The 71,400-nt window shown below is 50.0% G+C and overlaps 1 long non-coding RNA gene across 1 annotated transcript; it reads left to right on the forward strand.

The window, feature by feature from the left end:
- Nucleotides 1-8,928: 8,928 nt before the first annotated feature.
- LOC116857198 lies at nt 8,929-30,220 on the forward strand. Its single transcript, XR_004380711.1, has 3 exons — nt 8,929-9,363; nt 9,520-9,611; nt 30,127-30,220. It is a non-coding gene; the product is annotated as an uncharacterized LOC116857198 (long non-coding RNA).
- Nucleotides 30,221-71,400: the final 41,180 nt, after the last annotated feature.

A 71,400-nucleotide genomic window follows, 5' to 3' on the forward strand; every position in this document is an offset into this window, starting at 1 on the left:
GGGCTCCATGTGCCTCTCCTCAGACTGAAGCCACTTCCAGGCCTTGGGAGCCACCACCAGGGGCAGCCCTGGGTGAGGGGGGCTGCTATGGCAGAGATACGCTTCAGATAAAAATGGGGCAAGAGAATTGTGGAGGAGGAAAAACGTTCTTCCAGGGGAGCAAAACAGAGTTGCGTCCCTCTTCGGTGATGGCCGTGGGCACACCTGGGCCTGGCGTCTTCTGATCTTTGTTCTGTTATCTTGACAGCCGCGTCCCCTTTGGCAGCCACAAAATAGGGGATAATATCTGTGTTAGATGATCTCTAAAGGGAGTGAGCCACCTTGAAATGACTCAATGGTGAGGTCGTGCAGCTAGATGGCACGTCTGTGGAGGGTCCTCATGGCCCAGAGGTAGGGGGACCATCAACTTTCTCATGCAAGGTGGGACATTTTTTGAGAATGGAAGGAGAGGCTATTAGTAATTACTGTGGGTAATGGGAGTAAACTGGGATGGTCTGGGTAGAGGAGACATATGGTCCCTTCCTTGGAGGCCATGAGAGCCTGGTGGAGGAAATTAGCCCATGGAGTTTCCCAGGAAAGGGTGGCCAGGCCACTTCACGAGGGTGTAGGGTAAGGGGAGAAAAAGTCCCACTCTTTCCGCCGGAAGAGTGTTGGCCAATGGCAGCTGTGAGGAGATAGGGACTAAGGGTGGTTCCTCTGCTGCTGGAGGGACCCTCTCTGGACATCTGGGGACCAAACTGGAGTCATCCTCATGCTCCTTCTTCCTGGGTATTATACTTTCCAGAATGTCAAGCCCCAATGTCAGGACCCCAAGCGACCTTCCAAGGAGGGATGGGGCAAATTACCACTTGAGAGGTGAGGGACTGAGGAGCAGATGGGCCCAAAGCCCTCTGCCTGCGGAGAGGAATTCGTTTCCCAGCATCTGCTGAGGGAATGTTCCATCCACCACACTACCTACCAGGAAAATGGCTAAGGTCCGAGTTTCCGACAGTGCCTTTCTACCCAACCGGTGACCTTCAGGGTGGTGTGGGAATGAGGGAAGGAGGAGCCTGCCATGCTCTGGGACAGAGAAGACCCTCTGGGTGGAGAAGGGGAGCTTGGGAGCCTGTCTGGATGTGTGGCCAAGCCTCCATCCGGGTCTCTGTGTCTTTGTGGCTTCACAGGACCAGCTGTGCCCAGGGCATTGGGACAGGCAGGGTGACAGAGGCAGCGAACCGCCAAGTCCTCCAAGGACAGTGACTCACTGCTCCTGGAGTTTGGTGGAATGGCAGAAAGTTGGAGCTGAAAGTGGCCTTGGTGTTCATGTCCTCCAACTCCCTTATCTGAAAGATGGAGAACCAGATGTCCGCAGTGGGAGGAGGAGGCAACGTGGGCTACCTCACGCCGGGCATCTCGCTCGCATGCCTCTCAGTTAATCTGCAAAACCCTCCGGGAGAGAACATACAATCTGAGGTTAGCTCTGTCGTCCAAATGACTAGGTGGGGAGGCAGGATTTGAACCCAGTTCTCAGGCTGACTCTGAAAGCCACATTCTTTGTAACCAGATGGCGTCCCCTCTCCCCAGGGCTTTGTTGGGAAGAGGTCAAGCCCAGCTGAAAGTATGCTGATCCCCATCTCAGCCTTTTTTAGGCCAGCTCGCATTGTAAATATTTTCTCTTTGATTTTGCAACCCATGGCAGTTAGTGACTGGGGCTGCAAAGGGAAGATAAGCTTGCAAGAGAGGAACCTCCCATCTGGCCCTCGTGAACCGAGGGCAATTTCCGAGTGACTCTCAGGCTGTCAAATGCAATGACCCCATGAGGAGAACACTGAGCCACTCCATAGATATGACTCGGGTTCACTTTCCCTTGATCTCAACAGAACAGGATAAGCCAGAAACATCAGGCTCAGCGATGAGGAGGACTTTGTGGCAGGTCCCAAAAGCCCACCCTGCCCCAGCAGAGGGATCCAGATTGGGAGGGTGGGTGGGAAGAGTTGGGCTGGGGTGGTTGGGAGAGGGGAGAGGCAGGTGGATGCACCACTGGGCAGGTGTAGGGGAGGGGAGAGTCAGTTGGGCTCTGTGTGGTCACCTCTGGTCTGCTCTCTCCAGAGATGCTGGTCAATCCACAGAAGGAGGGACGATGGGAACTGTATTCCCAAGAAGACAGTGAGTCTTATGTGGGGCTGGTGGTCTCTGTAGAGGGAGCTCTGATCCAGCAGGAAGGGCAATTACGCAAGCAGTGACGGGTGCGGGGACTGTCCTAGAGGCAAGGGTCAGCCCAGTGAGAACAAACAAGTTGTTTTGGAAAATTTTCTGGCGCCCTCCCCCTCAGCCTCCATTCAGGGGCCAGAATTTCCCGCCTCTTTTGCCTTATTTCTTGATCAGCACTTACCACATCCTTGAGAAACAGGTCAACACACAGGTGTCCCTTTTAACTCGAGGGGCCGATGTTTGGGACTCTGATCCACACAGGGGCACCCTAGCCTCTGCCGGCCCTTCCTGCCCCAGTGACTCTGCTGGGCTGGTCCCTGCCCCTCCCCAACGACGGTCCTGTTTCCACCTGTGAGATACTGCTCGCCTTTCAAGACTCTGCTGAAAGTGTCTTTTCTGCTGCCTGCCGCCTCCCTCCCCCCCATTTTTAAAAAAGATTTTATTTATTTATTTGACAGACCGAGATCACAAGCAGGCAGAGAGGCAGGCAGAGAGAGAGGGAAGCAGGCTCCCCGCTGAGCAGAGAGCCCGATGCGGGGCTCGATCCCAGGACCCTGAGATCATGACCGGAGCTGAAGGCAGAGGCTTAATCCACTGAGCCACCTAGGCGCCCCTACCCACCCCCCCATTTTTAATCTTCCTGCAGGAGGAGCCTTTCAAACAAGCCCCAAACTGGGAGCAGAGTATGGTGGGCACCACCTATGTGTCATCCGGAATCAAGAATCAGCCACACTCACTTCATCTCTCTCTCTCTCCGTGAATTTTTTTATAGCATAGTGTCATTTCACTTTGGCACGCTAGACTTTGCATCTCTAAAAAAGACGGACATTTTCAGACATAACGATGTCATGGTTATGGACCTAAAAATTACCGCCAATTCCTTGCTATCATCCAATACCTGACCCATACTGAGATTCCAATTGTCCCCCCCCCTTTTCTTTTTAACAGTCGATGTCTTTGAATCAAGTCTACCATTTGATTCGGTCGAGTTTTTGAAGGAATGGGGCCAATTGTTCTGCACGACTCCCACACGTGGCTTCTGCCTCTGTCTTCCCATTTATGCTTGTCTTACAGCCCTTATTACAGGCGCCCTCAATTATGCCACCACTGCCCCGGCCCTCGGTCCCTCCGCAGCGTGAGCTTTTTGAGAGCAGGCGTGATGGATACTCTTCATCTCTGTGTCCCGCATGTCCGACGCGGTGCTTTGTGCACAGTAAGCGTCCCATCGATGCTCCAACACGTCACCGCCTCCGAGTGAATTTTCTCTTTGCCACTTGAAACTTCAAAGTCTTCGGATTTTGAAACCCCCACGGCTGGGAGTGATCTTTGGCTCCAGAGGGGTTTGTACCCAGAGAGAGGGCAGACCAAATGACCTTGTAGACTCAGCATGACTCTGCAGTTTTGGGGATCCATCCAGAGCCTGGCTGATACCAGACGTCGACTTCGTCCTCCAACCTTGCTCTGGGGTTTATCAACGTCCGTGTGTTTAAATTCCGTAAGCTGGCGTGATCTGAGGAGGGAAATTAGGGCATGATTTCTTGCCGTCACTTTTTACAGTTTGGCAAGGGACAGAAAGGTTATCCCTTGACCTCTCCGTGTTGCTCTGTCATTGAGTGAGGTTGCCTGGAGCGAGGGCCTGGTGTGTTTGGGTGGTGGCTCGTCCTGCCCCTCTCCTTGCTTTCTGACCCAATTCCCTGATCTCACAACCTTTGACTTGTTTATTTCTAGAGGTGTAATCCATATGCTGTATTGAGAGCGAATGAGAAAATATGGCTTGGATCATGGAATTCAGCTCTATGATTCATTGGTTCGACAAGCTGGGTTTTTTTGTTTGTTTTGTTTTTTTTCTTTGGCAAGTCTACCACCTGCCAGGCCTTGCCTGCCTGGGTTCTGGGAGTCCACAGGGGGCCAAGGCCCGTTTTTACCAGCTAGGAGTTCACTGTTTAATGAAATACACCCTTAGTGCCATAGAAGAAGGAAGGTTGGATATTGTGGATGACAGAAGGATAGCCATGTCGGACTGCTGGAGTACCGGAGGGCTTCCTGGAGGAGGCAGCTTCTCAACTGAGCCTTGAAGGATGCATAGGAATTTGCGGGGAGAAGGTGAAGAGGGAAGAACATTGCAGACATAGCCCAAGGATACAGAATAACATATGGAAAGGGAAATTATATTTACTCGGTATTTTTTTTTTTTACCCTGTATTTTCAGAGACATTTGTAATGTCATTTAAACTTCTCACATGATTTAAAAAAAAATGGGCCTTGGGGAGGTTAAAAGATTTGTCCAAGGGGAGAAAGAGAATTAGAATTATGTCCGCAGATTCTCTGAGAAACAGGTCAGCGTCCCGACTTTACTCTATGCCCATGTGACACCCATTCCTCCATGAAGTAACTCTAAAAGTCTCATTTGTGCCAGTCAGAGAAGATCCCAGCCCGGTATAGGGAGCACAGAGTTGCTGCATTCCAGAAGGAGCCATCAGGCCTGGTCTACATGTGAGCGGAATCACCTACGGCCTGTTCACAACACCACCGTGGTCCTCAGGACTGGACACCAAGGGCAGCAAGCCTTATCTCAGAGAAAGTTTCTCTTCCTGAAGCAGACACAGACTGTTTTATGTTGGCTTCCTGACAAGCTAGAAACACCAGACCACTGACCAAACAGGGTTATTTGGTAGTTTATATATTATATGAGAACCATCGTGTTTTATTATGTATATGTGAAATGATAGGAAATGCAGTTAATCTAGACCCAATCTTAGGGAAAACCAAGATTTTTCTTCTCTTTTTCTTGTCAGACGATTTAAAAAAAAAAAAAATCGCTGGAAACTTAGAAGTGTTCTAGAACAGTTCAATGAGCTGTTAAAAAACCCCTTGACCCTGAGGTACTTGGCCCTGAGGTGATCACCATGGCAGCAAGCACTTTGAAGACTTTCTGAGAGGAAGTAAGGGAACTAACAGTGACCCACACCCACCACACATCAGACACTATTCTAAACACTTCCAAAAGCTGTTCTGTTTAATTTTCGTTAACGAACCCTACCTGATACAGTCACACAGTAGTTATTAGCCCAGTTTTCATCTGTGAGGGAACCAAAATTCTGACAGGTTATATAACTTGCCAGTGTCACAGAATAAGGAGCAAAATTAGCATTCTGACCACGAAGTCTCCTCTTCCCTCAGCACCATGATTACATTTCACGCATGAGAGCTGATGCCCAAGACCGATCTCTCAGGTCAGACGGGCTGGGTTTGAACCCGGCCTCCAGCAAATTACTCACTCTGGGCAAATTACTTAGCTCCTTTCCCTCAGCTTTCCTCGTCGTGAATGGGGAAATAATGGTACCTCCCTCACAGGAAAGGTTCAAGGGGTTAACCCAGCTAAAAATCCTCAAAACAGTGCTTGGTACCAATAGCCACCTCATGAAGGTTAACTCCTCACGTAGGGACCTTTGCTTGAAATCGAGGTTGCCTCTTGCCTTGGCTTGTCTTATCTGGGAAGAGGACAGGGTGTTGGCCTATCTTTGAGAGCAGCAGAGGGGCCCCCAGCTGAACATTTAGGGAACCTGTGGGTCAACCAGGACGGGACTTCTGCCTGGTGGGACCGGGAAGCCCTCGCTGGTACAAGGGGGGGTCCCAGAGCCCCCGAGGAGATGGGCTGCCCCTGCTGCACCAGATCCCTCTGCTAGGCCGGACACAGAAAAGCACACGGTTCGGGAGAAGAAGGCTCCAGATATTAACTAAAAGCTGAAAACCGTCTGTGAATTCAGTGATGCCGCAGGTTCCTGAGGGTGCTTCCAGGGGAATCAAAGCAGGGGCAAGCCTCCACCTGCAGAGGCAGGTCAAAACCTAGCCCAGAGTGTGCAAAACAAGGCCCATATCCAAAGCTGACTTGCCTGGGCATAGTGGTGAGAGTATCATCTCGTCTGCTGGGGGTGTGCAGGTGCCCACGCAGCCCAGGGACGTCAGACCCAGAGCCTGAGTGTGGCTCAGCTGAAAGTGCCAGGCACGACCCATTGGGCAGGCGGATGAGGCGCTGGGGGCCAGCCAGGCCGTGCTGAGGGAGTGGGTCCATGCAGGGAAGTGGATGGCGCTGGGCATGTTGGGAGATTTGTGGAGCCACATGCTGAGGGGACAAAGAGAACCCGGCGGAGAGGGGGAGGCCTCCGAAGACCAGCAAAGCCAAGGGGGAGCCCACGAGGGCAGGGCTGGACCCCAGGACGGGACTTCGTGTCCACAGCCGAGGGGGCTGGTGCTGGGGTAGTGGGTTGTTCCAGCTGTGGTAGGTGCAGGGGGGTCCGGGGGGGAGAGGGACTGGCTGCTGTGGCAATGTGGCACGCGAAGGGCACTGCGCACTCAGGGGAAGAGGCCAGGCCCTCGGTTTCCCTTCTCGCAATGGGCATCATGCTGTCTGCTTTATGGGGCTGAGTATAGACATCACAGAAACGCCGCCTGCGCAGGGACCCGAAGACCCGCAGGGTGCGCCGAGGCCGACGGCCCTCTCCAGCCCTCTCCCCGCACCCCAATTACTTCTACCCCGTCCCTTCACCTCCCCGAATCTTGTTGGTCTCCTCTGCAAAATGGGATAAAAATGACCACCTTCTCTCATTGTGCCTGCGAATTCCCGGAGCCTAATTTCCCCTTGAAGGCGAGAACTCCGCGTGCGGGTCAGGCCCGTGTCTCCCGGCTGTCTGCCTGCCCAGCAGCCTCTGTCGCACGGACTAAGCAGCAGGCTCCTCGCCGCCGGGTGCTGAGAGGGTCCCAGTGTCCCTCAGTGTCTCCTCAGGTCTCCCTGCTTGGACAATGGCTAATGGTTAGACAAGGTAATGGTGATATATGCAGACCCCCCCCGACCATGTGCAAGGCGGGTGGCGTTAATGGCTATCTTGGAGGTGACATTCCATTAGGGGTGATTGGACTTAATTTTAATAGCTAGATGACTTACCGTTTCATCATCCTCTCCTGCTCCGGAAGGTCAGTGGGAAAACTTTCTTTCCTCCAGGAATTACACTTTAAAATCCACATTAACACCGTGCCGGTCTTGGTTAATGCTAAAATACTGAACTGTAAGGGAACCCCTCTGCGCAGGCAGGTGTGTTTGTCGGTGTGGGTCTCCTGGTTCTGTGGCCCTGGAGCCAGAGATGGCACAGAGTTGAACGCTGACTCCACCACTCGCTGGCTGGGTGGCCTCGGGCAACTTACTTAACCTCTCTGTGCTTCCTAGCGTTGGTGTGAGGATTCCACAACATGGTGTGTGGAAAGTGGTTAGAGCAGTGCCTGAAACATGGACTTGCCATGGAAACGTGGGCTCCTGTTATTAGTTCTTGAGGCAAAGGAATAAAAGAAGCGGTCACTTATAAGTCAGGTTCGAACTCACAACTGACCAGGTAGTCGGGCGAAGGTGGGGAGTTCAAGGAAGGGTAGGTAAGCACGGAAACGCGGGCCGGGGTCGTCGTCCAGGCCTTGAATGCTGGGCTCCCCTGAAGGATACACCAGCGTAGGGAGAGCGTCGGGATGACAGAAAGGTGGCAGGAAAGGAGTATTTCTGGAGGCTCCTCGTGAAGGTGGAAAGTAAGAAAGAAGTAATTATGAGAGCCATTAGGAAAGGCGCCCCTGCAGGAGCTCATAGTGATTGGATGTGGGGTGGGGGGTGGGGCAGAGGGGTGTAAGATGACTTTGAGGTGCTGGGGGAGGTGATGCACAGGAAAGTGTCCTCGCCGGTGTGGGACGAGCTGGTTTGGAGGTTTGGAGGGGAGAGTGTGCTGGTGTTCGGACCCCAGGAGATGGGGCTGCTGGGGAGCCATGTCAGGCCTGGTCCCCTGATCGGGGAGTTGTCTGCAGAGACGGGGCGGGAGCATCTCAGCTTTTGGAGGGCACAGAGGATGGAGGACCGGAATAGGGAACATTTCATGGGTCCGAAGCTGACAGAGGAGGAGCGGAGTGGGCAGAGGACAGCGGCCAGAGGGGGATCTAGTGGGGCCTGCCCTGGGGGCGCTGGGGGTGAGGCCTGCTGTCTGACGCAGCAGGGAGGCCGAGAGTGGGGAGAAGGGCCAGATCAGCCCGCGGGCAGCTGGTGCAGGTGCAGCACTGGTGAGCCGGGCAGGCAGACAGGCGCCAGCAGGAAGGAAGGCCCCAGGGTGTCGGGTGAGCCAGCCGTGAGATTTAGGCTTAAGAATTAATACAAAGTGCCAGAAATGAGAAGCTATTGTCTTCCTCCAGGGGAAGTACCCACACACCTGGCAGTGCCGGCACCCTGTTCTTTGGCTCACTGGGCTGCCTTCCGGAATCCGGAGAGCAGGACACGGTGGTAAAGAGAGGCTCGGCTGTTGGTCACGCAGGTTGGAGCAGTCTGGCCCTGGATTCCACATCCGCGATGGAGGCAGGGCGGCGTGGGGGGCCATTTGCACTGATGGTGCCTGGGGTCCCTTTCCGCCCCCTCAACGCATGAGCCGTTACTGTGCTCGGCCGGGCTCCCAGGGCTGAGGGCCCCCCACAGGGGCTCAAGATGGCGCTGCCCGGGCCTGCATCGTGTGTGGGCCAGGAACCCCCGCCCTCCTCAGAGCCCAGGGTGACAAGAATAACTAAGATGACATAAAAAATATAGATTGCAGCAACTTATGCAAATGCGGACATGTGAGCTGGCTGACACCATCCTGTCTGTGCTGTCAAGAAATTCGAGGCTCAGAGACTTGACTGAGGTCACAGAGCCAGTCAGCAGTCGAAGTGGGACTGAACCAGACGTTCGCACTCTTGGCTCAAAACTCTTCCCATCACAGCACACTAGTTTCAAATTTAGGGGGAGTAAAGTAAACATTTTTGGTGTGAGTGGTGTGGACCATTTTGTGTGGTTCCTTGAGATGTGTAACAGTGCCGGTGTGGCCGAATTCGCCCTGGGATAGCCTGCTGGTCCCAGGGGCACTGGCCTCTCGGGCTTGAAAACGCTGTTTTTCACCTTTTTTCTTCTCTGCAGAGAGAGAAACCGAGGCAGCTCTAGATCAGCGTTCTGTGGCTGTTTCTGGATCTGATACCAGTTTGGACAGTGGCCATGGCAAGCTGTGTCTCCCCGGCCGTGGAGGGGTCTGTGTTCTGTGACTGGCAGTGTCCCCCACTAAGAGCAGGCTCTGGCTTGAGGCCCACTGAAACTTCTAGAACCCAGGCCCCCCCTTTCTCTGGAGGGTAAATGTCCCAGGAGGACTTTCCTTGGCGGCAGAGAATTTGCACGACAGCTGCCCCTTGGAGGCCTCTGCTCTGCCGTCTGGGCCTCTGCTGTGCTGGGGAAGGACCTTGAGATTCGCCGTGTCCACACCGAGGTCTCTCTCGCTGTCTTCCTAGTGTTGACGTCATCTGCTCCACGGCCGCGTGCCCCCCGATGGGAAGAGGGGGCAGCCCGCTCCCCTGAGAGTACCAGCTTACACTGAACACAGGTAATTCTTGCTTTCTTCTCAGAACCACGCCCCGAGTTTCACTTGTGCCATTTCTTCCAATGTCCCCCGTGCTGCAAGAATTTAAGACCAAGTCCAGGGGCTGTGTGGAGAGACAACACATGTGAGAGCACTCAGCAGCATTGCACCCCAAATTGCCCCTCTCCCCAGACAGTTGGCTACTGCTGTATGACGCTCACGTGCTTCCACAGGCCCTTGGTGGAGGGCAGGGTGAGGGCGGGCGGGATGCGGCCTCTGCCCTGTCTTTGCGGCAGAGGTGGCTCTGTGGCAGGGCTGAGCACATGCCCCCTTATTCTGGGGGGAGCTGGAATCCATCCACCCCCTGCGGAGCAGGCTTGGGTGTCCCTTGACACGTACTTGATCCCCTATGTGCTCTCACAGAAACAAACCCAAAGGGATGTGGGAGTAGAGATGTGCAGAGGCCTTCGGTGACGCAAATGCTGGCTGTCAGTCAGACCATTCTGGCCAGTCAGGCTCGCTGGCTGCGACCCTCCAGAGTCCCGCCTCCTGCTGGTGGTCGTGCCTTCCCACACTGAACGGAGCTGACCCGTGTGGCCCACAGAAGATTATGGGAATGCCCAAGTGTGACCTCTGAAGGTAGGTCCTACAAGATACTGAGGCTTCCTCTGCCTGGTTCTCTTAGCTAAGTCCCTCTGGGAAGCCAGCTGTCCCAAGAGGATGCTTGCGGACAGATCCACAGACGGGTCCCTGTAGTAAGGACCAAGGTCTCCTGCCAGCAGTGACTTGCCAGCGTGTGACAGTGGGGCCATCTTAGAGGCAGATGCTCCCGTCCCGGTCAAGCATTCAGGGGGCTGTCACCTCTGCTGACATTTTAGTGACAATCTCAGGAGAGAGATCCTTAATAGAAGCATCCATCTGAGTTGCTCCTGGGTTCCTGACCCCACAGAAACTGTAGCTAAGAAATGGCTTCACTGTTTTAAGATGCTAAGTTTGGGCTCCTTTGTTACACGGCGATGGAGAACTCATCTGTCTGTGGCAGGCACGCAGGGCCTTCGAGTCAGTCTGGACTCAGGTACATGTTCCATCTTTCAGTGTTTCCTTCCAACATCCTGGCCTGTCTGCTGTCTCAGGCTGCTGGGGGACGTTTGGTCCCTTGTGTTCCTGCTGTTTGGGTCACTGTAGGAGTCCAGGCTCCAGAGCTCATTGCACACTGGTGCAGTGTGGGAGCCGGACGACTCCGTCCCAAGGGCCCTGGGGACAGATATGGAACGTGTGGTGAAGTCAGCCGGCAGCTTGGCAGGAGGACTCACGTTAGCCGGTGGGCTTCCAGAACCCTCCACGCCTCCTCCTCCTCACAAAGCTTCACTTCCCCCCATGATTCCAGAGGCTGCAGGAGGCCACCGGAGACACACAAAGACCTGGTCTGACAGGCACTATGAGGGACCAAGAACTCTGAGTTTTAAGCCAGAGAAGCTGGGGCTGACGTGTTCTGTCCGGGGGTCGGCAGAGACCTCTGACGCTAGAAACCTGGCTCAAAGAGGTTGGAGAGCCCAGGACTTGGCACATATCCAGCCAACGGGGGACTGAGGGGCCACACTCTCACAGCCTCTGCCCTGCTCAGAGAACCCTGGGGAGGGGATGGCACCATGGGGCTCCCACTTTCAGAGGGGCATGGGAAAACGGAAGCAGCTGTGGGGTGAATGGCGGGCTGGTGACAAGTGAGGGGGGTGCCGGGAGAGCGCTGAGGATGCTGTCTCTGACGGGGAGGCCCCCAGGCGTGTCATAGTCTGGAAATCATCCATGGGCCTTCTTGTGCCCTCTCAGGAGCTAAGGTTTGTGACAGGTGGGAGGACCTCTGTGACACCTGTGTCATGAAGAAGGGCGTCATAGATGCTGAGACACACCACGGCCCTTGGGGAGGAGATGAACCGCCGGTCCCAGGAGTTACCCAGTCCCAGCCAGATGGCTCAGATGGGGATCAGAGGGTGAGGCCCTCCCCGGCCGGTGGGCCACACTCTGACAAGTCCTTTGGAGCACCCAGTCCTGTGCTTCCTTGCGTGGAACGTCCCTGGGCTGGCGGGAGGAAGGTCCTACCCTCGGCTGACCTGTCCAGGGCCTCTTGGTGTGTGGCCTGGCTACGCCGGACAGCAGTGGCCCGTTTGCTTTGACTGACAGTCCCCGGTTCCTTAGCACTTTGGCGGAGAGCAGGGAAAACACAGCGCCGTGCCCCATCCTCTCCGAAGGGTGGATGAGTCACAGGCCCCAGGGAACCCGGCGTCCCCTTTCTGTCACTGAGCTTGTGAACCAGGCCCCCTTCCTGCAGAGGAAGTCCTCCTTTCTCTGCAGTTTTTAATTAGGGAGTCGAAGTGGCCTCGCAGAAGCCGGCGGGCACTGTGGACATGGAGGGGTGCCGCGGGTGGTGGAGGGCCGTGGAGGGGCCAGAGGGCTGTGGCTCTCCTTGATGCCAGGCAGATGGCAGCCCAGCCTCAAGCCCTCTATCCCCAGGACTCCTCCTGGGTGGCCAGTGGCCATGTCTCCTGCCCCCTTTGGGCCAAGACCTTCACTCGGCCCTCACGGCACCAGGCAGGGGATACATCTGTCTTCTTCCTTAGCGACAGAACAAATGCGTTCTCTCCAGCCCGCTGCCAAAGCTCGGGGACGGGGGCCTCCCTGAGCCAAACCAGCTTGTTCACGCGGACCGCGTTCAGACTGGTGGGAACTGGAGAAACTGGTATCTCCCCCTCTCTCGGCACCGCACACCCCTCAGCCCTTGCCCTTGAAGTCCCAACGGGGGGAACGAGCACATTCTTTCCTGGGGCAGCTGCTCTGCTGACTTCCAGCGTGCTGTCCTCTGAGCTCACAGAATCAGAGGAAGCCAAGGGGGAGCTGCCAGTGCCCAGGCCCGCGGGGACCAGCCGCTTTGGAGATGCCGGTTTGCTTTTTTCCCTCTGCATGCGTCAGATGTGCAAGCTTGTCCTGCACAGACTCGGCCAGGTCTTGCCCTTCCGCAGAGGAAGGTAAAACAAAGCTGTGGTCCTGGGTCCCTTAGGCTGGGAAATATTTAGAGCTGGGGGGGTGTGGGGGTGTCAGGCTGCCATCCGGGGTGCTCTAAGAGAAATGCAGTTTACTGAGCCAAACCTGAGAGCAGTTGCACATCTGTAATCCGGGTAAAGCTCTAAACCCCGCAGGGAAGTCGGGTCAGTGGGAGTCCAGCTGCGGCACGGGAGGCTGGAGCAGAAACATTCTGGGGTCGGGAGCCTTCTCTTGCCCGGGCTGGCGGCCGGAATGTGCCGTCCGTGGTCACAGTTGCTCTGCCTAGATGCCCTGACTCGGTGGCCCGTTTCTTCCCAAAGCAGGCACATGTTCCTCTTGTGGCAAAAATAGCCCTGCCGCTGACTTCATCTTTTACAAACGGGCAGGAGTCCATTCACATGGGGCGATCCTGATGGGTCTTGTGGGGCACCCCCAGCTGCCCGTTCACCCTTGACCTTGCCCCGTCCTCCAAAGTCAAATGTAGAGGTGGGAAAAGTACTTGATGGATGGAAACACGAGAGGCTTAGCGGGAGCCTGAAGAATTGGTAGGGAAAGACTTCATTTAGTTTGTGTTTACATTTGAATGGATAATTCATTTTCTTGGTTCAAGAATCAAAACTGTGAAAAGCTTGTCTTCTACCCCTGCTCCCATCAACCCAACCCAAGTGAACACTGAGGGTAGTTTCTTGGGCATTTTTATGGTGCTTCTGTGTATGTGTGTGTGTGTGTGTGTGTGTAGTTTTTTCTTTTTCTTCCCCCCTTTACAGAAAAGGAATTGTAAATGGCTCATGAAAGATTGGAAGGATCCTCAGTCTCGCTTAAGGAAGGAGAAATGCACATTGGATGTGGATGGTGGGATGCCCTCACAGCAAGCCTGACAAAAGTCAGCGTTCTACGAAAATGGGTTTGGACTTTGTTCTCTTCGCTTTATTGTATATCTTGGAGATCTTTCAAATCAGTGCCTAAATAGTGTCTTCATTCATATTTACAGCTTTATAGTGTCCTATTTATGGATACACTATAAATTTATTTAACTAGTTTCCTATTGATGGACACTTGGGTTGCTTCCAATCTTTTGCTACTACAAACAACACCCCCCTCTCCACACCCCCAAGGACATTTCCTGCATGTGCAGGTATGTCTGTAGGATAAATTCCCGTAAGTAGGATGGTTGGGTCAAAAGTAAGTGTGTTTGTGATATTTACAAGGCTTTCCAGATACTCTGAAAGGGGTTGTACCATATACACAGCTCCTGGTCATCGAGGAGGGATGCTCGTTCCCCACAGCCTCACCGCATGGACATTTCACAGCAGTTTTCTTTTTTAAAGGTTCATTTATTTATGCATTTATATGAAAGAGTGCTCATGAGTGAGGGGAGGGGCAGAGGGAAAGAATCTTTCAAGCAGACCCTGTACTGAGGGCTCCATCGCAGGACCCTGAGATCACGACCTCAGCCGAAACCAAGAATCGGTCGCCTAACTGACTGAGCCAGCCTGGCGCCCCTGATGGCGGTTTTCATCTGTGTTCTTCTTATTAAAGTGAGACTGAACATCATTCCATTCGTCTAAGGAGCCACTTCGCCTTTCCTTTTCTCTGAGCTCCCTCTGTGTCTCCTCTCGCATCTAAATAAAGATCGTCTTGTTGGCTCTTTTTCCTTAATCATTTCCGGGAGCTCTTTTCCTATCGAGGAAGGGTTAGCTCTCTGTAATAGGACTTGCAAATATTTACGCCCACCTTGTTGTCTTTTGATTTTTCTTACCTTGTGTGGGTATGTATAAGATTTACAAAAATTAGGTGGTAGGATACTGTAAACTTTTTTTTTTTAAATGGATTCCGGATACAAAAGAAAGGCCCTCCATGCTCCAGGGTTCTACAGGAACTTGCCATGTTTCCTTCTAGTACTATTATGGTTTCATTTTAAAAAAAATCTTTATATCTTTGATTTATTTGGAGTAGATGCTGAGACATAATAGGGAGTATGGTATGGTGTGCTTGACTCTTTTTCAGTTGTTTTGATAGCATTTATTGGCCCATTCCCCAATGATTAGACATACCACCTTTGTAATTTACTGACCAGAACTGGGTCTCTTTCTAGTTTATTCCACTGACTGGTCTGTCTGTCCGTGAGCTGGTACAGTGCTGTTACCCTTGTTGAGACTTTATGACTTGCTTTGATATGTGGGATGGTTGTTCCTTCTTCTCTTTTCCCCCTTTGCTCTGTTTTCTTTTTCCTTTTCCTGACCATTCTTGTTTGCTTCATTTGCTATGTGAACTTTAAAATCTGCTTACTTAGTTTAAAAAAAAAAGTGGAAATTTTATTGAAGTCACATTGTTTATAAATTAACATAATGGACACAATCATGTTAATTATCATAGAGATACTGACATGATAATGAATTTTCTTCAGAACGTGGTATGTGTTTCCATCGGTTCTACTCTGCTGTTGCATTTTTTTTTTTTTTAAACATGGGTTCCACACCTGGCACAGAGCCCAACATGGAGCTAAAACTCACAACTGTGAGTTCAAGACCTGAGCCAGGATGAAGAGTTGGGCACTCAGCACTGAGCTGCCCAGGCACCCCTCTTCTTTAGCATTTCTTAACAGTTTTTCTCTGAGACATCTTGCGTGAACCTTAAGTTTTTTGCAGATTTTTTTTTTGTGTGTGTTGTCATTGTAAAAGAAAAAAAAAAAACTCTTGAAGGATATACCCTTTTTCCTCACTGGATCCTCCAACTGATTGCTATTTGTGTATCTAAGTGTTGTTCTTATCCAGTGTGTTGGTAGTGTACCAAGCTACGTTAATGAGCTCATTGTTTGAACTTGTTTTTTCTTCAGAAAGCCTTTAATTTAAAAAATAACAATGTTATTTGGGAAATTATCCAAAATGGATGGTTCAGCCATCACAAGAAGGCAGCTACAAGTGGGTTTGGGGAAAGCCATAATTGGGGTGGAAATGCTAAAGAGTGTGTCTCCTGAGATGTACTGAATTCCCTTCAGTGAGGTGGACTTGGGGGGATGGAATCTGATTTCAGAAGCTCCATTTGGGGCCAAGATTTAAAGGTGTAAAAGAAGAAGCAATTACTTGGAAATGCATTTGTGGTGAACGCATATGTGGTCGTATTCCTTCAAGACCCAAAGCACAGAAGGAAAATGCATAAGGCTGATTGCAGTGAGAAGCAAGTTTCTTGCCCACTACAAAGCCTGTGGCTACAGAAGGCAATGCAGGGGCATTGGCCACCAAGGTCTGCATTCTTAGCTTTCAGAACCACTCATCGGGGCCCATCAGGGGAGGGATCTTAGAGCACGGGGAAAGAATGGAGATTCATCATGCATCTGTTCTCTTGGAGATGGAGGACAATGGAATTAACAGGTGGCCTATGTAATGACCCCGGGAGGGACAGTTACCATGTTCTGTTCTGTCTTGGTTACGGTGTAAGGCAGACCCAGCCCCAATAGCCCAGCGCTTCTGTAGTCTCTCATATAGTTTATGCAGCCAAGGGCTTGGAGCTTCATCTGGGACTTGGGAAAATTTTAGGGAACAAAGCTTAGCTTCTTCTTCACCTTCACCTACCACAAGTCAGAGGAGGGAAAGGAATGGTTCGCCAGTACCGGTTCATTTATGCTTGGTGCCATCTGTACGTCTGTTTACGTAATCCTCTTAACAAGTCCTCCGAAGCCTCTTTGCTCTACCTGTAAGGCTCAGACGGCCAGTTACCTTGCCTGAGGATAGTCAGCTGGCAAGTGGCAGATGCCGGGTCCAGCAAGGAGAACAGAAGCAGAGCTCTGGACTCCACCCGCCCCTTGCTTTGATGAAAATAGCTCTGCCTTCACCTACTTTGCTCCCATTACGTTTTGGTTTGAAGAATGAATTCTATTGTGGAAGAGTCTGGGTTCTCCATTCCGTTGTTTCTCATCCTTCCACCCCAGGTGGGGGGGTTTGAATTGGCAGCACCTGCTAACCCCTAGCTCTACCCCCACCCCACACCTGCCACCATTGCTCCTAGTGGATTCTAGTGGATCTGAGGGGTCCCATTGAGGGGTGTTATCGGGTGGTGAAAGCTTAGAGTTGCTCAGAGCTGAGAGAGAGCTAAGGCAGTTGGAAAGGTGATTCCACAACCTGCCCAGCCCAGCAGGGTCCTCCAACCCATTGCCACAATCAGCGCCATGTTGGAAGGCCCAGCAGTGGGGTAAAGCTGATGTTTTCCCCAAGTGCTATAATGGGGAGACCCTGTTGTGGCCACCCCCTCCCCATTCTTTTCATGCCACACAACCAAAATCCTCCAGCCAGCCGTGCCAGTCACTCAGTAATGTCTTTGGGAAGAATTAGAAACTCAGGAATCACTCAAATCAAGTTGAGGCACTTTTCAAAGTACTTGGGCTCATTATATACTTTTACAGATTAAATTTCCTTTTACATCTAATGACTAAGGGTCCTCGGTGCTTCTGTTATCATCTTACTCAAAGGTGTTTAAGAATACTAGAAATAAGAGGATTTTTAATATCATCACTGCTGTCATCATCATCACATCCTTTGGCTTCTAGATTGGGTTGAATCTAATGTTGATGGGGGAAGCCAGCACCATTATTCTTACCACCATTGCAAAATAATACCAAATTACATAATCAGCCTTTTTAGGAGAAGCCCCATACACTGGGTCCAACACAACCCACTCACATCTTCAAGATAGGAAAAATGGCCTTCTGGGTAGAGGAGCTCATTTATTCCACATTCCTTGCAAAGATAAAGGCAAATCTTCAGAAGGCCCTGTGTTCTGTTCTTCTTGATGGTTATGAGCAGTTACAGCTTGTGAGGATATTGTGTCCTAGGCAGAATTCCGTGGCTGGATGGCTGCATTTTGTGAGCAGCACTGGGGCTGTGTGTGGGCAGGTGGGTGTGCTCAGCACCAAACATCTGTGTGTTCCACCCTTAGACTCTTGATTGTGGACCAGGGAATGCAAGGACCTTCCATCAGGCTTAACGGGAACAGGCTCAAATTTTGAGGATGGTGGTGCAACGGAATGAGAAATGATTTATCATCTGTGGTCCACAGCTGGGGAAGAGTTGTATTCTATTAACAACCACCTAGATATTGGTGTAAGCATTTTACAAATATTAATTTATTTAATCCTCTTACCAGTTATTGTTTTCACTTTATTGTTCCTATTTTCATTTACGAAAACGAGGGACAGAGAGGTTAAAAAACCAGAACAAGATCGCACAGCCAGTCCATTGCAGAGCTGGAATGGGGGCCCAGGCCATTTAGATCCAGAGTCCATGATACACTTACTATTCATGAAGCATCTCTCATGTGCCCTGGGCTTGGCAGTGGAGATCAGAATCCATTCCAACATGGCCCCTTCCTTCTAGTAACTTATAGTCAATGAGGATCTTATATTTTGAAAGAAGTTTTGCCCTATAAGGTTCCATACCTCATCTCCTATACTTCATTCCTCTGTATAGCCATATCAACCTCACTCAGCTACAAGGATTTCAAACAAATACTACTAGTGGTTAATTTTACATATGACCCAGCATAGGCTATAGTACCCCAATACTAGCTTAGGTGTCACTGTGGATGTATTTTTAGATATAAAGAACATTTAAATCAGTGGATTTTGAAGAAAGCAGATTACCCATCATAATGTGGGTGGGCCTCACCCAATCAGTTGAAGTCCTTAAGAGAAAAAACCTGAGGCTCCTAAAGAAGAAGGACTTCTGCCTCCAGACTTGAGACTGAAACAGTAAGTCTTCCCTGAGTCTTCAGCTTGCCAGTCTGCCCAGCAGATTTCAGACTTGTCAGCAATTGTGTGAGACCATTCTGTTTCTGTATGCACATGCTGTATCAGTCTGTTCCTCTGGAAAGCCCTGACATTAGGGGAAAAATTCTATTTCTGAGCCTGGTGATGAAATTCTTCAGCGGCAAATGACTTCTATAAGTAGGTGGCCAGAACATAAGCGAAGGTGTCTGAGAACAGGAGAATCATCTGCAGGATTTCTGCGATGCAGACACCTCTTATGTGATCCTCACTGCGTGTGAGTCATGAGTTGAATCTGAGAATTCAGAAATTCTCATCCCGGTCCTGGGCTTGGATCTCTGCATACTCAAGGTTGGTAGGTCAGAGAGGAAAACCTCATCTCCAAGCATAAGGTCCGTTCTTCCAGCAGGATGGCTCATCTAGCCCAGCACAAGCCACTGCTTCCAGTGTACAACACGAAACCTCTACCTCAAGCTGGGAGTGGGCTGGAAGTCTGTGCGTGATGATTCCTGCAACAGCTCTGAATGGTAGGCACAGTGCTTCTGATTTGCTATTTACAGAGAAACATTTTCTGAAGGGTCATGATCAGGGGTGGCACGTACCCATTTTCAGTGGCAGACATGGTGCCCCCCTCTGCAGGGATGGTGAGGGCATCCTATCTCAGTCCTCTGCTCAGGTGAGCATGACACAGAAGATGCTCCTGGGGAGGACAGTGTGGGGACTGGTCGCCAAGCAAGGGTGCAAGGGAGTAGCTGAGGGTACTCCTGGGGACAGGAGAGCCTCTGAGGGGCTCTGCTGGTATCTGACAGTGCACTGTGAGAGGAGACTGCAAATGGCCTTGGCCATGATTAACTTACCACCCCAATTAGGAAAATAGCCTTGACTATAAAGCAAATCTAAGGGGGGAAAATAGCTTTTCCAAACTGGGGACAGTTGCCCCTTAGTGCCACATTATAGTGATAAGCTCCTGGACCTTATTCGAGGTGAGAGTCAAATGAAACCCAAAGTTTTCCTCTGAATAATGCTGCTTCACGAAATAGACCTGTCACTCAGTGGGTCTGGCTGTCTCTAGGGGCCCCTTGCTAAGACTTGGGAGCACCTTCACGGAAAGCTTGCAGCTTTGCTGACTCAAAGCACTGCATTTCCTTCTACTCAAGCCCTGGCCAGGAAAAGTCAGGTAGGGACCCATTCATGAAGCATGTCTACAGTGTGTGAATGCAGCTGGGCTCCCACAGTTTGTTTGAGAAGAATGTGTTAAGGGGAGTTGAAATGGACCAGTTATCCCCAGCTCACCTCTACTGTGTTAGAGGTGGAGACAGGGTATGGGGCTGCCTTGGGGCCACTCACCACCCGCCACGTTGTTTCTTTGGGAAAGTGCACTCCAAGTATCTCTGTTGGTTAGTGGGTTGACTGGCCGGTGAATTGAGCAATTCCTTCATTTATTGAGTCAGTCATTGCCTTTCGTACACCAGGAAATCACCAGGGATGCCATGACTGTTCTTCTGATCTGAACAGCAGCAGTGAGGGGTGTCTGGTGGGAGATAGGGGACAGTGATGCAAGGTGCTCAGGGAGGACCATGCTCCAGCCAGTCATTTCTACATGTCATATCAGGAACCAAGGAGCAGAGGGCAATGCCATGTCACTTGACTTGGGAAGACTTGATGTTTGGGCCATCCAAACATCAAGTCTTCCTAAGTCAGAGAACATTTGGGCTTCTCTGACTCAGTTGGCTGAACCTATGAGCTCATTGGGGAGCAGGGCTGTGTCTCAGATATTTTGGTAGCCTTAGATGGCTCACGCAGAGCGAGGGCCAACCAGCTTGGTCAATACCCATTTGATAAAGTGAAACCAACTTCTGCTGTCCTAAAGCTTGCTTTCTTTTGTTTGGTTCGAAGTGGTTGAGGACATCTTGGCTTGGCTGGAGTCTTGGCTCTTGCTGGGGTTTTGTGATGACTGTGTATTTTAGCAATATGCTTTCCAGTGAATGGAGGGGTTTCTAAAGCACAAATGATGTGTGGATGTTCCTAGCAGAATGGCTCAAACCTGGTGTCCCACCTCGGCCAAGAGAAGTCTAAGACGCTGGAGAGGGAGGTCAATCACTTTGTGAAGGCAAGCGCACTTAATTTTGTCGGTAATTATAATAAAAACACTGTTAGCTAGCTAATGTTCATGGCGCATGTGTTATGCACCCAAAGCTATGCTAAATACTTCTCATGCATTATCCCACGTGACTCTCCAGCAGCTCAACAAGACACTCTATTTTCCTCCCATTTTTGCAGACAAAGGAAACCGAGGTTTCAAGAAGTTCATGTAGCACCTCCAAGGCCCTGTCTTGGGTCAGGCTCCCAGAAGCAGACCTCGAGAGATGAGGTGACATGGTAGGGAAGTGATTCCTGGAGAAACCTGCTCAGAGAGCCAGACTGGGAAGTGAGCCAGTAGGGACCATCTCAGAGAAATCTCAGGGCAGGTGGCTACGGTCTGATCCCATAGGCCAGGCTGGCTTTGTGGGTTTGTATCGGGCGCTGGCACGTGGGGCTCCATGCTCAGAAGAGCCCTGTGCTTGGCTCAATGCTCTGCTGTTGATGTCTTGAATTCCTCAATAACTTTGAAACAAGGGACTGGCATTTCTATTTTGCACTGTGCCCTGCAAGGGGGAAGTGAATGCCTTTCAGGGATGTTCCCGCTGGCAGCAAGGGGATGGGGTTCTATACTCCTGCCATCAGCCCTTGATCCTTGGGTAAGGGCTGCCTCTTAGTCATTGCCATGGTTTTCTGGTTCCTTATATAAGCAAGTCAAGCTGTCTAATGGCTTGCAGGCAGTAGTCTGAAAAAGAGCCGTAGGTAGTGGCTATTGGAAGTATAAGCCTCCTGAAGGCACAGCAGGCTTCAGACTCGGGGCCACAGTCTTAATCACTCTTCTTTCGAGAGGTCATATGGTGGCTTCAGTTCCTCCATGAGCCCCGTGTCTTTTGTCTCCTTCTTCCTTTCTCTTCACCTCCTGCTGCAGACTGTGGGTGAAAGCGGAAGGGGAAGTGAAAGAATGCTAAGTGGGGGTAGGCAGTGGTGCCAGCTGCTGGGAATGCTGTGATTCACCGTTTCTGGAGACAACTATTCTGGGCTGGGCGGGGGCCACCCAGGAGCCCGTGGTGGTCAGGCTGGGACAATGTCCATGCGCTCATTCAGCTTTCCCTTCAATTACTTGGTCCTCGAAAGTTTTCTACCAAAACACAAGGTCTACACAGTTTTCTGCTTTACCACTTCTGTGCATTTATTTATTTATTTATTTGAGAGAGAGAGAGAGAGAGAGAGAGAGAGAGATCACATGCAAACTTGTCAGGAGAGGAGAGAGAGAATCTTAAGCGGGCTCCACACCCAGTGCAGAGCCCGACGCAGGGCTTGATCCCACGGCCCTGAGATCATGACTTGAGCTGAAATCAAGAGTCTGATGCTTAACCTCCTGAGCCACCCAAAGCACCCCATCTCCTGTGCATTTTTAAAGATGTAATTCTTATGGCTTTGGCTCTTTGTACTAAGCTCCTCACAATGTGCCTTTTAAAGAGCTTCCTTTCTTTAGCTTAAAAATACTATTTAACAACATGTTTGTCCTTTTGCAGGCTGCATTTATAACTGTGTAGACACATCTCCTCTATCTCTGTAATGCTCTGCCTAAGTAGGATTCATCTTACTGGTCTACCCAGTGTTTTCTGTTAAGTTGTGGAAACCTTGACTACAGAAAGTCTCTGTCAAATGACACATTCGTGCAGCCATTCCCAGAAATTTTGGTGGGAGAAAATGGGCAGGCAGGCATACAAAATGATCCCCGGAAATAGCTTGCCTTGGCATGCCTGTTCAGATAATGGGTTCTAAGTCCTAATAGCAGGGACTGCACTTTAAAAAAAAAAAAATATCGTTTTTTGTACATGCCCGTGGGCTGTACTGCAGGAGGAACATTCAGTACATATACTAAATATAAATAAGGAATAAACGTGAGGGTCAACTTGCATTCTGGTCCGCATTACTCATAATGCTCTGGAAGTGTTCAAATGTCTCCTGTATACCTCTACCGCGTTCTGAAAAAAGTCCTTCTCTGTGCACTGTGCACCAGCTCTTTAAAAGATCTTGACTTGGAAGCTTTGGCTGCTTGTTCCGGGCTATGCCTTAGTCCCTGGGTGGCTGTCCTCACAGCAGGACTCTGTATGGGAGAAGGGGGTTAGCCAGCGACTCTTCTAGAATGTACCACCAGCGAAATCACCTTCTTCCTCCCCTTTGTCTTCATTGTCTCAATGACCCATTTTACTTTGTCATGTTCTCTTTTTCTTCCTCCTCGCGTTTTTGCCATGTGCTCACCTTGTATTTTAATTAGGCCCGACTCACTGGACCAGCAAAGGTGGCGTGCTCATCCTGATGAAAGCCCCCATCCGTGTGGCTCATCTGGGCTGCTGGCCTAGAAACCAACCGGCAAACCACTGCCCAAACTTCGACCTCCCTTGCATGGGAAACCAGTAGAAACAGGATCTCTTTCTTATTTCCACAAAATGTACATCCCCAAAGCACATAGAGAAGCACATGCTGGATCCTAGTGTCATTGTTTACTCAAGATGCCTAGGAAGGCCGAAAGAGGAAGGAGTGGACATTTGGCCATCAAAGCCGAACTTGGGGAATCTTCGAAGGAGGAAGAGGCAGAGAAGCTGGGCAGAAGCTGTGATGCGAAGGCCATTCTTTGTGCCTTTACGCAAGTCCTGATCTCAGATGTCCCTGTTTCAACCTCTTATGTGCGGACATCCCCACCTCCGGCCATAGCTCGTCCTGGGAGGGAAAGAAACCGGCCAAGAGAGCCATTTTCAGAGAGTTCTCTGGGGAACGGAGGGAGGGAGAAGGAAGGAGGAACACAGGCGTGTGTGGACTCTAGGGACGCCCAGGTGCGGCCGGTCTGGAATCCCCCTTCTGAACTCATCCCTCCCACTCCCCCGATTTCCATTCCCGGTGCCAGGCTGTGCAGGACAGATGTCCCATCTGAGAAGGAGTGTCTCAGACCAGCGAAGAGTTAAATTATTGTGAAAGACTGCCAAAGGACCCTTTTCACTGCCCCCTTTCCAGTGTGAGGACGGCTCACTGAAGGAGATCAGCATTTATAAATTTTTTTTTAAAGATTGTATTTATTTATTTGACAGACAGAGATTACAAGTAGGCAGAGAAGCAGTCAGAGAGAGGAGGAAGCAGGCTCCCCGCCGAGCAGAGAGCCCGATGTGGGGCTCGATCCCAGGACCCTGGGATCATGACCTGAGCCGAAAGCAGAGGCTTTAACCCACTGAGCCACCCAGGCGCCACCGAGATCAGCATTTATAAACAACTGGGTCATTTACTAGTGCTTGTAAGTTTTATATCCAAGGAAAATTTTCACTCTCTGCCTCCATGAGGATAGTCAGAAGCAGTGCCCCCCCTAAAAGTATCTCCAGATGAAAAACTACAGACGTGGCCCCCAGGAGCCAGTGCAGACTTGCAACCATCATTCTCACTGTGTCTCTGTCTCTGTGTGTGTCTCTCTGTCATCTGCCACTTTGCCGTGGCTCACCATCTTTCCCCATCCCACCCACATAACCTCAGAAACTATAGACGAAAAGTTTCCATTTTAAATCTGATATTACAAGGCTGTCTATTTTGCAACTCTGAATTTTTAGTCTGAAAAATGGTACTTTCTATGAGATGTTTGATACTCTTTTTTTTTTTTTTTTTTTTGGCCTAAGGGACCGAAAAGGCTGCAAATACAATCCGCGTGGTTTAATGAACTCTCTATTTCTTCAAACGTCAGGGTAATAGTGAAAACCTGTTTCACTGGAGAGAGCCCACTCTCATTAAGGCCTTAAACTTGAGTCTTTGAAAAAATAATGAATAGGGTAGCTTCATACCAGTCCTGCTACTTTTTCTTGCCTTGTAAGGTACCTTCTGATATTCCCAGAATCTCTTGATAATAAGAAAGATTAAACAATGAGATGCATCGGGACACTTTTTAAAGCAGCTTTCCCCCGTCATTACTTGTTATAACCTGAAGGAGCAGAGGAGGGACTTCCTCTAGATTGTTTTGACTGGTGTTACTGTGTTTCTAGCTGTCTGATTTGGACCAATATATAGATTTCACCAGTGACGCTGTGGAGTGTTTCGTTTTTAAAGATTTTATTTATTTGAGAGCAAGAGTGAGAGCAAGAGAGAGAGAGAGAACTATCAAGTCGGGGAAGGGGCAGAGGGAGAGGATGAAGCAGGCTCCCTAAGCAGGGAGCCTGACGCAGGGCCGATCCCAGGACCCAGGGATCATGACCTGAGCCGAAGACAGACATTTAACTGACTGAGCCAGCCAGGCGCTTCCCGTGGAGTGTTTCTACTGATATGTTTGAGAAAGATATTTTTCTTTCCACCACCATCAGCTCCATCCACTGTGTTAATCAGCTCCTGGGTGCATTGTGCGAGTCACCAGGCTTAACATATGTCTGTTTTTGGTGATTTATCGCACTCCTTTCTGGTACTACCCTGATGGAGCTTGGTTTTCCCTTCTCTCCCCGTGTACAAGGGGAGACTTGCAGTTGAAAAACGCTATCAAGTATATTGTCATAAATCCTTTTCTCTGTCTTTCAAGCTACAAGACTTAGATTTTCCCGCATGGTGTTTGCTTTGTTCTAATGAACTTGACCACACATCGTGTAGGATGTTGCTTGCTTGCTTCTCACGGGGCACCAGGTCCTCAGGGGCTGCATACAGGACCAGCTGCATAATTTGTAGAGTCCAGTGAAAACTGGAACTGCAGGGCTCCTTGTTCAGCATGATTAGGAAATTTCAGGCTGGTGACAGCAGAGCCTCGGGCCAAGAGTGGGGATCCTGTGCAACTGTACAGATCATCCCCCCGACGAAGTCGGTCATTCGTACAGAAGTAACTTGATGACTAACCCTAACCATGATCTATGATTTAGCCTTAGTTTGTTCCTTTGCTATTTTTAGTTTGTAAACAGAGTAGGATCATCCTGCATCTCTTGGTGCTTTGAAAAGTTTCCACCTACTCCTGGCTTCTATATTGCTGCTACTGAAAGTCTATCGTCAGGCTGCCCCCCACCCTGGGTTTCGCCCTTTGGCAGCTTTTCCTTACAATGGATCTAATTTTGTGCATCTTGTTTCAAACCAGTTTTGCTTCCTGAATCCTCTCCTAGAACATTCTCAGCCCTGATCTTTAAAATATTGCCTCTTAGTGTCTTTCTTTCCAGAGCGCCTATGCGGTGCCCGCTGAAGCTTCATTTATCTTCTGTGTCTTTAACTTTTCTTTCATTTTGAGATTCTCTTTGTCTTTCTGTGCTGTCCTCCAGGTGATCTCCTTCCACACTATTTCCCGGGCCACAATTCTCTCTTTAGCTGTCTAATCTGACCATGAAAGCCACTCATTAAGTTTCTGGTTTTGATGACCTACATTTCGTTTCTAGAAGTTGTATTTGGTCCTTTTTCAAATATGTCTGGTCTTTTTTTATTTTTTAAAGCAGAGTCTGATTATTTATTCATAATTTCGATCCTCCCTTTTACATTTTTAAATTTCCTTAACCATAATTTTTTAGCCTCTTCCGATAGTTTCATTACCCGGTCTTCTTGGGGTTCCCGAGGTTCATGATCCTTGCTGCCTGTTGTGTCCGTTGACTCTGGTCCTTTGTGCTCGTGTCCCTTGAAGCATTTTTGTAGTTTTTGATTGTGAGCTTCTCAAAGAATGCTCATGGAGGGGATCTTGGGTGGCTGAGGTCGGGGATTTGTTGCCACAGAGAAGTTGGCTATTTGCTCCAACAGGTGCCGTGTGATATGATTAGATGGGGACTCTCTCTATGTTATTTAGTAGGCTGGGAGTTCCCAGACGGTACAGATGTGTCAGCTTAAACCCCAAGGCTGTGTGAAGTGTGGCCTGAGGTTATGAGACTCAAGGTGACTTCTTTTCCCTGCCAGAGCTCCTGCTGCAACCGGCAGCCAAAGCATCAGCACCTTGCCCCGGTGTTCAGCCGGCTTTGGCCTCAGGGATTTCCTTTACTGATCTCAGCTGTGCTTTTAAAACCGTGTTTGTTATTTTTGTACGGCATATCTAGGTATTTTGTGGCCGGAGGTTTTTCAGATTCTCCTCCATGATAATGCCACAAATGATAGTTTCTGTCATTCTGAATTTCTGAGCCCAGAAAAAGCTTTCTCACTATGATTACATATTTTGAGATCTCCCTAGTCGTTAGCGATGGGTGGTGGTGGAGGGTTGCACAACACGGCGAGTGCACTTAATGCCACCAAAAAATGGTTCAGCGGGCCAGGAAGCCTGGCCAAGCTCAAGGCAATTCTGCAGCACTAACCAGAAGATCCCCCCTTATTTTTGTGCACAGCTTTTAATTTAGATGAGGTTTGGGTTTTGTTCTGCAGAGAAAACAACGAATGTACTCTTTGCTAAAAATGACTGGAGTGCGCAAATGGTTGGATTTTTTTAGTACCAAAATGTGAGATGTTTTAAAAAAAAAAAAATCTTAGGAATTTGAGGACACCAGGATGGTTGCTCAGCATTGAAAGCAAACTGAGGAAAAAAGCATTTCAGTTCCCCTGTGCCACGCCCGCTCCCCAGCTTTGAATAATGCAAGTGTCTCTTTCTGCTGTTCTGTTCTTTTTGCTGTTGAGTTTCCCGCGCCTCAGAGATCCGCCTTACCAGAAAATGAGACAATCTTTGCCCAGGGAAGCACTAGAGCCGTGAAGTCAGATTACTGTAAAGGTTTCATGGCTGAGTCAGCGGGAGGGCAGCTGGTGATCACTTCCTGTCTCACCCAGGGGAAGGAGCTGCCCCGGAAAGGGACGTTGTCGCTGGCCCAGCTTTGGGGGGTTCCTTTACCTCTCCAGGGACCAGGAAGGCTCTCTGCATGGAAGCTGCTGATATCTGGTTGGGGACAGTCTAGTCTGTGGACTGGGAAGGGAAGCCATTCATTTATTCATTCATTCATCAGTCTTTCCTCTTCTTAGAGTGGAGTGAGGAAGGCTTTGCGGAAAATGAAGACAAGAAGCTTTCAATATGACCACAGATGTGGACTTAACGTTGGTGTTTTTTTTGGATTGAAAGTCTTCATTACTCTGACTGCAACGCAATCACGTCCCTGTTTTTGTTGTTACTCTGCTGCAAACATGCTTTTAGGAAAAAACACGGTGCAGGGGCATGGCCTTTGTGGATGAAGGAACGCTGGGTCATGCGTTCATTCTTTTTTTTTTCTTTCAAATAACATTTATCCAGCATTATGTATAAGGGCTTCGTACTGGTGCTGTGGGCTCCCACGATAAATGATAAATAGTTCCTGTCCTTAAGAATCTCTATCTAATGCCTTGTGGAAAGGCCAGCACATATATAGAAGGAAAATGCTAAACAGAACACAATTAATCTTCAAATGATCTAATTAAAGAATCAGAACAAGTAGCCCCATCACTTTTTTTAAATTGTGATAAAGCCCACCTAACATAAATTTACCTTCTTAACCATTTTTTAGCGACATTAAGTCTGTTCACACTGCTGTGCCAGAATCACCCCTATCCATCCATCCCCAGGACCTTTCCATCTTCTCAAACTGAAACTCTGTCTTTATTCAACACGAGCTCCCCCTTTCCCCTGCCCCAGCTCCCGGCAGCCACCGGGATGGAAAGATGCTACTTTCCATCTCTGAATTCGACTCCTCTAGGGATCTCGTGTAAGTGGAATCCTACTTTGTCGTTTTGTGTCTGGCTTCTCCATTACCTTTTTAATCAAAGGAAATACGACTTACTGAAAGGCACATGTCCAGCCTGTCCCTGACTGACTCACCACTTGGCTTGGCCCAGAGGAAGACGGTCAGCGTTCCTTAATGGGCCCAGCTCTGTGACAGCACGACCATTTTTGTATCTTTTCTTTAAGATTCCATTGTTGTAATATCGGTTCGTTCAAGTCGATTGACAGGATTATAGCTTTAAGAGGCTACCACTCCTTGGAATCATGTCCCAGCCTCCCTCGTCAGGGCCTGGAGGAGTGAGGTTAGCAGCTTGCAGGTGGACAATGAATTGGCCCCATGGAAAGCCCTGCTGGCTTCCACAGGCTGTGTGTCTCACAGGACTTCACACGTGAGCACGTAGAGAGCCCTGCTAGTCCCTCAGTCCAGATGCCTGCCAGAAACCGGGGCCCCAAGGACTCCCCTCCAGACATGAGCTCTGAGCCGGGCTGTCTAAAATCTTTCCTCTGGAACCAATCAGACACTCGCCAAAGGGGCACTATCTCACCGACTGCTTTGAGTCACATGTTATAGTTGAGATCTGCCCTGCGTTAGGAGCTGAAACATGTTGGCTTGTCTCACTGGAGTTGGGGAAAGGCCTGAAGTCAATGAGGAGGGCTGCTCCAAGTTTCCCGCTGCGTTTCTGGGGCCCTTGGATACACAGCTGAAATGTCATACCTTACAGCAAGTGTGGTCAGCTGAGTCGGCGTCAACATGGCGGCTTCTTCCGGCTCATCTCTCTATTCCATCAGAATATAAACTCCTCGGGGCTGATCTGATCACTCCAGGATCCTCAGTGCCTGCAGGAGAGTCTGGACCAAAGGGTGACTATCTCCTACAACTGGAGGAAACATCTATTGTCAGGACAGTGAGTGGATGAACATATCAACAAGCATGTTGCTAGAAACCAGACAATGATACCATGGGTCAACGCGCTCGTGCTAGCTACTTAATCCAGAACTATTCCCAACTGTTTTAGGTCTTTAAGAAATTAGAGTGGGAAAAAGATGTGGTTTTTTTCTTTTTTAGATTTTATTTATTGATTTAACAGAGAGAGAGATCACAAGCAGGCAGAGAGGCAGGCAGAGAGAGAGGGGAAAGCAGGCTCCCCGCTGAGCAAGGAGCCCGATGAGGGGCTCGATCCCAGGACCCTGAGATCATTAACCCACCGAGCCAGCCAGGCACCCCAGTTTTTCCTCTTCTTTAAAAGAAAACTAATTAGTTGTTTTCTCCTAAAATAACATCTCCTAAAATAACATCACTGATTTCTTCTTAACAAGTGTCATAGAGTCGTCTGGATGTATCACTGAAACCCTTAGCATTGAAAGAGGAAATTAACTACTTGAATTTTCAGGATATCTGTGTCTATTGATTCTCTAGTATGGTTAAATGCTAATCTCATCACTGAGGATGTGAGGTAACGTTTGTGAAGACATTGCTGTAACAGGGCTGCTGTGTAACATTTTCTTGCCTAGGATTTCATAAAAAAAAAAACAAAACCAAACAAAACCCCCAACAAGCTGAGGTCTTGGAAAATATTAGAAAAGAGCCTCTCTATAGGCTGACCACAGCAGCACGTTGTTGGTTGTTTTCATTCCCCAGTGGACTCTGATTGGTTTTGACCCGGCAGTTCTTCCTATGTCTCCCAGGCTTGGGCCTCACTTCTGTTTTTTGACCACCAGCCAGCCATGCTGTCTTTATGGAAGTCATGCCGTGGGAGGTGATGTGGCTCTCTCTGACCCCTCCAGGGCCTCACACAGATGTGAAGTCCATCGCCAGCACAACCGCTCTCTTAGAGAGGGTGCTGGGACGCCGGGTGGTCCACCAGAGCAGGGGCTAATGAACAGAACAAGGGTGGAGGCTTCCTCTCAGGGTGTCCCCGAATGTCATCTGGGAACCCTCGCCTTTTTTCTCCTTGCTTCTTTCCCCTTATGTGTGTGGTTATCACTACACACCCCTTTTTCACTTGCAGAGACCATGTCTGGACAAGGAAGCCAAAGACGACACCTATCATTGGAGCAACATTCCATGGTCCTCAAAGATGATGGCTTTTCAGTTCCCCACAGCTCAGCAAGAGGGCCCCTCACTGCGCAATAGGCCTTTCTGGGCCATTGGTCATGCCGGGGATGATTCCAAAATAGAAAAGATTTTTGGAGCTCCGATCCCAACCCCCACATCCCCTGTCCCTTTTGGACTAAAGTCTCGGGATCTCATCACATCCTTTCATCTGTGACTAGACAAGGGCTAGGGGCATGGGTCAGTGTGGGAAGGGGGTCGACAAGAAGGCAGTCGCTGGCCAGGCCCCACAGCCTCCCGGAGGTGCAGCGGCAGGACGCGCAGTGCTTCGTGTGTCCGCCGAGGCAGATCAGGGGCGGAGGCAGGTGATGGGAGGTGAAGCTGGGAGCAGAGCCTTCCCTGGCGTAGCGATTCCTGATGGTGCCATGGAGGAACCGCTGGCTATAGCAGTCCATCTGGGGGAGGGCATCTCCACCCTCCAATCATCTTCGGTGCAGAGAAAGGTAGCTGAGTGGGGCTGCGTGGCTGGGGTGCTACTTGCACCGACCATGCTGGTCTCCACTCAGCTCTGGTCCCAGGGCCCCCCTTTGGTAGGTGGCTGGTGGAGGCCACAGAGGAGCCGAGTGGGTATGTAGTGTGGCTTGGGAGTATTTCAGCACAGTGGGAGGGTGCTCGGAAGGCGAATGGCCTTGGGATCTCGCCTCTGAAATCTACCAGCATTTTGGCACTCCTTTCACTTGCTGCGTTATACAGGGTAACAGTAGCAGCCATAACAAAGAAGCCCTCCAGCTTCAGAGACTTCACACTGATGTCTGCATCCCGTTCGGATCCGGGACTGACCATCCTCAGGTGGTGATGCAGCAACCCAGGCTCCTTCCAGCTTGTGGCTCTGCTGTCCCCTAGGACCTTGGAGAGCTCTGTGTGGAAGGTGAGAGAAAGTGCGGCTTATGTTAGCCTGAAGTGACACCCACATTTCACTGAGTGGAGGGCAGAGAAATGTAATCCCAGTGAGAACTTTGTGCTGTGGCCAGGAGGGCGTGTGTGGTGATGGACAGTTAGTTTCTCGGTCATGATCATGGGGTAAACTTCTAAAGCTTCAATTTCCTTTTATGTAAATGAAAATTGAGCCTATGTCCGAGAGTCACTGCAAGGATGAGAGCTCACACGTGTGATGTGGCTAAGGTTGTGCCTGACGTGGACCAGGCACTCCTGTGATTACAGCCAGCAGGGGAGGGGCTGTTTCATTGGCCAGAGCCACGGGGGAAGGGGGGGTCCAGGCTCATGAGCACCCCAGCTACTGCAAGGGCTCCCTGTCCATCCTGTTCTTCTGCACAAAGAGGTTCCATCCATAAGATGGTTATGCAGTACTCATTCCAGATTGTGATTATTAGGTAAATGTGAGTCTATGTCATAATGCTTACTCGGTAATATGTATTATGCATGGTGATTATTTTGTAAATGTAAGCAAACGGCTCACTCCACCATACGTCCCATGGACTGATATTCCTGGGGCATCGATGTAAGCTTTGGAACATTTTCCCATTGTTTGCTATCTCTCAAAAGGCTTTTGTTATCAAAGCACACAGATCACTGCAAAAATTGCTAACACACAGATAGCTATAGAATGGAGCTGAAAAGTCTGTTTCCCACACGTGGTGCCCCCTCTCCTACCACTTGGATAAGCAACCATCGTTAACACTTTCAGTAAATCCTTCCAGAAATACCCTCGGTTATATGCAAACCTATTGAAATCCTCTCTTTTTACACAAAAGCAAATCATGCTAAAGTGTTATTCTGCAACTCCTTCTTTTTTCTCTGTTTCCATGTCTGCTCTAGCTAACTGCTTTTAACTGCCACACTATTCTGTCATGGCACGAGCCACAGACCAGAGCTTTATTGGGAAGTAAAAAGACATCAGACTCTTCTTTCCTCCGTGTGAGTTGATGGCTAACTCCCCAAGTTGACCGCCCCAGCAAAGTGCAGGTTCCCTCTGAAACCATAATCCCATACAGGTGCCTCTATGGTCCACCTGCCTCCTACCAGGGCATCCTGCAACAGCCCAGGGCATGAACAAGTGTGGTTCAAAACTCTTGCTTGTTCTCTCAGTGAGGAGGTCATGAGGAGGTGGAAGAAACTGTCAGAAGTCTGCAGGAACTCCTTCCCTGCACCTGTAGCCTCAGGCTAGCTCAAAAGAGCAAAGTGGTCTTTGTTGTCCCCTCCAGGGCATTGGGCACACTTGGTTCAACTGTCAGAGATTTGGGCTCGGAGATGGTAGATCACAAAAGGAATCCTCTTCTGTCACCCTGTTCATTTGGATTAAAACTTCTTCAGGTAGTGAGGAAACCAAGTGGTTCTCAGAACCTTACCAAGGTCCCAGACCGGCGATAAGGTCCCTGGGCATTTGGAGATCTTGGTGGTTCTGCGTTCAGTGAGGCTGTGAAAATGACTGTGAACCATGTCACTTGTCCACACCATGGGAACCCATCTGGCTTCAGCCTAGAACAGCATTTTCCAATTTTCTTGGGTTCTTGTGCCTTCTGATTTCCTTTTTCCCATCTTGGCGGAACCCCTGTACCAATTTATTTAGCATTTATATATTTGAACAATTGCACTTTTTTTTTTTAAGATTTTATTTATTTATCTGACAGACAGAAATCACAAGCAGGCAGAGAGGCAGGCAGAGAGAGAGGAAGGGAAGCAGACTCCCTGATGAGCAAAGAGCCCGATGCGGGGCTTCGATCCCAGAACCCTGAGATCATGACCCGAGCCGAAGGCAGCGGCTTAACCCACTGAGCCACCCAGGCGCCCCAACAATTGCACTTTTTGACTTACAATCTGTTTTAGGTCTGTCTCAATTCCCAAGCAACGTCTCAGAGTCACGGGTTGGGTGTGTTCTGTTATATTATTTTGTATAAATGCATGATGATAAATCAACTCTTTAAAAAATTGCTCATCTGTGTACCTCCCGTGATCAGTGCCCACACGGTGCTTTGGCAATTGCCACCCAAGTGACCCCCACATCTCTCCAAGGGAGATGTCTCCCTTTGAACGATTTAAGAGGAGATCCTTCTGTGATCTTTGAAACATGTAGGATTTACTCGATGGGAAGACAGCGTCCGTTTATCCTCCTGCATCAGCACAGAATGATATTTTTGGCCACAGGGATCCTCATGGAATGTTTTTTGCTTTTTCTGGAAAGCAGATAAATGCCTCCCTTCCCAATTACCGCTGAGGATGAGTAGTAAAGAGCGAGGGAGTGTCCAGGGACTCTGGCTCTAGCAGATGTAGACATCTTTTTATTGCCCTGCATGCACTGGGCCAGGCTCACATTAGTGTTATTTTTAGATTTTCTGATTGACTTGGTGAATCTGGCCTCCTTTTCAACAGATCATATTAATGAACTGCAGATGAGTCCGCACTTGATTCCTCTCGATCACGATTTATTTTGCACGCAGGCAAATGTCCTCAGTGTCTCCTTGGGAATAGTCACCTAGTTTCTAAAAGCCCCGCTTCATCTGGAAACAGGTTTTCTCTTTGGCTGGACTTCAGAGGAGAGACAATTCTAGACGGAATTCAGCGAAGCGCTTGGATGCACACTTGGCACCCCTGGCAGTTGTGTTGGGCGTTTGGAATCCGGGTGGTTCTGCCTTCGGTTACACCGAGACGCTGATACCTATCAGCCTGGCAGGTGAGGCCAGGGCTGTGTTACTGGATGACTTTAGGAAACTTTCTCCCTCTTATTAACATACTCACGAGCTCCATTATTCCAGCAGTCTGCCCAGATGATTCCCCTCCTTCCCTGGCCACACTTTGAAGTATTGCTGTATGTCTGGGTCTCCGAAGGCATTTTTTATTTTATGTTAAACCGACATACGGGGTTAGCGTTGTGTTCTCGTACAAAATAATGGGAGCATGAGTCTGCACACACAGTAGGGCAAGTCTGCCCACACCGAGGGGAGCTGCAGATGGTGCCAACAAAGAATTTCCACTGGCTCAGACTGGGCATTGACTCCCTTGACTGATACAGAGAACCCACTGATGGAAAGTGATGGAAAGAGAAGACAAGAGTTCCCCCATGTTCATACTCCAAACAAACATCTGTCTGTTTTCCGGTGGGTTACTCACTCAAGCTGGGTCGATCTCAGTCTCGCCAGTCAGACAGCGGGGTTTATCCCCACAACATCCAGCTTGGTGATGTATCCAGGATGCCTGCTTTTCGTGCAGAGTAAGGGGCTCACTGTCACCCTGAAGGCACGTAGTCACATCCATTCCCCATCGGATGCTTGGGACCAGGAGAAGATTTATGTGTTTGCCTAGATAAATGCATAATTTGAAAGCTGAAGTTTCTGTATAAAACATTATAAGTTCGTTTTCAGGTCCGACAACTTTTACTATATTATTATCTGCCCTTTGAGTTCCTTGAGCTCCTACTAGTCATGGAACCCACAGAGAGTTACCTTTTTTATATCAAGGTATAACTGACATAGGACATCATTTTAGTTTCAGGTATAGAGCATAAGGATTCGATATTTGTGTATGTTGCGAAATGATCGCCCCAGTAAGGCTAACGAACATCTGTCACCACACATAATTACAGATTTTTTTTCTTGTGATGAGAACTTTTAAGATTTACTCTCTTAACGACTTCCAAATATGCAACACAGTGTTATTAACTGTAGTCACCCTGCTACACACGAGATCCCCAGGACTTAGAAAATTTTAACTTTTGGAATGCAGAACTCACGTTATCCAAGTATGTCCTGGGTGAGCCTTCAAAAGGGCCAAATCTCAGCTGCCCTACAGTTGACTGGATCTTTTAGAACATCTCTGAGCTGAGGGGTTGGACAAAGCACATCAGTAATGAGTCTCGCTGGCTTTGAGATGGAAAGACGAGGGGGAGCTGAGGTCTGAGGTCGTGCTGGTCTGCGGACAGCCTGGCCTGCTCTCTTCAGGGAAGGTGCAGATGATGGGAGTGGGAGGCTCTGCCAATCTCCCCATTTCTTCCTTGGGGCTTCCAAGCCCACTTCTGATGGCCTTGGTTACAGGGTCTGTTACCTAAAGAAATGAGGTGTCCCTAGCAAGAAGCGAACAATTATTTTCATTCATCCTGAATTAAATGATCAGGGTGCCTGGTGGTTAAGTATTACGTGACTTTTGGACAGGTGGCCACCAGAAAACCCTGTTTGCTCACCTTAATTCCCTTGAGGCGCCAACATCTCTGAAATCCTGCAACAAGACTCTGGGAAGTCACTTGACTCCCCTCATCATCTCTTAACCGTGACATTTAATGGGCTGATATTTCCTGGTTTGGCAGAGTTAGGAAATTTCTAATCTCTGCTGATAAAGGAGTTTACTGTTTTTCTAGCACATGATCCTGAGGTTTTACTGGCTTGAGAATTATAGTTGACTTCAGTAGATGTCTCTTAGGAGGAACAGGGCTCATAGTGGATTGGAGTTTAATTACAGATTTATAGATACTGAATGATAGGCTCAATGCCTATCATTTATCTTCCAAAGATTTTTTTTTTAAAGATTTTATTTATTTACTTGAGAGAGAGAGAGAGAGAGAGCACGAGCAGGGAGGGCCAGAGGGAGAGGGAGAAGCAGGCTTCCCGCTGAGCAGGGAGCCTGACGTGGGGCTCGATCCGAGGACCCTGGGATCATGATCGTGACCTGAGCCAAAGGCAGACACTTAACCGACTGAACCACCCAGTCAGTTCAAATTTTTTTAATTCAAAATTTTTTTCAAATTTCAAAAAATTTTTAAAGCCTACAACTGTCTCTCATTTATTTGAAACAAATCATGCATCCCTCTTTCTGAAAAGGCCTATCTTCCGGACCCACGTTTCCTTCAATTTGCTGTTGGAATGAAGCCCCTTCACCAAGGAGAGGCCTCAGTGGGGCTTCTCATGCACATTCGCTTTCGATTGGAGAATGTCTCACACTGACCCAAGTCTCCCCCCGGCCCCCTGCCGAGGAACCCGGTTGTCTGGCAGGCCACTCGTCCAAGCCGTTTGGGGGTCCAGATGCTGAAGAAGGAAGGAGCAAAGTGCCCAGTGCCTCAGGGTTTGTGGATTCTTCCCTTTGAAGACTAGAAGGGGCTTTGCAGATAAGGGTCAGCGTTCAGAGGCCCTCGCCAAGTCTGTGGAATGAGGACAAAGGTGTATAGGATTCTGAATTAATTGGACCAAGGTTAAAAATCCCAGCGTGGCCTCTTACAAGCTGCTCGACTCTGGGCAAATTCCTCATATTCACTGGCCTTCAGGTTCTCCGTCTGGAAAATGGCAGGTAACCAGGCCCGTCTCACGGAGCGGCTGCTCGCTAGGATGAAGTACAGCAGGCAAAAGCCCTTGGCGCCATCCAGAGTGTTCCCAGAGTCCAGAGTAGTCCCAGCCAATGTCGGCTCACTTCCCCTCCATGTGCAAAGGGAAAGCCACTTGGCACAAAGGGCAAGTCCCCCTGAGCAGGCCCACAGGGCGAGCTTTGTTTGGGTTGAGGCTGTCAGGACGGAGACAGCATCCTGCCTCTGAAAACGATTATTCAGACCCAAGGCTGCCGCCGCAGACACAACCGCTTTTTAGCCCCTGATTATGTTGGTATTAGAAGCCTGACCTGAGGTTTGGCTTTCCTGTCGTTGGGAGATGGACCGGACCATCCCAGCATGCCCGTGAGCAAACAGAGTCGGCAGAGTGGGGTGTGATCCCTGGGCGGGCTCTCTGTGCTTCTCCTGCGCCAACAGCAGTAACAATCGATCAGTCGATCAACAAACTGATCAGTAAAATCATGGATGCTTTCTCCCTGCGGGACTCTGGTTCGTGCTTTCTGTCCGGAGTCCTCAGCAGGACCTCTGCAGGAATACAATGACACACATTCCTAGGGCGGCCCCAGGAGTTCTGTGTTGTTTTCATCTTTGCCTCCCAGGTGAGGAAATAGTCCTAGAGAAGCTCTTAACAGTTTACACAGCATTTCGATAAAGCATAAATATTTTGAGTCTAAATGCCGTGCCTAGTAGTGGTCGGAAATACGGACAGCAATAGAAGGAAAAAGGCATCTCAATGGCTCTTCGTCCTGGTCCTCGGTGAAGCGGCTACACTCGCGCCCTTTACATGGGCTACAGGGTGGAGGTCAGGGTGGTGAGGACACATTTTGGTGACACAGAAACAAGGGCTGCAAGAGATGGGTCCGCAGCCTGTGAGCAGAGCCAGGGCTCCCTCCCATTTTCCTGCATTGCTCTATGTCTCTAATTAGCCAGAGAATTTTTGGAAATCTAAGCCTCTCTTGGATGTGCCAGTTCCCTTTCTGCCGTGGAGGAGGCATTTGTCCCAAGTGACTAGAGCTGAGGCGGGTTGATCCTGTGAGGGTACCTCTGTCACTCTGAGGTTTCTAACCTGGGAGCCTCAGGTCCCAGGGGGAGGGGGACCACCGGGGTCATTGCGGGGCACCTGAGGAGACCTGTGTCGGCCAAGTGTTGCCTGCGGAGTCCGAATGATAGCCCCTCCCACCCGTGTGAGCTATTATGTGCCAGATTCTATGTAGGTGGTTAGGGTTAATAAAATGTACATTTGCTTGGGTAAGCATGCCTAAGTTCTTTTTTATAAAACAAGATTTTATTGAGAGAGAGAGACAAGCATGAGCAGGGGGCAGGAGGGGCAGAGGAAGAAGCAGATTCCCCACTGAGAAGGACCCGACCCCAGGACCCCAAGATCATGATCTGAGCCTAAGGCAGATCCTTAACCCCCTGAGCCCCCCAGCCACCCCAACATACCTGAATTCTATATGGACTTTCGTCAGTATGTATTTTCTTAATCAGAAATATTAAACATGAACCATTATTACATGTGAGTCTGCCACATTTTGGGGGTTTACAAAGGCATGAACAAAGGGGTCCCCATGTTGAGAGTATGGGAACTACTAATATGGAGCAGATCCAAGGCCAATATGGGGACAAACCTTTGAAATCGCAGACCCAGCAGGGCAGGCGCGGGCCTCCCGTGTTGGGGGCACAGCAAGAGGACAGTAGGAATAAGGAAGGGCTTCTGTGTAATGAGGCCTGGGAACAGCCCACTCATTTATAGGATCTGTGGCTTGGCAACATGTTTACGAAACACCCACTTCATTTGTTAATTTTTAAAATGCGCTTTTATCTAAATTCACTTTCATGTCGTGTAGATCCAGGCTGTTTGGACAGCTAGCCCTGCAGAAATGGAGGCTCTGACTTATTTCCTGACTCTCACCTTTCAGAGGGAAAAAAAAACATATTATCGAATGGGACGATGGGAAGCAGGCCCCCACGTCCTTTCTCACGGCAAGGAGAGAGGCCACCAAGTTGAGTACCCGGGCACCACTGTGCGTCTCCCGGTGGGGTGGGGCCCCCCGCAGCACCCCCTCACCTGTCACCTGGGACCCTTCCCTTCTGTCATATAGTGTCAGGTTCCAGGACTAGATTTTGGGCCCTGTACATGCAGGCTGTGACTGCCTCACCTTCTTTTCCTGGGTCCAGCCCAGGACATGTTCAAAAACATTTATTGAATGAATAAATCAGTGAGTGGAGAATATATGGATGGTTAAGTATGCCTTTGACTTGTCAACTGAGAGACTGAAAAACTTTTAAAGAGATTTTAAAGTCCAAATCACTATTCAGGGGTGCCTGGGTGACTCCATCGGTTGAGCGTCTGCCTTTAGCTCAGGTTACGGTCCCAGTGTCCTGGGACGGAGCATGAGGCTCCTTGCTCAGCAGGGAGCCTGCTTCTCCCTCTGCCTGCTGCTCCCCCGCTTGTGTGCTCTCTCTCTCTCTCAGAAAAAGAAATAAATAAAATGTTAAACAACATGTCTATGTAGTTTTTTCCCTTTGTATTGCCTGCATGGATTTACAGATGGTCAGAGTGTTAAATGATAAATCTTATCTCCCCCTCCACCTTGATTATAGAAACAACATATGCTCATTGTAAAAAAATAAATGAAGGAAGTGAGGAAAAGCCCGACTTTCCCTCATAACCAAACGTCCGTGTGTCTCCGAGAGCACATCTTTCCAGACTGCCCTGGGTGTGTTCTGCACGGTTTCCATGGAGCCCCCAGACCCTGCTCTGTGCCCAGAGGGCTGACCCATTGTGGCAGACACCAGGCTTTTTTGCACACCCTTTCCTGGCTTCCAGTTATGCTCAGCTGATGAGCGGCACTGGCCAGAATGAAGCCTGTGGAAGGAAGAGAAATCAGTACACTGCTCCCTCCCCACGGCCACCCCCTGGTCAACTGTCCTTCTGGACGTCAGTGTTTACCTCTGACCACTCCTGGATGGCTCCAGTCCTAACCAGGGCCGGGACACATGACCCCCTCCTTGTTCTTCCTGCTCATGGGATCATGATGGCTTCTCAACATTGCTGGTCTCGGTGTCACCGTCCTGCTGTTCACTCAGCTGTCCACAGCTCTGGGATGGGTCCCTTCGCTAGATCTCCTTTATAAGAACCACACCAGATAGAGTCTGCGTCTGGCCTGATTAAAACAATACACCCTGTGTTTGCATATGTGCTGCCGTACTATACATTCCGGCTGGGTCCCTGCTTTTAAAGTTAACAATACTCGGTGATAGGAATCTTTTAAGGCCAGTAAGTACAAATATGTTTCCTCATTATTCTATTTGTTAGGATTTTCAATAGGATCTAGTTAAATCCCACAAATATTTGTTGAGTTTCTACCCTGTGTAAGATATAGTCCCGGCCCTTAACAGGTGTTACAGTGCTCTGTGGGCCTTAAGACAAGATAATTGGGTGGAAAATAAGAGGTGTCATCCAGGAGATACTAGTTACGAGTCATAAAATTTCAAAGGAGAGAGTGTGGGTCATGGAGAAGGGCTTGTTGGAGGAGGCAGTGCTGTGATAGCTGGTGTGTGTGTGTGTGTGTGTGTGTGTGTGTGTGTGTGTGTACTTAAACCAAAGGGGACAGGAGCCTGGAAGACACCCCAGGTAGAGAAGGTGGCAAGACCCAAGGCCCGGAGTTGAGACCTTTGAGGTTTTTCGAGCTGTGAAGAGTTTGGTTCAGCTGAGCAAAATGGAATGTTCTCCCGGGTACTTTATTCATCTCACCTCTTTTTCTTTCCCTTATTTTTTTTTTTTTAAAGATTTAGTTATTTATTTTAGAGAGCACGAGTGCAGGGGAGGAGGGGCAGAGGGAGAGAGAAACGTAAGCAGATCCCACACTCAGCGTGGGGCCTGACTCGGGACTTGACCTCACGACCCTGAGATCATGACCTGAGCTGAAATCAAGAGTCGGATGCTTAACCGACTGTGCCACCTTTAAAGGAATTCATCTCACCTTTAAAGCAGTTTTCTGGAATGAATATAATTTTTCTGTCTCCCTTCTAGATGATCATCTCCTGGAGGCCAGGGAGCATCCTTCATATCCTTTTATAGACCATATACTTGGAATAGGGTAAGGATTCCCAGTAGAGGTTTGTTGAGTGAATCCGAATGGAAAACCCTCTGGTGGGAGCGGAAATTGGTTGTCAGATCGTGACAGGTCCCCAGGGCCAGGCTGAGTGGTTTGTGGGAAATGCTCTGAACTTGCCTCCTGCTGGTCAGTGTCCCCTCTCTCTTTTCTTGATTTTCCAGGCTTAACTGGAATCATAGATGTGAACATGCTGTCTGGACAGGGACTCTATCTCCTGAGATGAGAGGTCCCATTTTCCCATATATTCGTTCTCCTCCACGTGGGTTGGGGGGTGGGGTAGGAAGCCCTGACTCATGTTAACCAAAAAAACGGTTGCACGTGGTTCCACCGAATCGGGCTGGAACAGACAGCAAAACAAGAACCGAGTTTGGCTTTTCTCCCAATACGAAAAGTCCCGAGGATCTCTCTTTTCCCTTCTGCTCCAGCAGACCCGAGAAAAGCCAGAGAGCACCCACTTTTGCCCAAGCGCTCAACTTCTCCCCATCTTCTCCACATCCTGCCTCTGGGGCTTGGTCAAGGCTGAAGGCATTGACTGTCGCACAAGGGAACCCAAAAAGGCTGGCAGATTTGTACAGCACTTGGGAATGCAGTGGCGGGATGTAGGTGACAGTGGTGGGTAGTGACCACAGTCAGGAAACAGAGGAAGGGACGATGAGTGTGGGCATGAACGTGAACTCCGCCACATGCTGGCTGTGGTGAGCCCTCACTCTGAGGCCACTCGCCCCCCTTAGCTTTCGTCTCCATCAGCAGAATGGTGATATCTATCCTCACAGAGTTGTGCAAACAAGGGAGACAAAGGGCAGACAGAAGCGCACAATTTGGCTCAGGGACTCACAATAATCTACTCTTTTCTCCCTGCACACGAGTACTCTACCTTTTCTATTCCAAACTCTGGCGGGACAGAAAGTTACATTTCTTTGTGAACCAAGGGTGTAGCACTTCGGATGTATCTGGGGAGAATTATCCATTACCTCTTCATCTCCAATCCCTAAAACAAAACAATAGGAAACAAATAAACCAAAACTTGAGCGTCTGGCTTCCATTCCGAAACCAGGTGTTGGGTGCCTCGTCTGTTGAGAGATGCACGCCACGCAGACGGATGGCTTCCTGAAGCCTGGAACGTGCTCCTCAGGGAGAAGAGGGCTTCGAACGAAACCAGTTTGTCCTGATGGACCCTCGGGCTGTCCTGTTACGATGGTCTTGTAAACATCCAGGAAAACCTGTTGGCTGTTGAAAATCCAGATTCTAAATACTGTTTACTCCTGAATAATTTGTAATTCCTTTCCCAGCTCAAATAACTATAAACTCCTACAAAGTGCTTTATAAACACTCATTAGAGCATTACAAAAGTCCTTTGAGCTCCACGTGATTACCTCCATTTGGCAGTCGAGTAAACTGAGTCACAAAAGTTGAAAGATCTGCTCAAAGCTTTGCCAGGAGCGAAGACAGGGCAGGGCCAGAGCTCAGACATCCTGGCTCCTGGTCTGGCGAGCGGTTCCATGGAACGTGCTGGGATCGGCCGCGTCCAGGCTCCTGACCTCTCAGGGTCCCGCCGTGCCAAGGCCTTCTGGTAACTCATCATCTAGGACTGGCCGAGGTCCCCTGGCCCCTGAGATACCACTGTCCAGGAGCAAAGGCTCTGCTTTGAAAAGGTCATCAGCACATGTGTCCAACAGCCACCTATGTCCTTCTGTCCCCAGAGGCCTGTCCCACTGATTCTCAGTGTCTGCTTATATGGGCCACAAGGGGATCAGCAGAAAGCAGCAAGGCATTGGTTTCCTGCTTTTCCTGAAAAGCTGAAAGCAGCTAGGATCTGTGGGGTAGTATACATTTCCTGGATTTCATCTGCCCTGCATTTAAACCCACTTATGTTTAAGCTCTTCCATCTACCAGGGTTAACAGAAAAGGCCGGCGACGTGCTCTCCTAGATTGCCGGCACGAGGCTGTGGGCATGGGACCCAAGCTCAGCCAGCTTACAGCGCTGCAGGGAACGCAAGTGACTGATATGAAGAGGGGGCTTTGCAGGGTGGCAGGTGGAGATGCCTGCATCCCAGGCCTGTCAGCAGTGGTGCCGCAGGGCCAGTGGGACGGAGGAGGCGGCACTGCCATCAGATTGCTGCTGTCTTTGACCTTGGCTGTGGTTAGAACTGTTGTCCCGGGTGCGCTTGGCCTCCCGCTCATTTCTGGAAACCTCGGGATTGTTTGTGAGTTAGCAGTTTTCCTTCCAGCAAATTCCTTCCTGAAGCATACCAGAGTCAAGGGTTTTGTTTGTATCTGGCTGGGACCAAGTTGCAGAATGAGAGAGGTTTCTCTTTTCCTTCCTCCCAGTATTGAGAGATGGGGTCTAAGACTCCGAGGAGACCAGGGTACAGAGGAGATGGTAAACATGGCACGATGCGGGACGTCTGAAAAGGTTAGGAGCTGGTGTTTGAGATGAGCTAGCTCATTCTTCTCCAGCAGCGCTGAACCCACATCCACAATGTTGTTGATTGGTGCCTTGTGGCCGATCTCCCTGCCGTCAGCATGACTGGCATCCTCACCGGCATGATAGCCCCTGGCACTCTAACCAGTGGTCGTGACTTAGACCAGCATCAACGTGTGCCCAACCTCCTGTCTCCCCTGGGCTCCTCTCAGCAGGCTGCATCCCAACCAGGGTCCCGATGCGGCTTACGCGTGGAGATGAGGGAGGGCTGCCCACAGCGGTGTGCGGGGAGTGCAGAGCACGTCTGCCCTGGAGCTCTGTGTGCTTTTGCCCTTCCTGGTACTTGGGGATGTGAGGAAGCTGTCCCGGGCATCTGGAAATCTGAAGAAATTGTATTTTCACCGATGCCAGGGGCGGCGAGCAAAATGCCTCTCACAGACTCATAGAAGAAAGTAAGAGAATAAAAAATAATATTTGTAAGTGTTTTTTTATGGAGAATCTCACTTGGTCTTCCTACTATCCCTACAAAGAAGGTGCTGTTGTTACCCCTAATTCCCAGGTGAGACAGCTGACTCGCCTGGGACTCTACTACTGTGTTACTGCGCATCCGGGAGGTGCCTGCCTGCGACCAGGTGGCTTCCAGAGCTAACTCTCTCTCACGCTTCCATGGGAAGATTATAAAAATATAGATTTCCAGGGGCCGCACCCAGAGATTTCAATTCAGCAGATCTTGGGAGGGTGAGGGGCGGGGCTTGGAGACTGAGCGGCCACCATGCAGGGATCCCAAATGATAAGGAATGTTTCCATGGGCAGGTATGGGGCAGCCGCTGGCTGACACAAGAGCAGATGTGGCCACTCCCCTCTCCCCGGGCTCATGAGAATGCCTCCTGATCACTGTCCCCTTACCTGACTTGGCCTCAGAGTCCTTCCCAGTGCAGGTAGTGACCAGCGGTCACACGGAGGTGGCTTCAAGGAAAAGGTAATTTGTCCTCTTCAGCCTGCAGAATGCAGGAGGGGGACTGAAGAAGCTGGGTCTTGTCACAGACCGCTAACAACAAAGAAGGAAAATAATGGGCTGTTTCTGTGCCTTGGGTTTCTTTCTGCTCTGTTGCAGGGAGATGTTACAGAACCTTTCATTTTTAGCCTGGAGAGGGTGGATTCTTATCTCTAAGTTGCTCTATGAGTTTAAGGCTATGCCAGCTACTTTAACATTTTATGACATTTTATAACATATTATAACTGTCGTCGAAACTGCAAGTTCGTTTGTTTGTTTGTTTTAAGTCATCCAAATGACCAGCTTCTCCCCCATGGTTTGGATTAGATTGCACATGCTGGATCCATTCGTTAGGACGGCTCTACACACCACATCAACGGTTTGATCTGCAGTAGGACATAGGGAAGGGTTCTGTCCCACCCACTCCCTAAGGTTCCAGGCTGATGGAGGCTCTGCCATCCTCGATGCGAGGCTTCCGAGATCAGGCCCCCTATGTGTTCCCATCTAGGAGATTGACAGTAGTGAAAGACAGTGGAGAATGGCCCAGGAACATCTAAAGAGCATTGGTTGGACGTTGCAGTCCATTGGCCGGAATTGGTCACATGGCTTTACTCCACCGCAAGGGAGGCTGGGAAATGGAGGCAAGTGAGCCCAAGAAGAGAGGGAGATGGGTCTGGTGAACAGCCAGCTGGAGTCCCCTTGGGGGACATGAGGAGCTGTGGGTGTGCCCAAAGGAGCGGCCGAGTACCACACAACCCAGAGTGGGTGGTGTCTGCGTCACTGGTATCTAATTCTGTCCCCCTGTTGGACAATGAAAATACATTCAGTGGGACAATTTTCAAATGGTAAATGGTAAAAAAAAGCCCCAAACCAAGGAAAAAAAAAAAACAAGAACAATACTTTAGAATTCTTCCCATTATTTTAATAGTCTTTCGGGGCTTTTTTGGAGTTCTTTATATATGTATAATTTTAGAAACACTTGTCTGGCTCACCTCGTGGTTTCTCTCATTAGCTGTTTGTCTCCCAAAATGTTTCCTTGGACTCTAAGGGAAACCTATCCAAATCCGTCCTGGCCTTCTCCGTATTCTAAAGTGTTCCTCCAAGACTGGAGGAATGCATTAAGGTTTCTGTTGGAACAAAAGTGTTGGCCTGGGTCCTCTTTCTTGAAAGTCCTTGTCCCTGGGCCCATAAGTGGCAGGCTCTGGGTCCTTTGCAAGTGTGACATCTCAAGCCTCATTCCATTCACCCACGGGGACCCGGATACCCACCTCACAGGACAGTGGGGAGCCGTAGGGGAGCCGCTGTCTGGCGTACAGTTAGCATGACCTCTACTGCTATTAACTCCAGGGTCCACAAGCCATCCACTGGCGCTCCGCTGGGTCGGGCTGTGCGGGTGAAATTTACACCTGTGGGGAAGCAGCTAAACATTCATGCTTGGAACAAAGTTGTGGTCAGGGGGTGCCTCCCGTGGGCCCAGCTCAGAGGTGTCTCCCAGAGTTCTCCCTCAAAACAAACCCCGTGTGCTCTCCAACCAACCCTCACTGCGCAATGACTCAGTTTCCCCGACAAAAGGGGGGATACGATGACGGTTCTAAACTTGTTTGCAAAACACGTTGAGAGCCTTGAAATAAAGGTGGTATTTAGTGTGAGTTCAAAGAGTTACGTGATTATTTTATTGCCCCTTTTATTCCTGAGATTTTTCTGTTTGCTTGGCTTACAAACCCAAGCCAGAGCCATAAAATCACTTTTATACAAGCGCCTTTCACACACATCATGAACCAACTGCGTATTTCAATCAATGTACAAGGCACTCAGGAGGGTGAGGTCGGAGACGAGCTGAACGGCAACACCGGTGGTTTCTGCCTAACTGAGGCCATGACTATCCACTGTCACCGAAACTGCTCTGCGCTCGACCACACGACCCACGCACGCACATGTTGGATCTGTTGGTTAGGATGGTCCCAAACACCAAATCCATTGTGTTTCTCAACCCATTGTTCCTTCTTGTGGGGTCAGCCTGTGACTCACCACATTCTTCCCGCGGTCCCATGACCCCCAAGCAGAGGATAAAAGAAGCTTCGGTGTAAGTGACCCAGGGTGGGAACCCCTTCTACAGCGCCCCAGGTGGGTGGCGGCGCAGCCTTTGCTAGCAAACACAGGGCCCACCCTCCCCATTTAGGGAAGCATGCCATTCTATTGTTGGGCTGATCTGGTCATAAAATGCTCTTCCTAAAGGCGATCCTCCGTGTTGGCTACGCTCAGGTGAGTCCCAGGTGGCCCTGGGTTCCCACGCTGGGCATGGAAGCCGGCAGCAGGAAAGGTTTGGAAAGCTCCGGTGGTCCCGGGCCTCTTTAAGTCATTGAGTGGGAAGAGAAGACGCACGGGACCCAAGGGTCATTTCTGTTTATGTTCTTCTAACACTCGGTTTCACAGACCATGGCAAGGGGTGGCCCATTTAGATGATTCAAAGTTTAGGATTAATTTATAGGGATGGACTCTTCAGGGACAGCATTTTTGCTGCTCTCCTTCTGAGCATTCCACTTTTGGTGGTCCAGGTCAGGAGCCACAGGCCACCATATCATGCAGGAACAGGGAGCCTCTGTGGTCTCTGGTTCCATTCGTAGGAGCTTACAGTGAATGATCGGCTCTTCAAATTCACTGAGTAAATCATTTATTCAATTGCCACTCAATAAACCCCTCCTGTGTAAACAGCCCTCCCCAAGATAAGGGAATTCAGATCCTTATGCTTGAGAAACTTATATATTCCTTAGGGACATGGGAAATTTTACCTGGACAGGCCCTGTGTACACCTCGCCCCAGGAAATCCCATCCTAGGATGCTGGAGGTCTCTATTATTTCCCTCCATCGGTCTCTCTCTCTCTCTGTCTGTCTGTCTGTCTCTCTTTCACACACACACACACACACACACACACACACACACACACGCCCTGGAAGACAGCTTTCTTTTACCTGGCAGCCACCTTACCCCATGGACCACGGAGAATGAGAGCAAAATGCAAGCAGGTGTGAGGCTGTCAGCCAAATGACCTGAATCTGAGGGAGACCCAAGGCCGGGACATTTGTCCCAGGGACGGGAGTCAAACAGGGATGACTCAAACCCTGGGCTTGGTGGTTGGATGCTTTGTAGGGAGCTCCTGAGAAATGCTTTGTAAATCTTTATGGAATAAATGAGTAAGGGAGTGAGGGCCCGAATGTGGAGTCCACCCATCTCTACATGGTCCCAAGTATTACTCATCCTCATTTTCATTCTTCTGTGCTGAATGCTTTTGCCTAGATGATTCAGGGAAAGGGATTTTTAAAGCCAGACAATTCCAGAGATAGCTCTTGCCATCTATTGGCCCTGGACCCTTGTCTTCTAAGAGATTTTATAGAGCAGCGAATTCTAGAACCAAGGCCTTGTGGGATTCTCTCTCTTTTAATCTCTCAACAGAGATAGGCAGGGGCATGTATTATTATCCACTTGAGTCAGTTGTCCAAGGAAACCCAGAGGTGAGAGCACTCATATTTAGGTCGTTCCTTTTAATGTGAACCTGAAGCCCTTGGGAAAAAAATTTACAGTCATAGTGTCCAAGTGAGGCAAGCAGAGGTCAAGGGTCACCATCCCATTTGACAGATGGAAAACCGAAGGCTGTCATTGATGGAGCGAGCCAGGGACACAGAGCACAGGAGGGAAGCCATCTCTCTATGCCGCTCATGTAGATGAGTTACTCTGAATGTCCGCTGCCGCGTGCTCTTGGGATACGCCTCCTGGAGTCGGCCTTCCCTGGCCAGTGCTCAGAACTGTCTCGAGTCAAAGATTCTGGACTCAGAGGACTCCCTCTCTGACTACAGACTTTCACTGCTGCTGCCCCTCGCCAGGAACTCTTTCTGGCCTGTCCACCTCCCCCTCCACTCTGGGCCATTTTCAATCCATTTTACGACCGCTCCTTGAGCACATTGGACCCTTTCCACGTCTCATTGATTCTTTGCTGAACATCCCCCCAGCCTCGGTTCTAATCGCTCCAAGACATACCTACAATTGGTCATATTCCCTGGGCTCCAGACCCTGATGTCCAACTGCCCGCTGGACACACAGCTCCGCCAGGACATCTCATGAGCACCGAAAACTCAACACATTGAAAATGAATTCACTGTTCTCTCCCCAACTTGCTCTTTTTTTTTTTTAAGCTTTATTTATTTATTTGAGAGAGAGCAAGTGGGGGGCGGAGCAGAAGGAGAGGGGAGAGAGAATCTCAAGCAGACTCCTGGCTGAGCATAGAACCCGACACGGGGCTCAATCTCATGACCCTGAGATCATGCAGGACCTGAGCAGAAGTCAAGAACCGGCCACTCGATCTACTGAGCCACCCAGGCACCACCCACCGCCCCCAACAAACTTGCTCTTTTTCTATGTTCCCTTTCTCGCCATGATGGTGCCACCACCTACCCAGGAGGTCATTCAAACCCAAGACCGGGCATTGTGCTTGGCAAGCTCATCTCCCTTAGTCTCCCTCCAATCGACCATCCGGGGACATCTTAGTTTGCCCATTTCTGTCTCTCCACTGTCTTCTATGGTCCTTTGTGGTCCAGGCCACAGGCCTCCCTCATTGGGATCACGTCAGCCTCTCCCCCGAGCTCACCTTACTCTCTAGGCTTCTCCTCTCCAACTCCACATGCAAACTGCAGCAAGAAAGATGATTCTAACACACAGATCTGATCATTCTCCTCCTTATCCCTGTGGCCTGGGGATAAAAATCACGCGTTGCTATGTCTCCGTCCTCCTCCCGCTCCCTCTGAGGTCCGGCCTCTCCCTGCACTCCGGTCTCACCAAACCACTTCCTGTCCCTTCTGTGCTTTTGGCTCTGCTGCCTGGGAACTTTGTAAGTGCTGTTCCTTCTGCCTGAAATGTGACCCCCTTCCCCATCTCATCCACTCCGGCTCGGCTAACCCCATACTCTCTGTGTGTCGCAGCCCAGAAGTCACCTTCCCCAGAAAGCCTCTCCCGACCCTCCGATCTGGGGCAGATTCCCCACCTGGGTTCCCACAGCACCGTGTCACCCCCCACAGAACACCAGCACTGTCATCTAGCTGACAGCCAACACGTCCTAAGCACTCACTCTGTGTTAGGCTGTTTCTCAAGGCTTTACTCATGATCACATTCAGTTGTCACTACAGCGCTATGAAGAAGATGCCATTATTATCCCATTCTACCGATGAGGAAGCAAAGGTGAGAGCAGTCACATACACACATATCTGGTAAGTGGCAGGAACTGGACTTGAGGCAGTTGGACTCATGATGCTACAAGGTTTCACGATTCTAGCTGCACATTCGAATCGGCCTTTGAAAACCACTCTTGCTCGTGCCTGATCCTAAGGGATTTTTTTGGTGGTGGCAGTGGACAGTTGGCACAAGTCCATCATTCTAAAAGTCTCCAGAGGTGAAACTGATGTGCTAGACCAAGATCCAATATGCCGCATGGCAGCCACCTGTTCCATTGTCTTGCATCTGCAACGAGCTTCGTGAGGACAGGGAACATTACCTCTGACTTGCCAGCTCCCCTCAGCACCTAGAATAGCGCTCGGCCCACAGTCAGCTTTCAAGAAGTGTTCAAGGAGTAAATAATTGCTTTTACTCTGGACTGTCTGGACTCCTGGGATGCTAGAAAGAGCCAGATATCCTGGCCCACTGACCCCATGAGTTCACAGTTGCCGTCCTCGGCCCCCCTCATGGCTTGACTCCTTCCCAGGAATTGTGGAAGTTTCCCCCACAGTCTGTGAGTCCCTCCCCCTTCTGTGCTATGCTCTCAGCAGACGGCCCAGCCCCCACACATGAGACCAGGATCTCCAGAGCAAGATCCCTTGGCTGGCCTCCCCACTCTGCGGCTCCCCAAAGGTCTCGGGGCCTTCACTCCTTGATCCTTTACCTTTTTGGATACAGAAGGTTGAGGCTTCATTCTGCCTCAGGGTCCCCTCCCCAGCCTGAGCCCCTGGGATGACATTAGTCCCAATTCCCAGGTGGCACCCTCCATCATTTGCTATCTTTGGAACCTGCGAGCGCCCTCCCTTCGGACTTCCCAGCCGTCACCGCGCACCAAACGCCTCTGGCTTCCAGGCCCCACACTCATGCCCTGGGCCATCCTGTGGCCTCACAGCCGACTGGCTTGTTCTCATCTTTCAGCCCCACCCCCGGCCCCCTACGCCCATGTGGTCATTCCACATCTCTTGCCAACTTTCCAGTGAGCAGAGCAAATGTACGGGGGCCTGCAAGCTTCCTCACGGATTAGGCCTGAATTTCTCTTTAGAACACCATCTCTCCTCCTGTCCTCTCTGGTCCCGTTAGATCTCTTCCTTAAACATCTCCTGCCATCCCTCTGTCTCTCTCGTTTCCCCCGGTCAAAGCCTCGTCCAGCCTCAGAGCCCAGTTTGATGCCCAGCCTGAACCCCATGACCAGCCTAGCAGGAGGCGGGGGGCACCTTTCTGTGACTTTGTTCTGCAGTTTGGCAGTGTGTGCTGCTTTTCCAGAACTTACTATCGATTATCTTCCCTCCTTAATGGACTATAAGCCCCTTGAGGGCCGGATCGGGCCTTTCTCCCCTGCAAGCGCTCCATGCTAGCTTTGCACAGAGAGAAGGCTCCATTCTGCATGATGGTTGCAGAGGGACATGCGCTCTCGCAAGCTCCTCTCGGCCCCGCACAGACTCACAGCACCATCAGTGGTGCCCAGAAGCCGGCAGGCTGTGCAAAGCAGGAGTTTGGCCCATGTCTTACCGTGGCCTAGGCAGGCCTGCTGGGAAGCTGCTCATGGTCGCACAGTTCCTGGGATAACAGCCAGGTGGCAAGAAGCTGCACGTCTCGAGGGCAGGGAATGGGCAGCCTCTCCTCTAGGCAAGGCCGCCCTGGGGCCCAGCGGGGTGCCTTGTGTCAGGGATCAGGGCTCTGGTCAGGGTGGCCCCTTTCCGCGTGGGCCCTCCTGGACACCCTCACTTTCCTCCAGCACGAGTTCCCCGGGACTCCCCTCCTTCTTCCCAAAGGGGGCCAAAGAAGGACTCCCACGGGGGACGGACTAGGCGGTGGGAGGCTAGAGCACAAAAGCCAACAAAACCGGCGTTACTTGTAATGCACCAACCCTCGTCAGTTTGTCAAGCCCTACTCTGTTTCCTCCGAGCAATGAGACAGGGAAAAGAATTTAAAAACAGAACAAAACAAAAAACCCTGCTCTAAGTATGCATGAACTTTATGGCCTCCCTCGGCTCCTTGTGCTTCTCCTTCCCCGCCAGGGCTGGCTGTGAGTTCCCCTCCCAGACTTTGTGTTTTCCATCCTAACGTTTCTGGCAGCTCCTGCGTGATGGCTAACACAGTCATTTTCTCTCCTCCACCCCCATTATCAAAGCGTGCTTGAATAACTGTTAACTCCCGGTTAACAGAATCGTGTTAATCATCTACAAGCCCTTGGGCAGGGAAATTATTCTTTGTAACCTTGTCCCAGTGGCGGGAGAGCCCCTGTCCCCTGGCAGCTGACCTTCATCCAAACCCGGGCCTAGAAGCTGGCCAAACCCAGACCGTGAGGGTGTTACAAGGGCTGTTTGTCAGCCAAGGTCAGAAAGCGCTGGGCCAGGGTGACCCTCGTGCTCTGCCCTCCAAGCCAGGAGGATGCCTTTCCATCCCGCCACCCTTGCTCCAGGACCCTGTAAAGAGACCAGGCTGCACCTTTCCCCCCCCCCCCAAATTGTTTTGCAAGCGAGGGCTAATCTATTGCACATTCTTTGTTGCTGGGAGACTCGGAGTGGCTGGCTGTACAGGCTGTTCTTTCTCGAAGCCATAGTTCAAAAGTGCTGCTGACCCAAACAGGGATTGTAACCCTGCCCTTCCTTGTGCGGGGCTGGGACAGCCGCTGGGATGTTTCTCCCCCGTGGCTCCAAGTGGCCAGATCCACCCGCCAGATCCAGTGGCTGGGAGGGTGACCTCCTTCTGAATTTGGGTGGGTGGCGCCCTTCCCGGGCACGGGAAGCAGGAGCTGGAGCAGAGGAGCACGAAGGGGCGCAGGGAGGCTCCGGGGCCGTCCCCTCCCCACCCCAGGAGAGGGGCTGAAGCCGCTGAGCCCAGCTCCGCATCAGGATCGGGCCCCGGGGGGCCCCGAGGGTGGGAGAGCCACCTTGGAGAAAACGGCCCCTCCATTCACCAAGCGGGTCTGTTGCGGAGGGGGAGGCCCGGGGGAGGGAGGGCCGCTGTCCACGCTCTGGCTGGGCTGGCTCGCTCCCCTCTGCAGCGGTGCCCCGCCCGCCCCTCGCGGAGGGGAGATCCGCAGCCAGAGCAGGGCGGGGCCAGACTTATTAGGAAAGATGCGGCGGGATCTTGGCAGGCGCCCTGCGGCGGCTCCCAGGGTCCCCGCGCGTCTGGTTACTGTCAGGCGCTGCGCTCCGGGCCCTGCCGGCCTGGCCGGTCCCCGGGTCGCGGCTGCCCACGCCTGTGCCGCTCCGACCCGAACATTTCCACATTAGGCCACCTCCCCGCGCTCCGCGCCCATGCCTGTGACCTCGGGGGACCTCCGCGGCCAGGCTCGGAGCCAAGTCTCCCTCACAGGTGCCCTGGCTGTTTTCTGGGTCGCCCTTGTGATCGGGTGTCCAGGCACTTGGCAAAATGTAGCAAACGTTCCCCGGTGTCGGGTTTCGCTCTCGCGCTACCGACACAGACTCTCTCAGGGACCTGTGAGCTGCGCTTGCGGCCCTCGCCGGGCACAGGTGACAGCACCCCGCCAGCTTCACCGGCGGGGCAAGAGGCTGGATGACTTCGCCTCCCTGTTCATCCCTACCCCTCCCTTGAAGCTGGTCTGAGTTCCCTTGATTATTGATAATTGATTATTCCTTACACACAACCCCGGGTCTCTATTTGCCGGGGCATATATGGCAGCCACCAGGGGCCCTGCAGGCCTGGAAGCCGGGCTGTCCAGACTAGGGCTGTGCTGTCAGTGCTCGCTCGCGAGGCCGGGGGAATTCGAGGCTTACCTAAAATATGACACGTGTTGAAATGACAATAATTTGGATAAAGTGGGTTAAATAAAATGTTATGAAAATTCATTTTACCTGTGTCTTTTTACTTTTTAATGGAGCTACTAGAAACGGTCCCATGCGTGCCTTGTGCTGTGTGGTGGGGGACAGTGCGGCTCTAGACTGTCCCTGCATCCAGGGGTTCTGTCCACACGTCCTTGTCCTGCATGTCCCGGACTGCAGGGTGCTTCCGGGCTGTGTAGCTCCGGCTCCTTTCCTGTCCTCCTTCCTCCTTCCTGCCTCCCTCCTTGCAGAACTTCGAAGTCGCGTTGCAGGGTCCAGGCCCCACGTTTCCTACGTCTTGTATCAGGGCAGACTCTGGGATGGAGCCTCCTGTGGCCACCACCCCGCCTGCATATGTGCGCTGAGACACTGTCCCACTGTTTGGGGGTCAGGAGGCTGTGCCCAGTCCCAGGCGGACAGCACTAAATGTGGGAGGTTTTATTTCTCTATTGCAAGCGGCACAGAATGATGAGCCCAAGTCATGACAACTGGATTGCAGTTACCTGTGCTCAGGAGAAAGTGCCCACCGGGTCTGGGCTTCAGACCTGTTTGGTATAACTCAAAAGAAACTTCGAGAAGTTCTTCTTTTATTAAGAGCACTAGGATTTTAAATCAAATAAAATGCCATGTATCACAATTTCTTTCATTCTATAAGCAACATTCATGGGAAGTCAAAATGTCATGAGTTAGAAATGTCAGCGTCAGACTATTGTCTGGCATGGTACATGTGTCCCCTGTGGCTGTTCGAACTTGATTTGTGGCTACTCCAAACTCAGATGTAACAGAAATATAACATGCTCTTGGGTTTGGAAAAAAAAAAAAAAAGAATGAAAAAAAGTAAAATATCTCACTAATTATTTTTTATATTTATTATAAATATTTTAATATTTTATATCTTTTCAATCGAGTTATATCATTTATAATTAGTCTTGTTCCTTTAAAAAAAAGATTTTATTTATTTATTTTACAGAGAACATAAAAGATGAGAGACAGAGCGTGAGCTGGGGGGAGGAGTCAGAGGGAGAAGGAGAAGGAGTCGGGGAGCTCGATGTGATGCCAGGCTCGATCCTAGGACCCTGAGATCATGACCTGAGCTGAAGGCAGACGCTTAACCAACTGAGCCACCCAGGCGCCCATTCCTTTTTTTAACATAGGTACTAGAAAATTGAGAATGACCTATGTGGCTTACACTGTATTTCTATGGGGCAGTGTGGCTCCAAGGGAAGGATGCATTATTTATTCTGACACAATTACAGATATAGGTGAGCATCTCAGCCAGGTTTATCACAGTGCTGGAGCCTGGAAACTTGGACTCTGAGTCTTCCAGCCGTGTAACAGAACATACGTCCAGTTCTGTAGGTTTGAATTCTGGTTCCCGGAGCCAGATGTTCTCTGGGGCACCCACCTTGACTTAACGTCTCCAGAAACAGCCCCGCTGGCCCTCTGGGAAACTCCCAGGTTCTGCAGAGACTTGTCAGGTAGTAATTACAGGTGTGCAAAGACCCTCCTGCTTCACACACTTAGTCATAATGATTTACCTTCACCAGGCACCAAAGGTGTGCTGGGAGATTAGCTGAACAGAGAGAAGACGCGGCAAGCAGATCACCTTGAAGTTGACCTGTCAGCCAGATTTCACAGCACCTGCCTGTTCTAGCCCCAGGGTCTGCGATTTATTCTTTGGGAAATTGCAAATTCTGCCTGCAGGCCCCAATCCAAATCCTGGCTTCTCTCCCCAGGTTCTGGAAGACAGGATGGAGGCATCTGTAGGGCAGGGGAATTTCTTTTCTAGGGAGTTTTCCACCTGAATTAGCTTTTATGACACCTTCAAGCAGTCTCTAAGACTTTGGTCTTTAAACATGCACACACGCACGCACGCACGCACGCATGCACGCACGCGCGAACATTCAAATCCACATCAGAATGTCCTTGTTCTTTGGCCCCCTGGAGTCGGGTGCTGAGTCATCTACCTGCTCCCCTTCCCAACCCCTCCCGAGCAGGGAGCCCTGGTTTGGAGGCAGTGGGAAGAATCCTGGAAAATCAGGTGTTCCTGCCCTTTTGCACGATCTGGGCACCGTGCCTGCCTGCCCCACACGCTGAATGCTGCCGGGAAGGAGAGAAGCAACATTCATGAAAGGGGAGGAAAAATTAGGCCCTTTTCATTAAGGTCAGAAGATTTCTGCGGTTGGAGCAGCTGGCCAGGTGCATGAGCAATTTTCTTGGCTCCTTGGCAGCAGCGAAGTATTTGAAAAATAATGGGGCCCTTAGTCTTATAAGTAAAAACGCATTTATCTTGGAAATTAAAAAAAAAAAGTGCTGGCCTTGGAAATTTTCGGATGAGATGCATTTCTTCCGCGCCTGAACGTCTTGAATGCCTGCCGGCTTTGTCTCGCTGCTAAGCTCCTCACACTTGCAAATCTGTGCTTTTCAAGGTGAGGAGCTGAGCGTAAAAAAGGTCTGTGAGATGTATTTCTGGGAGGGCAGAAAACAGGAAACAAATTGGAAGGACAGCGTGTGGGGTGCAGATGCTGGGTTCAGGGAGGGTGTTTGCTTATTTGGACAGAGAGCAAACGTCCCATCCCACCCAGTGCTAGGAGCGCAACACTCTTTTAACCAGCGCTGGAAACCAAGGTTCTCTTTGGAACTTGGTGGGACTGTTATTTTCATCTTCTTCTTCTTTTTTTTTTTTTTTTTTTGGCTTAAATTGTTTTTATATGGTTACCCTCATGACTCCTTTCTGTTTGGGGATATTTTCATATTTTTTTTTATTAAAAAGAGCCCCAGAACATCTTGATTTTGAAAATGCATGTTCACCCAAATAAGGCGCCAAGAGCATAAACAAGGCGGCCTCAATACTTTGTGTGTCAACAGTCAATGTTCCCAGGATGCACAGCTGAGCTTGAGGGCAAAGAAGGAAGGACAAGGCTCAGTCCTTGCTCCTAGGTGTTCCAACACCTCCAGTCCCCTCCTTTGACCTCCTTTACCAACTTTCACTTCTGTGATTTTGAAGGGAGAGAAGGCAGGTTGGAAAGGAGGAGGATACTGGGTGTGTAGGTTATGGAGGGAAGGCTCAGGGTGTGCTTGGGAGGGAGAGGAAGGAATGGGGGATGGGGAGTTGCTTGTGAAGGGGGGTTCCAGTGACCTGTGGGTGAATGTGGTCAGCGCGGATCCGTCCATGGCCTCCTACGCTCATGCGGTAGACTATGGTCGCCGCCATTCCCCTCTGGGCGAGGTCACAGGGCTGTGTTGGTCTTTCTCATAGCAGGGGCACCGGAGGACATTCTAGGGGTTCCTCATCACCTCTGACAGTCACTGAACAGTTCCACTGTCCAGAGAAATCCCAAAGATGCTCACACCATCTGCCATGCGGCACAGGAAACTATTGGGCTAGTCAACCTTGGGAGCCACCTTGGCGTCCTTACTTGTCGGCATTTCCCAGACCCACCCGGTCACCAGACCTCATTACCCTTCCCTGAGTTGTCTATCTGCTCTCCCTTCCTGTCCCCTCACTCTTCCCTGGGTCTCGGAGTACAGTGTTGAGGGGGAAGGGAGAGACTGAGCTCAACACTCATGGCTGTTGACCCAAAAAATCTGTGCTTGGCAATCTCCGCGGGCCTCTCAGACCTTGGGGGCGTGGGTCAAAAGCAGATTCTGCAGGAAAAATGGCGATGTGGAGTCCAGAGACATTATCTACCTCTTATTTTGTGGACACGGAGCCCAAGACTCATCCAGGTCATGTGGCTTGTCTGGAGCCATTGAGCCAATTGGAGAAGAACCAGCGCTGGCACCCAGCTTTCCTGACTCTCTGTATGTGTCCACCCAAACTTACCTATGGTGAACGTTCTACCAGGCCATTCTCTTCACTGCGGGTGGAGTAATAGGTGTGGTTTTGTACTATACTTATGCTTGTCACTAAGTCTATTCCCTGGCCTGTGGGGCCTCTGTGTGTCACCACGTTTCCTGGAGGTTCTACTTCTGACCTGGGTGACTCTGCATGCCGTGGAGCAGAGGGGGTCCCTTGGTGGAGTGTTCTGGACCAGGAGTCACACAGTATCATACCGGGGCCAGCTGTGGCTCACTGGCCAGAACCAACGGTCAACGTTTCAGGAATCTTGGGTGTCACTTAACTGTTGATAGCGAGAACGTGGCTCGGTGGAGAGGATTTGCACCACAGATATTGGTAAATGCTACAAATCGGGGTTTTCTTTTCCCTCAACGATTAGCTGGTTTACCAGCTTACCACGGATTTGGAGGTAGGACCCTGCTTAGGGTGGGGAGCTACTTCCAGGCAAGATGTTTAGTGCCAATTAAAAAACGGAAGGTGGCCCTATTGTGTATGAAGGAAAAGCATCAAATCTGGGAACTACCCTATGGGAGGTGAATGTCATTGATGCATCTTGCCCCGGACTGAGGAGAGCTCTAGGGAGCCGCAGGGCTATCTAACATGATGAGTGACAGTGAGGTCTGGGTGGGACTCTGACAGTCATCTTGGGATAGCTTCCCCAGGGTCACGTATGAGCTGGTGAGCTGGATGAAACACTCAGCATTGGGGCAGAAACCTGGTGAAGGGCAGGCACGGTCCATCACTGCCTCCCCCGCCCTGCCCCTGCCCAGCACATCAGCAAATACTGTCAATCCATCCCCAGTCCACACCTGATTGTGCCCACTGCTCCTTACTGTGGCCTCTAGCCAAGTGCAAGGCTCTGTCCCATCTCTCCTAAGACGTCCCCTTCCCTGCATTCTTGCCCATCTCTAGTTACTATCAACACAGCAGCAAAAGTGATGGGGGCAAGAAGGAGGAGGAGGAGGAGGAGAAGAAGGAAGAGAAGGAGGAAGAAGAGGAGAAGGAAGAGAAAGAGGAGGGAAAAAAGGAGAAGGAGAATTTATTATGTCATCCTTCCCTGGACTTCATCAAAACCCTTCGACAGCTTCCCATCGTACTTAGAATCGAGCAAAGCTCTGCGAGAGCTGGCCCCTGCCCCCTCTCCAGCTTCTCTAGCTCTGTGCTCCTGCATCACTCTTGCCACACTCTTGTCTTCTTTCAGTTTCTTGAAACCGGCCTCAGGACCTTTGCACACATTCTTCCTGCCTCCAGGACTATGTCCTGAGTAATCCCGTGGCTCCTTCATTTCCTTTAGGTCTCATCTTGAGTGCACCCTTCTTAGATGGAGCGTTCCCGCTCACCTGGTGGAGCCCCTGGAGGGCTAGCAAGAGGCTTTGCACACAGGACCGGTGAGAACCTAGCAGTGTGGGACTTTTGGGTGAAAGAAATTGTATGAGTTCACAATGTTCCCATTAAATTAGCCAAGACCGTAAACCTTACAACAATACTGCTCGAAAGTCTGTGTTTGCTGACTATGCAGTTCTATGTCCATTTGGGCAGAGGCCTGGGAAGGCGACCAGTGAACCAGGGGGTGCATGGGGACGATGGGGGTGCGGGTGCCCCGCGCAAGCCACGCATACTTCCAGACACTCCCATCTTGTCCTAAAGCTCTGACCAGCCTCTGGTTTGTTATTGGAATGAGCACCGATGATTCACGTTAAACAGATCCGAAGCAAAACTCATAATTTGTTTTTCTTGAAATGGTCCTGAGAGGTGCTTTCCAAGAAACAAGAAAAAAAAAATGAACTCGCGGTGACTTTGAGTCTGCCGAGGGGCAGTCAGTGGTTCATTCCCAAGTGCAGAGCTTTCCCTGTCGCCCAGTGCATGGGCAGTGAAGAAAAGGGCCGCCGAGCCTGGGAGGTCGAAGTGCTTTGCTGTTGTTCTCGCGGGGTCTTCAGGGGGTGCTTATGGGACCCCGGGGGCAGGGGCTGGGGAAGGGGTGCCTCCAGGTTCCGTTGTGGTGGCACAGCACGTGGCTTAGAAAACTGGAACCATACCCACTGACAGCTCTGGAGCGTAGCAGTCTGAAATCAAGGTGTTACAGAGCCACGCTCCTTGCATGAACTCTAGTGGGGAATCCCACCTTGCCTTGTTCAGCTTCTGCAGGTGGCTGGAAATCCTCGGCATTCCTTGGCTGGTGGCTGCCTTGGTCTAATCTCCGCCATCATCATCACGTGGCATTCCTCCCTCTGTCCCTGTCTGTGTGCAGGTGTCTTCATAAGGACCCCAGCCACGGGGTTTAGGGCCTGCCCTCCTCCAGCATCATCTTAACTTGCTTATATCTGCAAAGACCCTCTTGCCAAATAGGGTCTCGTTCACAGGTAGTGGAGTAAGGCCATCCCCATCTCTTTCTGGGGGACACAACTCATCCCACACAGGAGGGGTCCCCTCGCTCTTATGCGGGTAGTCACGTCACATGTGTGTGTCACAAACATGCAGGGCTGATGAGGAAACCTCACCTCCAGCTTGAGTAAGATGTGACTTCTGAGTACGGGATATGCAATTCACCAAAACCTTTTGAGGTTTGGAGTGAGAGCTTGCTGGAGGTTGGGAAGCCACCTTCCTTCAAAGATTTCCCAACACGTGTTACACAGGTCACCATGGCAGGCTGAATTGTGGCCCCTCAGGAGACGTCCACGTCCTGAGCCCTGGAACTTGGGAATGTGTCACTCTCCATGGTAAAAGGGACTTTGCCGATGGGATTAAGTTAAGGATTTTGAAACAAGGAGACGATCCTGGATGATCTGAGTGAGCCCAATGTCATCACAAGGGTCCTTATAAGAGGGAGGCGGGGGACTCAGAATCCGAGAAGGAGACTTGACCGCAGGTGCAGAGGTTAGAGAGGTTAGAGGGGTTTAGAGCTGCTGCACTGCAGGCTTGGAAGATGGAGGGAGGGACAAGGAGCCAGGAACGTGGGCAGCCCTCTGAACCTGAAAATTCGAGGAAGCAGATTCTCCCTTCCGAGGCTTCAGAAGGAACCAGCCCTTGATCCTTGATCCTACTCCAGTGAGACGCATTTTTCACTTTGGATAAATCAATTTATCTTGTTTTAGGCCGCTAAATTTGTAGAAATTTGTCACAGCAGCAACAGGAAGCTAATACAGTCACACAGCCCAGTTTCCTGTCTTGTATTAATTTAACAAATAATCCGTCTGTCTGTCATTTCTGTTGAGTAAGATCTAGAGCGGTATACTGCATGTAGAAGACACTTAACTCTTTGTCGGACGGATAAATTGAGAGCTTGTTATATACTGTGTGGTAAGCTGGCCTCTTCGCATACGTCACTGCCCTCGTCTCTATGAGTATGGAGGAGCACTGGATAGTAAACAAATGCTTCTACCCATTAAGGCATGACTGGGTCCCTTGGTGAGTGCTATGGCATTGGAACACCAGAGAATGTTGACTGAGGAGAGCCAGGGGACCTAGCTTAGACTCCGGGGTCAGGCAGAGCCATCGGGGGGACACAGGGCTGAAATGAGGATGAGACATCATTCCTTTTGGTTCCAGTTTCAATGACAGAAACGTTCTCTGCACAAGGAGGTGCCCGGATTCGGGCTCCATCATGCCCCTCCTTTTGGGGAACGGTCTGAGGTTGTCATCTGGTCGTGGGAAAAAATGCGGTGTGGGTTCAGCCTGGCCCTGAGCTGGGTGTTCATCTTCAGTCTGCCCCGGGGTCAGTGCCCTCTGAGAACTCTCCTGCCCTCCCCGCATGCCGTGGGTTCGGCTGATGAACCACAATTTCCCCGGCGGGGAGTGAAGCGCGGGGGAGGGGGGAGTGCCGCTGCCCCACTGCGACAGGCTTGGAGGAGGCCTGAACCTGCCTTATCCTTATTCCTGGGGCTGCGGGTGTTTTCTGAGGCGGAGCTGGAGCCCAGGGTAAATTTGCATTTACGGGCGTCTCTGTGCTAAGGAAGGGACAGGACCTGAGGAGATGACATTGAGCGCCACGGAACCTCTACACCCCAGTGGTGGGGACACTTGGGAGAGGCAGATGCAGACACCGTGAATACAGGGCGTAGAGTGTTGTGCCAAAATTATAAGTTAGGCACCACAAACTCTGCCTGGGGGATTGTGGGCAACACGGAGGAGACCTTGAAGATGCTGGAGTTTGCTCTGTGAAGAAGTCGGGGGAAGCCTGTTCTGGGCGGGAGCAGCAAGAGAGAAGGTTCTCGACACTCCAGGGTTCTGGATGGTTGGGGGCCCAGCTTCACGCCTCCTCCCTGGGTCCTCACACCGGGCACTAGGTCAGCAGCAGGACACAGTCCCTCGCCTCCCTTCCTGTGACAACACTGTCATATCACTGTCAGCACCCCATCTCAGACGAGCCTCAGAGAAGGGCCAGAATGCATCCGATCTCCAACAGCTGCTGAGCTCTGAGTGCTGTCTGCTTAGAACCCAAACCCGCACTCCTGGCACCATATGGATGGTGGGTCTGCGGAAAAGCTGAGCCCGATTTGCGCCCACGCCCCGGTCCTCAACCGACACGTGCACCCCTCCCATTTGCTGGAGGTGCATTTCCCAGCTAAGCCGTGGGTGGTGCAGACCTGGCCCCATGGGCGGTTCCAAGCCCTGGGGTTCCAGAGGCTGTGTGTCTCGGGATGGATGGCCGTATTAAGGGGCACCCAGGGAAGCTTCTGAGGTTCGATGGTGCCCTGCTGACCATGCTGAGCTCTGGCCCTTCCACTCCTAAGGGGGAGGGCTTGTATTGGGGCCAGACACGTGCACTCCAGATGTGCCCCCTGGAGCCTGCTCTGGGAGGAGAGCCACTTGCGCATGGCAGCAGGAGGGCCTGGGGTGCCAAAATATTCCGCAGGCTGCCACTTGCCACCTGCCAACCAGAATCCCTGTGTTCCCCTTCCTGCCCCCGCTCCCAGCCCTGCCTTATCAAGTGGAATCTTGTAGGAATTGCTGGCACCTCAGCAACCATGAGGAAAACACTCTAGTCAAACAAAGACTCTCCCCAGCACACAAGGGCTAGCCCCCAGCTATGGCCTCATGACAACACTCCTTGCTCAAGCTTTTACAGGGGAGCCAAATGCCCTCGTACCAAAGGCTGTCCCACATCCTTCAGGGGAATCATTTCCCCGCCCTCCAAGCTGGGCACCCATTTGAGGAAAGACCTTGGCCCCACAGGCAAAATGGCAGCTGAGATGTGAAGGGCTGGAGTCCTGCCTTGGAACAGAGCCAGGGAATGTGGGGGTGGGTACCCTCCCCAGCCTGTGCTTCTCCATCATCCTAGGCCGCCTCCCTATGGAACTAGGCAGGAAGTTCCGTGAGGAGGCAGAGGGGAAGGAAGCTGTGTCCAGAAAAAGCCAGAACGCTCGGTGCATTCCCCATTCAGCTGGGGAGCAAGGCCAGCCAGGACCTCCCCTGACCTTCCCTTAAGCTCCCTTAGGGTTTTGGGTCGGCGCAGAGAGGCACAGACAACCCTTTCCTCGAGGACCATCGTTCTGTTCTAGACTAGCTTACCTCAGTGCAAGGCTGCGGCTACCATGCTGAAGCCCTGGGGCAAACACTCAACTCCCAGCACCGAGAAGAATCCCCAAGAGTTTGTGTCATTGCTGTGGCTCCCAGACTAACGTGTCTGCCGTTGGGATGCGCCAGTGTGTGTCCATTTTTTGTTTTGTTTCATTATGATTGTCTGGAACCATGAGCATCTTCTGTGTGTGTGAGGTGTGAGATGGGGTGGGCTGGGAAGTGTCGGGCAGGCCACGGACTGGCCCCAGCACTTCCTGGAGCTTACCGTACTTTCTGACGTCAGCTGTCTGCTCGTCCCTTGTGAAGGAGAATGAGCTCCATGAGGACAGGGGCAAACTCTTCTTTTTCTTTGGATTTGCAGCTTCTGAGATACTGTAAGTTTCAAGAAATACTACTGATGGAATGACAGACGCGCTATAGTTAGGTTGTTGAACAGAGTGGCGATGGGGGCTTCAACCTAGCTGGGACCCCTCTCTCCCAGCAGGGAGAGTACAGTGGTAATGGTAACCAAGCTAGGGATCAACCAGGTCAAGGGGGCTTTGAGATCTACTAGAAAATGTTCATGTACTGGATTATGTAGGGTTGTGTGTTTCAAGTAGCTCTGTTTTCCTCTAAAATAGTAACAGCAGGAGGGGTGAATTCCTGCTTGCCAGACACTGCACTGGCTTTTTGCACATGCTGTCTCTACGCCTTATAAGGACACTGGAGAGTATTATCATCTTCATTTCACAGATGTGGAAATGAACACTCAGCGAGATCGGGTATCCTGCTTAAGGCTAAAAAGTGGCACAGCCACTTGTTTAGTTCACTTATTCAGCCAATATTTATTGTGTGCCCACTATATGGCAAGCTCCAAGCGTCACTTAGAATAGCAGTAAAAACCAGACAGAAATTCCTGCTCTCTTGGACCCTCAGTGCTAGTATAAAATGGTGATCAAGATAATTAACAAAATATATGGTATATTGGGGGTTGGTAAGTATAAGGGGAAAAATAAAATAGAGAAGGGGGAGGGAGAAGGCTGATGGGGGCTGTGAGGGGCTGCTGAAATTTGTTGGGGGGGGGCGGTGCAAGGAAGCCCTCATCCAGAAGGTAACATGTGACTACAAACCTAAAGGAGGTGGGAGAAACAGCAGAGAGCTCTGGGAGGAGGGTCCCAGGCAGACGGAGCAGTGAATTCCATGGGCCAGAGGCATGAACATTCCAGCATGTTCTAGAAACAGCAAGGTACGATGAGGTGAAGTCGGAATGAGGGTGTGCAAAGGGAGAGAGAGATTACAAAGGGCCCTGTGTCCCAGGATCTTACTGTACTCCTATGGAGATGGGAGCCGTGCAGGGTTTTAAGCAGAGAAGTGACATGATCCAGTTGGGGTTTCAATAGCATCCTTCTGGCTGCTGGGCTGAAGACAGACCGAGGGGACCTGGATAGAGCCGGGAGACTGATTAGATGACTGGGAAACTAATCCCAGGAAGGGAGACAGTGGCTCAACTCAGGGCTGTAGTGGGGTCAGGTTCTGAGTGAAACTAGAGCCAGTGGGATTTGTCAATCAATTGGATGTGAGGTGTTAGAGAAGGAGCTGTCCTGAGCAACTGGAAAATGAGATTTCCATTCCTTGAAATGGAAACCAGGGGAAAGGATACTTGGGAGAGAAATGCAAGAGCTCCGTTTTGGACACGTTACATCGGAGATGCCAGTCAAACATTCAAGTGGAGATGCTGAGCAGATGGTTGGATCTCTGAGTCTGGAGCTGAGGGGAGAGGTGGAGGCTGGAGATGGGACACCGGTATCATTGTGTAGATAAGGCATTTGAAATCCTGATGCTGGATGAGCTCATTGATGGAGACAGGGAAGGTAGAGAGAGAAAAGAAGAGATCCAAAGACTGAGGGCTGAGGCACTTGGTAGGAGGGTGAGGGGAAGAGGAGGAACCAGAAAAGGAGGTGGGAAAGAGCAAGCAGGAAGGCGGGAGGAAAACCAGGCAGGTGGGATGGAGCTGACTGAAGGAGGGAAAGGTGATGAGGGGAAGGAATGTGAGGCAGAGGAGAAGGAGGATGGAGAAATCAGCTGGATCAATTGTTGCTAGCAGGTCAAATAAAAATGAGAACCGAAATGAAGCCCAGCCCTGTGCTGCCCAAAGCTACTGTGCACTGTTCACTCCCTCAGTATTTGACTGATGACAGATGCCAAAAACTGTTAACAGAAAAAATTCCAAGCCCCAAACCACAGTGTACTTAACATTTGACTTCACTAAACCACTCAGTGCAATCCAAGCGTCATGGTGCTGCCTTCAAGTTCTCCAACCTGTGTGCTCCCTCCGCGCAGCAGGTGCATTCCGGAAAGCAGAATGGAAAAGGAATCATTTTAGAGTATACGATATTGTAATTGCGCTATTACTGTTGCAAACCACGCTCTTTTTAAGAGAATTGTCACCCTCTAATTTCTGTTTTATAATTTAGTGTTTAGAGACAATAAGTGGAATATACCTGCTCTGGGATTTGACCTATATTAGAAAATCACTGTGTAGTTTACCAAATGGTACTGGAGAAGAAATTCCAAAATGAACTGTCCCAAACAAGAGGCTGGTTCAGTGAAGTGACAGAGGGAGAAGAGGGGTTCTGGCTAGGCTTGGTTATGGATCAACTACATGATTTTAGGTGAATCACCCATCACATTTCCCTTATACATTAAACAGGAATAACTGATTCCCAGTATGGTTACCCTACAGGGCAAGGACCAATGAGGATGTTGAGAAAGCATTTTGCAAAGCTGAAAACCCATGGGAAATGCTACTGAGTACTGAGCACAGTGCTGGCACATAGTAGGGCATGATCATTGGAAGCTGTTATGGACTATTTCTGTGCTTTTTATATGAAAATATGAGAAGCAAGATAAATCTGAAATGCACTGGAGACCCAGTGAGGGGTGGTGAGCATGTTTTGGGAGTCTGGGCTTGTCCAATGTCAGAGGAACCACTACAGGTCCAGCCCCTGTGGGACAGTGCCCACAAATGTGAATTTCTCCCTTGCTCCAATTAAGGTTTCTACTTCACTGCATCTTTCAGCCAAGGATGCTTAAGGAATTCACCACTACTCCAGAGAGACAAAGGGCTCATCCAGTATCAACACTGGCATCATCATTAGCATCATGGTGGCCATTGGGACTGCTGGCAAGGCAATGGGATGGCACTAGCAAGGTGAAGCACCATTAGTTTTCTGAGTGGTTTTTCACAATGGGCAGCTCTGGAACTAGAAGTGTCAGCCCTTGAGGAGCTCATTTCATCAGAACTGCCTCAGACTGTGACTCCTTCATCCCCTCCCTCCTGTCCTGTTGTGCGGGGTGATGCTTGTCTCAGAAGGAAATACAGATGAAGTTCTTAGAAATTCCAAAGCCTTAACTAAGACTCACCGTTCCCTTTGTCTTCTGATACACCCCTCCATTCTCCCTGTCTTGCCTAGTTCTTGTGCACTTGTAGGCTTTCCCTTTTCTGTTCAGCTTTGGACCATTTATCTGTTTTGTTCTTGGAGAAGTGTGTCCTCTTACTCCTTACCTCCCTGCTTAATTAGAGATGACTGCTTGTCCCCATATTCAGTCTTGCTTTCCTCCACAACAACTTACAGCGTGGCTAGGCACATGGCCGTTAGAGACTGTTTCTTAGGCATTCTTGCAGCATGGCAGGGTCATGTGACTAATTTCTTAAATAGAGCTCGTGCTAAAGTGGTGTGTGCACTTTCCACTCTTTTAAGGAGAGAGGTGTGTGCCTGTTATTCTTCTACTTTTCTCGTCCTTCCTGCTGTTGGAATGTGGATCTAGTGGAGAGCCATCTTCGACTAAAGGGATGAAGGCAACATCCTGGAGATGGCAGAGCAACAAGATGGAAGGCACCTGGGTCTTGACATGAGCCCTGGACTCCTTAAACTGACCTATGAGAGAGAAAGAAATTTCTATCTTATTTAAATCCTATTATTCTGAGGCCTTTTGGAACTGATGAACCTACATTCTAGCAAATATATTCTTCAGGCTCTTTGATTTAGTGGACTGTAGGTTACTTGAGACAGAGAACATGGTTCTCACCATTGGGTCACTGGTACAGAGAGCTGGTAACATAGTATATGCTCAATAAATATTTGTTGAAAGTATGAAATGAGTTACTGTTTTACTCTGGCGTCTTTACCTCTGCTTTCCAAAGAGTGGGTGGCTCTTGATTCATTGCTCACTTAGACTACTATGGTCTCTGTCGTGGGTCAAGTATGGAATGTCCTAAGGAAATGAGAAGTCAGAAGCAGAGAGTTCCAGTCCAGCTGGAGCACCCTTTGGGAGTGTGAGCCTTGAATGAGGTTAGATGATGTAATCTTCCCATCTGTTGAATAAACAGAAAGTTATCTAAAGGGTTCACATGACTTCCCAACTTGATGGAGATGATGCCTTCATCCATATCTGAGGTTCATTTGATAGAGTGCCAGAGAGGCAGGAGGCCCATCAGATAGACCTGGAGTTCTGAGGATAAAAGAACCCACTAGGGCCTTATAGATTTTCCAGAGGGATGACTCTCCCAGAGAACAATGACCTGGAGTGCTGGCCCATCTGGCTCACAGTTCTTTTTGGTCCACCGAACGAGAGTGTTTGCCGGTTGCCTATTCTGCAGCATCTCCCTGCCTTTAGGATCTCCCTAAAGGGGAGATTTTACCTCCTCCCAGCATCTCCCTCCCTGACTTTACTCCGGCTGGGGTAGCCCATGAACACCAGCCATAATACCCTGATTCCTAATTGGTGGGACCATGGGTTAACTTTCCAGCCTCTACGGACTAACAGTGTAGTTTGCTATGTCTATCTTTTTTCTTGAAACCTTGCTGGACTCAGTTATTAATTCTAGGTGATTTTTTTTTTATTCTTTGGGATTGACTGTATATAATCATGCCATCTGCAAATAGGGCAAGTTTTACTTTATTTTATTTTTTTCCAAACTGTGTGTTTTTTTTTTTTTGTTTTGTTTTGGTGGGCTGGGACTTCCAGTAGAATACTGAATTGGAGCAGTGAGAGTGGATGCTCTTTCCTTTTTCTTTTACTGTTAAAATAATTATTGTTAGCCGTGGGGTTTTATAGGTGCTTTTTAGCAAGCTAAGGAAGTTCTCCCTCAGTTTCCATTTTTCTGAGATTTTTTTCTAATGAATGGGAAAATTTGGGAAAGGGCAATAACTCTTTCATTATTCCAAATTCCTTAGTGAAATCAGCCCCTCCATGGGCACGTTATTGATTGAGGGAACACCGTATGCTATGCTAGGCCCTGTGAGACATAGGAGCTTGAGACTTGACCCTGCCCTTGAGCATTAAGGAGTCATGATTTCCATTCTACTATTGAGCATACATTGTAAACTGCAGAAGATCCAAGACAGAAAAGGCTAGTTAACGACCTGACCAAAGGTAGTACGTAGACTGGCCTCTGGGAATGAGTAGGACCTGAGAGAAAATAAGAGAGAGAACTTGGGAAGTCTAAATGACCTGAAATTCTGTTTTCCAACAAGGATGACGGTAAGCCAATAATTAGCAGGATACAACTAGCTTTTGATTTAAGGACATGGATTACCTCCGTTTTGTGGATTATCCCTGACAAATGCTTCATCCTGGACTTCTTCCCTTTCTTTAACCAGTTGAGCATTTGGGCTCTCTTTTCTGCCATCAGTCAGCATGCTCAGGGAATGCAAATTAATATTACTATTAGCTAAAGAAAAACATAATTAAGAAGGGCAATCTGTTGTCCCAAAATTAGAGCATTTATTCCAAACTCAATAGGAGGGATATTTGTATTTTGTTTGTGGATATCCACACCACTTCTCTCCCTCTTAAGGATAAACAGAAGTCGGCAGTGTGACTATCACATACACGTCACGTTTATTAAGTTGGCTTGGGAGCTAAGAGTAATGCTGCAGAGATCATGGACCACATGACATCTGATTCATTGGACCCATCCATATTTTTATGTGTTTACCCTAACATAAAGTAATAATGAATAGTGCTCTCATCTGCAAAATTAAAAATCCTGGCACATTACCCACAGGTCATGTTTGGGTTGTCTTCCTATAGCATTGATGGATTTGCACAGATCGAGCCCTTCTATCTCACTTTGTCCTGCTGGTGACCAGTGGCTCATCTCTGAGGCAGATGGCCAGGGTTAAGGGTGAAATCTGAGGCCACGAGGCAGAGTGACATTAACTGCTCCCTTCACATAGGGATTGAACCCCTGACCTTCACCTCATTAGCATAGCACTCCAACACTGCAATTCCCAGCCTCAATTTTATATTACCCCAGGGTGTTTCCACTTATCTCAAGAGGGAGCTGTGGAATTCCCCAAACAAAATTAATTTTAATTCGCTTTAATTTAAACATTAAATATGGGCTAAGCAGGCAGGACCTTGCAGGGGTGGAGGAGAATGGTCAATGTAAAAAAATGAAGCCGCCATGATGCGCTGGTACCTAAGCCCCCAGGGACAGCCTCTCTCACCCACCGAGCCAGTCCGGGGAGGAAGAGGTCTGTCCGTAAGCAGCAGGCACGGAAGGCTTTTAGATTATGGGGGACAACAGCTCAGTCCTACCAAACATCTGCATTTCATAGGACTGTTTCATGTGGTCAGCTGGACGTACTCGAAGTTTGCCTGCGCCTGATGGGCAACGGTTCAGCTCCGGTCCAGCGAGGCCCTCCCTTTTTCATCCTGGGGACTGGGATGCTTTGCATGGTCTTAGGAATTTGCTGCAGGAACAATTTGTGATTTATTAAGATAATAAATTGGGCTTTGTTGTCGGGGCTTTTTCCTGGGTCAATACGCAAGATTTATCACACCGTGCCGGCCCAGGAAGCGTGTGGCTCCAAGGGTTCCAGGGTACTGTGGCCACTGGCTTTTTGGAGGCTGTTGGGGTCTCAGCAGGCTGGCAGCTGAACTGTAAAGCAGGGAAGGGAACAGTGGGAATCGGTTATTTAATGAACGTCTTCAAAACCCTTCATCGCAGTTTACTAATAATAGCCATATGCGTTTATTACAGGATAATAAATGTCTTTCCGTATACTGGCAACGCCCTTTATAATTTGTAAAGGACTTTCACACACATTATCTCATTTGTTCTTTGCACACCTGTCAAGAATTGCGATCTTCATTTTATTGATGAGCGACGAGACTCAGAAAAATGACTTGCCCAAGGTCACACAGACCTAAATCACAGACGTCACACCAGCTGCCATGTCTTCTCATATCCTGGGCCCTTTCCACTCTACTTCTCTTATCTCCATTTATTGTCCTCATCCACTTGCTTTTGGCAGGGAAGAGTGTAGTATCTCCATTTTACAGAAGAACAAATTGACACAAAGATGTAATTAAACTTTTTGGCTCCTGCCTTTTGCAAACGCTCTCTTTTTGATGGCATTACGTCCCTTTCTCGCTGAAGGGCAAGGAATCCTTTTGCGGGGTAATTGCTGCTCTCAGAGTCCAGAATCTTGACTGTCATTGTCAGCGCCATGATGGTCGTTTGGCTCCAATGTGCCCTCTGTGTCTGCCGGGGGCTCACACCAGCCACTTCAGGGTTAGGAGGAGGTCACACATAAATGGTTTGTTCACATCTATTTAAGCAGCTTTGGCAAAACACTCTCCTACCCAGCCCTTCAAGGATAGGTATTTTGTTCCGGATCCTTTTTTTTACAGTCAGGTTCTGTGAATTTCTTCTAATACAATGGGCTTGGAGGACACATTCCCAACTGGGCCCTTAGACAACCTCCCCCCCGCCCCGGCAAATGACACTCCCCAAAGCCCATTCCAGATGCATGACCACACTATGTCATCCCACCCGGAGGAGCACTCGACCTCTCCTGAAGGCTTCTATGTTCATTATCTAGACTTGGATTGGAACTTAAGGGATAGTAGAAAACGGTTGTATCTATATCCTCTCCTAGTGCACGTGCAGCACTGAGCAGCCACAGCGACTCTGTATGACAGAGCTTGGCCAAACCTGAGCGAGAAGATGACCCCACAAGGATGTAAGCTCCATGTGGGCAGAGCTTAGTGTCTTTTGGTACAGGCTTGAATCCTTAGGTCTAGAACACTGCCATCCTCCTACGAAATTATTTACTCAGTGAATGAACTAATGATGCAGAGATGATGAGATTAAAATTGATGGTGGCCCAGAAATCATGGCTGTGCCCATTGATGGCATAAGGTCGCTTCTGCCTCCTGGATCCCTTGGCTTACACCCATTTACCAAGCCTGGTCTGTTAGCCTTGCCAACGATTCCATATCCTGCTTAAGTTATTCAGAATTGGTTTGTAGGTCAGGCAACGGAGAAATCTGATACCAGTGGAATAGGGTTGGTTGACCACATATATATGTTTTATCCACCTAACTTAGACTGAAAACTTCTGAAGGCCATGGCAGGTCCCATATCTTGTTGCACTCCTCAACATCTGGAATAGCGCTTTCCAAGTAATGCATGCTCAAGACATGTCTGCAGATGGTGATGAAGATGATTTAATAGCATTTAAAGGCCAGGCGTCTAAGAGGTTGGATGTCCCGAGGACCATCTTCCCTATGTACGCGTACATGCACACTTACACACACACACACACACACATGCACACATTTTCTCATTTGTGAGACACCATTTGCAAGAGGCCATTTGGGGAATGCAGTGGGCCCACTGAAACCGGAAGAAATTCAAGGCCATGGGCCAGCAACACCACGGGAGCCCCACACCCAGCCAAACGTTCTCACTGGCAAATCAAACCCGAAAGCTGTCATCAAATTCTGCTCCCTGACAGTCCCAATTCAACAATGTGCTGAGAGACAAAAGAAGTTGAAACCCAAGTGAAGGTTGCCAATGAGTCTTTTTGGGCAACCAGCAGATTGCACAGAGGGTCAGCACAGACACCGGCAGAGAAGAACATTCTCCTGGCAGGACTCCATCTCTAAATTAGGCACCACTTCAGAGGAT

The sequence above is a fragment of the Lontra canadensis genome, unplaced genomic scaffold, assembly GCF_010015895.1.
Source record: "Lontra canadensis isolate GAN:19392208 unplaced genomic scaffold, GSC_riverotter_1.0 scaffold120, whole genome shotgun sequence".
Taxonomy (NCBI): Eukaryota; Metazoa; Chordata; class Mammalia; order Carnivora; family Mustelidae; genus Lontra; species Lontra canadensis.